Source organism: Nelumbo lutea, chromosome 7, assembly GCF_056320005.1.
Source record: "Nelumbo lutea isolate HS-2025 chromosome 7, American lotus-T2T, whole genome shotgun sequence".
In the NCBI taxonomy this organism is placed as follows: Eukaryota; Viridiplantae; Streptophyta; class Magnoliopsida; order Proteales; family Nelumbonaceae; genus Nelumbo; species Nelumbo lutea.
In genome coordinates this window covers 11,411,051-11,483,139 of record NC_142690.1, presented here as the reverse complement: position 1 = coordinate 11,483,139, position 72,089 = coordinate 11,411,051, and the positions used below count along the sequence as shown (strand labels likewise).

Sequence of the window (72,089 nt, the reverse complement as noted above, 5' to 3'; positions counted from 1 at the left end):
TTCATAGAGATATTAAGTCTACTAATATTCTCTTGGATGATAATTACGAGGCAAAAGTTTCAGATTTTGGAGCTTCACGGTTGGTTCCATTAAACCAAACTCAATTTACAACATTAGTACAAGGGACTATGGGATACTTAGATCCAGAATATTTTCATACAAGCCAATTGACAGAGAAGAGTGATGTTTATAGCTTTGGTGTGGTTCTTGTAGAGCTATTGACCGGAATGCAGGCACTCTCCTTTGATAGATCCGAACAAGAGAGAAATCTGGCTATGCACTTTGTTACTCTAATGAAGGAGGACAAGGTTAATGAGATTTTAGAGGATCAAGTGATGAATGAATGTAGTAGAGATCAGCTTAAGGAAGTAACCATGCTTGCCAAAAGATGTTTAAAACTGAATGGGAAGGAAAGGCCTACAATGAAGGAAGTGGCGATAGAGTTAGAGGGTTTGAGGAGGTCTGATAAGCATCCATGGGTAGAACATAATTCTGAAGAGGTAGAGAATTTGCTTGGTGGAACTTCAGATTTTCATAGCTCTAACACCATTGGGTTTGACAGTTTAAAGAATAATGTGGTATTACCACTGGATGGTGGGCGATGATATTTCAACTTCAAAGCCCATCTTACTAGTTCAATTCCTCTAAAGAATTATTTCTCTCCATTATGTGTGTTTTCTTATGTAATAAAAGGTATGTTTCTACATACCAGTTGTCATTGAGGATGCACATTTACTCGTTTTGGCTTGCATTTTAGTTTCTTGTTCATTCATAGTTCTCATAACACTATTGCTTTGATTAATAAATTATGTTATGAAACGGAAAAAAGAAAAATGATAAAAACTTGAAAAAAGGATAGGGGTTGAATCACCCATTGGTTAAATGGGTAGAGTTGGTCGGGTCAAGTTATGAATATCCATTGGATTAGGGGTGTAATCGAGCCGAATTGAATTGACTTTTGGGGGGCTCAAGCTCATTCTCAAAACTCGACTCAAGCTAGACTGAGTTTTGTGTTTTACACTTGAACTTGAACTGAGTCGATACTCGCTAGGCTTGAGCCAGTTATAAATAAGTTGTTATTAAAAATTATAAATAAATTAATATTTAAAATGTTATAAATAAAAACATATTATGAAACTTGATTATTGATATGAAAATTTAATATGTATTTATAATATAAATAAAAATATTGAAAACTAATATTTTATTAGAAGCTTGATTAAGCTTACAAACTACTCGAACAGAGTATTATGAAGTTCGCACTTGGCTCAATTAACTACTCAACTTGAGTCAAGCTCAAGTCAACTTGATAATCTTTTAGTTATTTAACGAGATGAGCCCAAGTAACTTGCAAGTTGGCACGACTCCTTGCACCTGTAGCTGCATGGATGACTTAAGTCTAAGGGGGTGTTCCATAATTTTTGTTGAACAACCCCTACCTTGTCTTGCCATTATGCCATTAGTTTGAATTATCCATAATTTTTATAATCATATTTTTTAATATGATTATATCTTAGGTAGTTCGCTATAGAGGTTTCATAATCATATTTTTTAATAATTATTCATAATTTTTATAAAAATTTATATAAATTTTATATTAAAATATAAAAAATCAATATATTCACAATTAAATAAACAAAAACAAATAACCTCTCTTATGAGAATAATATATAAAGTAGTGCCCCAAAAGTCGCCCAGGTGTATTTAATTTGTGTATTCTGGGTGAAGCAATAACCTCTCTTATGAGAATAATACCAATTTATTAATTAATATGAACCGACTGCTCGATCCTTTTCTAACTACTCGTACTATTATTGCGTTTCAAATCGGTGGTTGATTCTGTGGTTTTTAAAATCGGATCGGATTGGACGGTCGGATTGGAAAAACCGAGAACCATTTATCTGACCGGTTTTGTTTTCTGCCAAACCTGCTTTTTTCCCCAAAATTGTTGATTTTGGTTAATAAACCGTCGAACCAACCGGTTAACTATTTAAACGATTTTGACCATTTTTAAAATTTTTTAAATTGTTTTATTTTTTGTCAGAACGGACCAACCGTTCGGGTCAAATAATTGGACCGTTCAAACCGATAACAAACCCCTGACCAGTTCGTTCACCGGTTCATTTTTAAAAACCATGGTTGATTCAATTGGTCGTTAGACTTTTCATTGAAAAACATGAAATGCAATTTATAATTATCAACATCTGCTATGCCCGAGAGTGAGAAGTTTCACAATAAATAAATAAAAAAAGATAGCTAGAGAGCGGATACATTGCAGTTGTTACATCTAAGGATGAAACAAACTTGAGCTGGGTTAGGACAGAAGTAGCGATGGCAATTTTTCCTATCCAGGCTCCTTGACCCGGTAGAGTCGGGTATGGAGAGTGCTTTGATGGGTTAGGGTCGGGTATGGGGTTAAAACTGAATCCCTGATTGAGTTCAGGGACGGGGATGGGCAGTGCAATTCCTGTCCCGCCTCAGCCCCAATTTTATATATATATATATATAATATTATATTATTTATGTAATACTTTTATTATAATATTATTATGTTATATATTATTTGATTAACAATTAACTAAATATAAAACTCTCTTGAGAGTCTCTTAACTCTCTTCTACTGATTGACCTAAACTAATTAACTCGACAATAAGGATGGATTCGAATAGAATACTTGGCTATTCAAGCTCGATTCAACTTAGAGATTTAAGTTTGAATTTAGCTCGATTCAAAGTTTGCAAATCCGAATTCGGCTCGTTGAAACTATATTAGATTCATCCCACAGCACATTCTCGCCATATATTGAAATCATCTCCCTATGATGACATCATCATTTCCGATATATCATCGCGAGATGTTCCCAAGTATATGGCGAGGATGTACTGTCAGACATTGTGGAGTGTAGATGTAAATTCGGGTCACTTTGCATGAAAGCCAAAATGATTTAATACGTATATATGTTAGAGTCCGGTTGACGTCCAACAGGGGTCACTTTGCATGAGGCCAAAAAGATTCAATCGGACTTTCACTGATTAAATCATTTTAGCTTCAAGCAAAGTGACGCTATTGGTATGCTCGCCTATCAATTTTCTTTCTTGATTTCTTTTTTGTATTTTTGGATCATGGAAAAGACGGGTTCAACTTTGTAGAATACTTGGTGCAAAAGGAGTGGTTTGTGCTAAATGGCGGATCTACATTGTCTTGATTATTACCCTTATATATAACGACACCCCTCTGATCAATAATCTACATCCGGGTCCCAACTTTAGGCCGTAGCCCCAAGGTTACGTTCCTTTGAAAACTGAATGAAAACAAAGGTGTAACATCAATAGTTAGTTAAATTGTCGGATTTTTCAAATTTGAACAATTAAGCACTACCGACCAGCTTTCCCTAGTCTATACTTTCTCTACTTTGTAAAATTTCATTCCAGCCCCTGCGAAACAGGGCCCCTTCGCTAGTAAAATATTAAAAATAAATTGCGTCCTTTCATCCATTAATTAGCAGAGAGAAGAGAATCGTTGTAAATAAAGAGTCATTCATTATATGATGAATTGACGTATGAGATCACATCTGCGCCTTACAGGTGTTTTACATGTACATGTCAGCGTGCATGGAAAGATATTATCATTGGGAATTGGGATGTGCTGTGGGGGCGCGAATATGAACTCCCGACGTGCGTGTTACTCAAGAGGGTGTTAATTTACTTGTAGGACCGATGGTATTCAGTATTTATGTGGGCCTACGATTTCAACACTCGACTTTTATTGCTCAATCTAACATGGGTCACTGAGTTCAGATCTGCGCCCCACAACGTCCCACGTCACATTTTTGTCTTGTATTGAAAATATTTCTCGATGATAATATGATTACTTATGATACATTATTGGAAAATATTCTCAATATATAGCGGAGATGTACTATTAGACGTGAGGTGCCCATTATGGGGCGCAGATGTGAACTCGAGTCACTTTAAATCAAAGGCGAAATGATTTAATAGGTATATATGATAGACTCCAATTGACGTCCAACAGGGGTCACATTGAATGAGGCCAAAAAGATTCAATCGGACTTTCACTGATTAAATCATTTTAGCTTCATGCAAAGTGACTCTTGATATGCTCGGCTATCAATTTTCTTTCTTGATTATTTTTTAATTCTTTGATCACGGAAAAGACTGGTTCAACTTTGTACAATACTATCTACTACGCAGCTGGTGCAAAAGGAGTGGTTTGTGCTCAACGGCGGATCTATCTTCTCTTGATTATTACCCTTACCCTCTCAATAATCTATATCTGGGTCCCAACTTGCCCACCTCTATGTAGGCCGTAGTCCGAAGGTTACGTTCCTTTGAAAAATGTTAGGGGCAGGGAATAAGGAGGTCGAGGCAGGGTCTTCAGTTTTCACTCGGCTCTGTCCATGTCTTGTGGCCTGGTGGGTTTTCTTTTTAATTTGTGCTTGTGGGTTCAGGTGTTGGGCTTTTCTCGGTCCTGAGGAGTGGTCTGAGTCGTTGAGGTCGGTTTTTGTTTGTTTCTGTTGGGTTGTCCTTTTTTATTTTTGTGTGGGTTAGGTCCGGTTGCTCGTTGTTGTTTTGAGCTGGACTGCTTTGTATATTCCTTTCTTTTCTTCTTTTAATAAATTCTTTTTTGTTTTGTGCAATAAATTGTGTTTGATGTGGAAAAAAGAAGTTATAAAACAAAAAGTAAACGGATATTAATTAGGTCTAGAGGAGGTGATTTCAGACCCAACTCTCGTGACCCACTCAATCCATCCATTTAGGGGTTGTTTGGCAACATGATTGACTTTGTTGATGTATCGGTTATTTTAATTTATAAAAACAAAATCAACCATGTCCTCGAACAACCTCTTAGTAGGTTGGAAATGGATTAATTCACCAATTGGTTAAATATCCAATCAAGAATTATTATTTTTTTTCAATTTGCATGTTTCTTTAAATCCCACATTACTTTTATAAATACCCAATCAAGATATATAAGAGAGAGAATTTTGTTTAGCTAGAGACTTCCTTTTTCCAATGACTCTCTTTAACGTCCACGGTCCATACTGCCACCCTCTAAGACTCTATGACTAAGACTACCAATCACTCTCGATCGATGAATGTAGGTTTTTTTTCTCTGAAAATGAAATTGATGCGACCACATTCAATGTCGTTTAATCCAATCTCAACTCTCAAAGCTAATTGTATTTCCGATCACTTTCATGCTTAGGCTGTGTTTGGTTGCAATGCAAAAAAAAAATTCACTGATGCGAATTTATGGCAGTGCAAACATTGAAGAAACTATGTTTTTAGTTTCAGTTTTTAAAATAGAAAATAGTAACATTAACAATTAACAATTAGAAAGGTACCAACTAGCCATCTAATAAAATCTCTATCTGGTTGTAGAGTGGCTTATTTCCGTTGCAAAAAGAAGCAATAAACACTTTATTTAGTTCTAAAAACATATTTGAATGACACATTTTTATATACGTATCCTTTTCTCTAGAAAGTAGAAAAATGAACTTTCAAAAGCGAAGCCATGACCCATGATTTTATCTATCATGATGCCGATGTAGTAAATTTAGATGCACAAGATTGGAAAAGCTAACCTTTTAGATTTTCTCTTGAGAAAAAAAGAATACAGTTTTTTAAAAAAGAAATATGTAAACCAGTTTTCTCAAAACTAAGAAACTATCCTGCACAAACCACTCCCTCCTCCTTACCAGTTACAGGTAAATTTGAAAGGAAAGGGTGATGCTGCAGAAATGGTCAAGGACAGAATCAATAATTAATTACAAATGAAATGTTATTTTCATTGAAAGAATCAAATGATACAAAAGTCAAGACGAAGAATAAACTAAAAATACAAGTCTATCGAGCCTGCTCTATTAATGAGATACCCATATCGACCAGACGTTCTAACACACCAGACCAACGCTATCATCACTCATCAGGAACGACGATGGCTTTGGTTATGCTGATGATTCAACTCATTTTGTTGCGGCCAGCAATGGCGTCAGTGGCAAAGCCTGGATGCCAAGAGAAATGCGGAAACATCACCGTTCCCTACCCCTTCGGCTTGGACTACCCAGACTGTTACAGAGAAGGATACGACCTAACCTGCAATCATACTTTCGACCCTCCCAAGCTATTCATATCAACTGGTAACCTGGAAATTTTAGAAATCTCGCCATCACTTACCCAATTGCGAATCTATGGCTTCATGGGACACGATTGCTACAATCGTTCAGGAAGTAAAACTGAGTCGTGGTATTACTGGGTAAATATTGATAATTTGCCCTATACGTTCTCTGACACTCACAATAGATTCACTACAATTGGGTGCGACACTATGTCACAAATAACAGGCTCTGAAGGCCGGAATTTCACGAGCGGGTGTTCCATGGCTTGCAGCGACAAAGAAAGTGTGATCAATGGGTCTTGCACAGGTATCGGTTGTTGTCAGACCTCCATACCAAAGGGGTTCAAGAAATTCAATGTGAATGTTGGGAGCTATGAGAACCACACCAGTGTCTGGAATTTCAATCCCTGCAGCTATGCTTTCTTGGTGGACTATGACTGGTACAGATTCTCAGTAGATGATCTCTCGCATTTCTACGAAAGATATGGAGATAGACTCCCACTCGTCCTGGACTGGGCAATAGAGAACGAGACCTGCGAAACTGTTTCAAGAATATACCCTTCTTATGCTTGCGGCAAGAACAGCGATTGCTATAATTCTCCCAACGGTCTCGGATATCTTTGCAACTGCTCTCAAGGTTACCTGGGCAACCCTTATCTCGAGGATGGATGCCAAGGTAATCTACTAGATCTGTCTTCTACGTACATGAATGCTTTACAAAAATTTGATTATATATATATATACTGTGGTCGTCTAATCTAGTGACCGATCGGAGTTGTCATAAATGAATTGTAGACATAAACGAATGCGAAGATGAAAATAAAAATGACTGCCAGGGGATTTGCCATAACACGCCTGGGGGTTACTATTGTTCCTGCCCTCCTGGTACCAAAGGCAATGGAACAAAGAACGGATCTCCTTGCATTGCTCCACCAACAAAATTTCCGGTGATACAAACCGCCGTAGGTAACAAGTTCTACGCTAGCTAGCTAAAGTATTCTTTTATATATTACTTCCGAATAAAGTGATCAGACTCCAAAATCGCCCAACATAACCTCTGCATGGGCTGGTGAGATGAAATGGAGTTACCAACATAACCCCAAAAAAGACATAAGTAAATTACACTCTGTTTGGATAAGCTCTTGTTTCTAACTCTGAGCTGTGAAAAAACAAATGGTTTGGTAATAATTACTTTTTTCAAAGTCTTATAATTTAAAGCAAAAAAAAAAAAAACTCTTTTTTTCTCCAAAGCACAAAGCCTAAAACCAGGACTTTGTGCATAAAATACAAATCCCTAAAGCTTATCCAAATGGCGGATCTGGATCTCCTGAAAACAAAAGCTGTGAGAACATTCTTAGAGAATGGTATCCAGCCGCACGTCTGTTTAATAAATTCATGGGGAGAGATATTTTGCATGTGTAATTAGATGTCAAGAGTTTTGCGCAGTTTTTGCTTTCAGGAGTCCAGTCTCATTTAACTGCAACCTAGATTAATTACATGAACAACGATATGGGTTAACGATCTCTGTTAATTATTGCACCCATATGACTGTGAGCCCGTGCGTATGCATGGATTTCGCCAAATCCGCAACAGGGTGGGTGGAAGCGAGCCCAATTGGAGCCACATATCTCTTATTTAATAATAGAGTGTGTGGTTCCAATTCAAGGCCGGTCGAGAATAAGTAGAAAAAGTGAGTAGGAAATCCCGAGTGGGTGGGAGCATCCAAATAATTATATGACTGATAATTTAAATAGGGATAGTAAAATTATGTAGGATTAGGCATAAGTTTTAGTTTTGACCTTAGCACACCTGATACTCAAATCTGACGTGTATCTATTATGTGGAGGATTAGAATTTAATAAGGGTTATTGTAATAATAATTGTCTTATGTCACTCCAAATTAATTTTATTTATTTTTCAACGTTTTATTTTGTACACTGGATGTTGAACAGTGGTTTTTTTTTTCTTTTTAATTTTTTAATATATGGTACTGTCCCAACTTGATTCATTAATTTAAACCCACCTAAGCAAATTTTTTTTTTTCGGTAAAGACCTGAGCAAATGATAATCAGATGAAATGGATCATGATGGATTTAATAGGTTTGAGACGGAATGAATTTGGGAAATTCAAATGAAAGTTAAACCAATTTGGGATGGTTTGAGATTAAGAATGCTTAATCAGGTTTAACGTTTAAGAATGAAAAGGGCATTTTTCATGGATACCCTGTGTTGCCATCTCTAGATTTAAACCGGAAAAATAATCTGAAGGGCATTTTTCATGGATACTCTGGGCAGGTCATGTGTTAACTTCCCAGGATAGATTGGCTCTATGCTAGCTTGATCATGTCTACGACCTATAATTTCTTCTCGATTCATTGGTGCTGGCCAATAGAAGAACTCCTTTTTATATTAGATTTCTCCGACAGGTATTTTTCTTAGCTATAAAGCATTTTTCTTTTTCCTCCGAAGCTTGATAAGGCACCATGCATGAAGCATGGGTTAATTATTCTAAAAACTTGCTCCATGAATAATAACAAAGAAAGCATGGGAGGAGGAGGTTGTTTCGGCTGGGTTTCACAGAGGTTACAAACGATGTGTTGAGGGGCTTTGTGGTTGTTGATGAGGACTGTCTGAGTTGGAAGAAGTAATTGGATGCAGTGAGATTGTTAGTCCAAAGTTTAGCAGTAGAAAGAGAAGATAACTCTTTGGGGAGGAGGACCTCAACACGGCAAGGTAGGGCAGCAATGTTGCAGCCTATGCTGATGAAGAGAGCTGATTTTCAAGCAAATGCTAGGGGAAATTAAACTAGGGACAAAGTTAGCAAGGGAAATCATTGTGTTTCAGGTTTCCAACGGAGGGGACGTTCTCTGAGGTGGTGTGGTTGACCGACCCTCAGATTCAGATGCTTGCAGTCGCCCCATGATCCACCGTTCTTGTTACAGGTGACAGGTGAGAGTGCTTAATTTATTTGCTCCTTCAAGTTTAATTTCTTTTGGTCTTGGAGAGGGGACTACGGGGAGTTTGGGAGCAGCAGTTAGGAACTTCAGCGGTGGTTCAGCTCCATTGATCTGCTGGGCCTGGGCCCTTGTCTTGCTCTTCTTTTGTGTTCCAGGAAAAAGGCTGATGGGCCTGCTTCCTAGATACATTCTCCGATTGCTTCCTCCATGATCTGGGAAAGATTAGAGGCGATCTAGCCTAGGAGAGTTAGTTCCCAAAGAACTCTCTCTTACAAAAACCTTCGGGAGGGCAAATCGAATAATGCCTATTAGTACTCTTAACTTTGGATAGAGGGTGGTGGCAGTTGATGTTGAGGTGAGCAAACGGTTGGGCATTTTAGTTTTGGGAAGGAAAGAGGAATCTCTCTGGCTTTCTGAGATGGAAAAGTAGTATCCCAAGCCAGGAGCAACCTTAAGACTCTTAATATGGTCTCTTAGTCTGTGTTTGGTTTGAAGGGAAAGGCAGGGAAAGGAAAGAAAAGGTAGGGAAACTTTTACATTCCTTGTATGAGGTTTTTTCCTTTCCTTTACCTACCTTTTCCTTCAAACCAAACACAGAATTAAAGGAAATGAAGAAGTGGCAGAGGAGAGAGCTCTAAATGTACTACTGGTGATACTCTTGTTGTTCTTTCACACTCCTTGTTTTCCTTGGTCGTAAATCCATTTCATAATGCAATGGCTAACCAGTGCAACTGTCTTATGCAAAAGTACTAGATATGGCATTCGTTTCTTATTTCTTTATATTCTCAAAATTGTTAATTAACAATTAGAAGAGTTAGAAAATTATGGGTATATATCCAATTGAAAAAAGATAATTGTTTCTTTCTTATCTACTATAATGTGTATGTCAAATGGATGTAGGTATTGGCTTGGGCATCCTGTTTCTACTTATTGGTGTCTCTTGGATATATTGGGGATTCCAAAAAAGAAGGCTTCTTAAACTTCGAGAAAAATTTTTTCGACAGAATGGAGGTCTTTTATTAAAGCAACAACTCTCTTCGCGTGATGCTTCAATGGAAACTGCTAATGTCTTTACTGCAGAAGAACTTGAAAAGGCAACTAACAACTATGATACAATCCGTATTCTCGGTCGTGGAGGATATGGTACAGTATATAAAGGAATTCTACCAGATAATAGATTAGTTGCCATTAAGAAATCTAAAATTGTGGATGAAACTCAAATCGAGCAGTTTATCAATGAGGTCATTATACTCTCCCAAATTAACCATAGAAATGTGGTAAAGCTCTTGGGTTGTTGCCTAGAGACTGAAGTTCCATTGTTGGTGTACGAGTTTGTTACAAATGGAACTCTGTTCCATCACATCCATGAGGAGGGGAATAAATCATCACTTTCATGGGAAAAGCGTTTAACTATAGCTGCACAAACTGCATCAGCGCTTGCCTACTTGCACTCTGCTGCCTCTCCACCAATTATTCATAGAGATATTAAATCTACTAATATACTCTTGGATGATAATTACATGGCGAAAGTTTCAGACTTTGGAGCTTCAAGGTTGGTTCCTTTAAACCAAACTCAATTTACAACATTAGTACAAGGGACTATGGGATACTTAGACCCAGAATATTTTCATACAAGCCAATTGACAGAGAAGAGTGATATTTATAGCTTTGGTGTAGTTCTTGTGGAGCTATTAACTGGAAGGCAGGCACTATCCTTTGATAGACCTGAACAAGAGAGAAATTTGGCTATCCATTTTGTTACTCTAATGAAAGAGGACAAAGTTGATGAGATTTTGGAGGATAGAGTGGTGAATGAATGCAGTAGAGATCAACTTAGGGAAGTAACCATGCTTGCCAAAAGATGTTTAAAACTGAACGGGGAGGAAAGACCTACAATGAAGGAAGTGGCGATAGAGTTAGAGGGTTTGAGGAGGTCTGATAAGCATCCATGGGTAGAACATTATTCTGAAGAGGTAGAGAATTTGCTTGGTGGAACTTCAGATTTTCATAGCTCTAACGCCATTGGGTTTGACAGTTTAAAGGATAATGTCGTAATACCACTGGATGGTGGGCGTTGATTGTTTGGTATTTCTACAAGGCCCATCTTCCTTCTTCAATTTCTCTAAAAAATTCATGCTCTTGTTTACGTGTGATTTTTATGTAGTTAAAGTATGTTTCTACTTCCAATAAAATGAAGAATAGTAAAACCTAATGTCATATAGCACTAGATATTATGGTAATGCTCATTCCTTAACCATATTTTCTCATCTTGCTTCTCCACATGTTACATTTAGGCGTCGTTCGTTTTTCGGTAAATTACTTACTCAAGTAAATGCAATTATCTGGGTAAGTTTTTTCTAGGAAACACTTACTCGAGTAAGTGCATTTATCCATGTTCTTTTATTTCTCGTATAAATAAGGTAATGACCATTTTATCCATAAAAATCCATTATTAAAAGGGGCATTTTTGTCTCATTCAAGTGTTGGCAACTTCCCCCTAGGTGGAAAAGTTCTTTAGCCACCTAGGAGATGGGCATCACTTACTCGGGTAAGTGATACCCAGGAAAACAAGCATTCCCTGGTCCCCACATAAATCTGAAAAAAAAAAAAAAAAAAACACAGGATTCTTGGTAACCAACTTTCCCCCCTCTCAAAATCCAAATAAAGAATGTCTCCTTAGGTCCCGTTTGCTTTTTGGTAAATTACTTACCTAGGTAAATTTTTTCCTATGAAACATTTACCTGGATAAGTGCATTTACCCATGTTCTTTTATTTCTCAAGTAAATAAGACAATGACCATTTTACCCATATAAATCCATATTAAGAGGGGCATTTTTGTCCCATTCAAGTGTTGCCAACTTTCCCCCTATGTGGGAAAGGTAAGTGATACCCAGGAAAATAAACCTTCCATGGTCCCCACATAAAGCTGAAAACAGATCATAGGATTCTTGGTCAATGAGAACCAAAATCCCATTGACCAACTTCCCCCTCTCAAAATCCCAAAAAAGAATGCCCCCTTAATGTTGTTCTAAATTATATAAATTAATATGTATATTATTATAAAGAAGATAATAGTCATAACTCATAAAAGTTAAATTGGAATTTATAATGTCAATTTATGCATTTACTCTTGCACTTCTGCATAACACATGCCCTTTACACAAATGAGCTAAAATGTAACATTTTTAACTGTAACAACTTGCGAATAACACCTCGGCTTTGAATTGATGAGTTGTCTAGTTGGAATGCAACACATTTCACAGTCTATCATACAAATATCTAATTGTTTATATAAATTTTCTGTATTCAATATAGGGGGGTGATTAGGGCACATTCCCAGTGGATAGGCCAAAATGGTTCTTTAATATATCATTTTCTTACTATATAATTTGTAAGATTGGCAAGACTGCAAGAGATCCCATCATGTAAAATGAAGTACATTCCTTAGTAACATTGTTTTATTATCTTATTGATTATGACTCTAGAAACATGAATAGTAATTTGCCTCCTGTTTCATTTCCAGAGAATATAAAGATCACAGAATGTGAAACTTAAGCAAGTTAAAGGCATGCATACAACTTTTAAAGTTAACAAAACATTCGATCCGTGTCTTGCTTTATGAAGCGTGAAAATTATCGACAAATGGATGCTTTTTGCAGCATCCTAGCCAAAATAGGGTATCTCAAGTGTTTGTTAAATACGTATTTGAGCATTGTACGTATAATTTATACTTCAAAAATATAAACAGAAAACAAGCCAAACAACTCAAAAAGCACACAAAGATTATCATGGTCCGACCTTTATTGCCTACGTCCGAAGCAGAAATCAAGTATAATCAACATTGGTTTTGATTTTAAAGATGGGTAAGTTGTTCAAGAGTGCTGGGGTTGTTTTGCTTTGAGGCTAGGTCAGGTGGTGTTCTCTTTTGTTCTTGGGCTTGTTGGGGTGGGTCCCTGGTTTTTGCTAGTAGGGTTTCTTATATTATTCTTCTCTCTTTGCTTCTTTTTCTTTTTTAATAAAATTTTTGTTAATTTTCAATAAATAAAATAGGTAGGTTCGTGTTATTGTATGTTCACTTGGATAATATTCTCTTTTTATGGCATATAAAGATTAGGAACGTGCCCTCTTCATAAAATAATGGGTGTTCTCAAATCACTTTCCAAATTAAACTTCCTTTGTAATGTCCATGAAACCTTGTGGCCCAGAATCATTATTAAGAGTGCAACTTGAGTGGGCTTGGATGTGGCTTTTGGGCTTAAGTGGGGTGAATTTAGATTTATTCCTCATAGAGTGTAGTTCACACCAACCTCACAGCGCTTTGATCCGTGCATTGAGAACATAGAACATCTTCTCTATTTAAATATTGTGATTCATAGGAAAATGTTCTCAACTTGGAAACGCCGAATAGTCTCCTTTGAATGACATGGTGATCAATAGCTGGAGACCATGTGATCCCCAAAGCTCCAGCTATTCACCATGTGATCCCATTCAACCATTTAAAAATCATTTCTTTGTGAAGAGTACAATTTATCCAAACAATAAATCACCTTCGTGGGTGCCACTAGCTTCATTAATTATAAAATTGAAACCAGTGGGCTTTTTATATATGGTCCAATAATACACATTGGATTGGCTTTTACTAACACAACTTGACCCACATCCATCGGTTTAATTAGAATTGTGCATTGAATGGTCTAATTAGAAGCAAATGAATTCTTTCTAATTGTACGAGCTTTATGCTTCAATTCTTCTGCACTTAGAACAACTAACGAGTAAACGAAACAAATACATCAGTTCAGATAACGTAAGCGAAATGAGTAGTTAACCCTCCAAATCCAAATCCTCAAAGACACCATAATAGAAGCCTTTGACCAATCAATTTCTCTTTGAGTTTTGATAAATATATACCTTATAACTTAAATGACGAGTTGGCATGATATCATTGGCCCATTAGAGGATCCTCTCCTCTCCCGGCTGGCCGGCAGAGAGAATTGAATGCCAAATATATATAGACAGTGGTTGGGAGCATAGAAATCAACATGAAGATGACTAATATGTGAAAAGTTGAAATCTAGCACGCAGTAGGAAACAACGGGTCAAGGTATGATATATACAAGATGAAGTAGGTCTGGAAATTCTGCATACAATACCGCAGGTGTTGAAAAAGATGCTCATATTAGGTTGAGTTTCTTATCTGAATCGTTGTGGGTGAGTTTAAAGCTTTAAATAGTCCCAGACATATATATATATATATTTTAAATGGATTGAAAAGAAAACTGATGAATCTGATGCGGATAGTTGCATTTTAAAATATAGTTTAGTTTTATGAACACTCTTATCAACCAATAATCCCATATTTAACTTTTTATTTAAAACTTATAAAAAACAAAATTTTAAGGGATTAAAGATTAATATGATGAACCTGACGCGGACAACCGCACTTTATAATAAAATATAGATATTTTAATCATATGCCACAGGCAGCAAGAATCCACACTAAATACCAAAAGAAATTAAAATACAAGAAAAAAAAAGTCAGGAACGACTCTTTTAGAGCCTTAGCTCTAGTCTGCTAGCTATAAGCGGGAGAAGCAAAAGAACATGGTTGGGGACAAAACTGAGTTCAGCAATAGCTATTAGTTAATGGCTTTAGTTGTGCTGCTTCTGCTTCAGCTCCTTTTGTGGTTGCCAACGACGACGACGGCTGTATCATCAATGGTGAAGCCCGGTTGTCAAGACAAATGTGGGAATGTCACCGTTCCCTACCCCTTCGGCTTGGACGACAACCCAAGCTGTTTCAGACAAGGGTATGGCCTACACTGCAATAGAAGTTTCAACCCTCCCATACTGCTCACCGGCGACGCAAAAGTTCTAGAGATATCTTTATTACCAGGCCAACTTCGCGTCCTAAACTTCATAGCCTATGATTGCTACAATAGCTCTGGTAACGACCATATGTTCCCTACTTTCGATCTGGATTCTATACCTGCAACTTTTTCGGACACCGGCAATAGACTCACACTCCTTGGTTGCGACACTTACGGTGATATTACCGGCCACAATGGCCGGAATTTTACAAGCGGATGTTCCATGGTTTGCGAGGACCAACAAAACTTTATCAACGGGTCTTGTTCAGGTATTGGCTGTTGCCAGACTTCCATCCCGAAGGGTTTCAAAAGCTTTGAGCTGTATATGGATAGCACCGATAACCACACCAACGTCATGGATTTCAACCCATGCAACTATGCTTTCCTGGTTGACTATGAGTGGTACAACTTCTCAATGTCTGATTTAATAGGTTTTAAGGATTTCTATATTAGAAACGGGAAAACGGTTCCAATGGTGCTTGACTGGGCAATAGAGAAACATACATGTGAAGATGTTTCAAGAAATGACCCCTCTTATGCTTGCCGGAATAACAGCGAATGCTTCAACTCCCCCAACGGTCTTGGATATCTCTGTAAATGTTCTCCTGGTTATCAAGGCAATCCTTATCTCGATGACGGATGCCAAGGTATGTAATAGAATCCATCGATCCATTCTGATCGTGATCGATATCCTAAGCAAGTATATATTTAGATCTTTCTGATCTTCTTCTTAATTATAATCTAAATCGATTGAGTGTATCATATATGTAATTAACTGGTCTCTGCAGATGTAGATGAATGCGCTGATCCAGCTAAAAATGAATGCAACGCTCATTCAGCGGTTTGCACTAATACGCCTGGGAGTTATACCTGCTCCTGCCCACCTGGTATGGAGGGAGACGGAAGAAAAAGTGGAAGTGGTTGCACCGCCCGTCCAAAAAAGCAATCCGCGGTGAAGCAAGTTGCCATTGATAATAATTAATTAACTCCAACTGTAATATTGTATTATTAATATTTAGAGATTTAACTAACTACAGAATCATCACCCTGCCTAGCCGTGAACGGTTTGAGTCTTGGTGGGGTCGTTGTTCAACTCACAAGATTGCTCACAAACTAGTCCATGTAAAAGGGGTGGAAAACATGGCTTTGTCTATTTTAGAATAAGAAACTAAATTTTAGATATTTCTCCATCTGCTTAATAATTGGTGTCTAATCAGTGTCGTAACCAAGAATATTTTCTTGCTGGTGGGGTCATTCAACATTGTAACAAAAATATTTTGACTAAAAGTAACAAAAGTAATTTAAAATCTTCAAAATACAAATAGAAGGAAAAAAGTTTAATACATTACTCTCACTATCTCAACAAAAAATAATAAATGTCATTTCAAAAGAAACTTATAAAAATATAATTTCAAAAGGTAAAAATTGAAAGCACGTAGAATTATTAAGTGAGCTATTATGAGTAATAAATAAGAAAGTTAGAGAATTTTACTTTAACATCATGACGTGTTTTGCATGAGAAAAATAAGAAAGTTACATTAAAAATTCATATCCATAAGATATATGAGAGGGCTATTCAACAGTTAAAAGCTCATGTTGCTTGTCTCGACTAACCCAATCTTTAATATTTAAGTTACTAAACTGATCCTCTACCCTTTTAAGTTTTCACTTAATTTCATTAAAATTTGTGGGGTAAATATGTAAAAGTAATACCTATATAGCTGTACTAGGCATTTTTTTTTTCAACTTCAGTGATGGATATATGTTGCTTCCCCTGCGTCTAATACTCAATATATAGTACAACCTTGATTCCATCAACTTAGACGAGACATTATATACTGCTGCCACTCTGAATTTTAGGGGTAATGACAATTAGCCTCATCTGCAACAAAGACCCACCCTCAATTTTCAGATAAATCACTTTGCCCTTACCCGGTTAATGGGCTTGACCGTAAATATTAAATTATGAAAATGCCCATTTGAAGTTCTTTATTCTTTTTTAGGTGTACTCTCCCCTTTTATTTCTACATTTTTTTTTTGTATTTCTGTTGCTTTTTTTTGTATATTTTGCAAATTGTATTTTCCTGTTAATTTTTGTACTTTCCCTTTTTAGCATCTTTGTTATTCTTTTTTTCTCTGTTAATTTTCTACAATTAGGGGGCGTTTTTGTTTGGATTTCAAGGGCCGGGGGAGAAGTTGGCCAATGGGATTTTGGTTTCAATTTACCAAGAAACCTATGTTCATTTTTCAGATGTATGTGTGGACTAGGGAAAGTTTATTTTTCTAGGTACCATACCTTTCTCCTAGGTGGTTAAATGACTTTCCCACCCAGGGGAAAGTTGCCAACACTTAAATGTAACAAAAATGCCCTTTCTAATAATGAATTTTTAGGGGTAAAATGGTCATTGCTTTATTTACATAGGATATAAAAGAATATGGGTAAATGTACTTTCCTGGGTAAGTCTTTCCTAGGAATTAAACAGAAACACTTACCCGGATAAATGCATTTACCGGGGTAAATAATTTATCGAAAAGTGAATGGAGTCTCTTTTTTTTTTTTGTATTTTGTTTTATTTTTCTCCTTTCTTCCTTTTTGTTGTATTTCCGTTTTTCTTTTTCTTTTTTTTTTTGCAATTTCCTTCTTTCCCTTCTTTTCTGTTTTCTTTTTTTGCAAATTCCTTTGTTTAATACTTTTATTTTATTTTAGATTCACTACTCATTTGGTAATTATATTTAACTTGAATTTTTTATTTTTTAAATAATTAAACTTGGTTTAATTTATAACTTAAAAGTCTTAATAGTGTCTCATGTATTTGATTTAAGAAGTTGAATTACACACATTAATATGGACCCTAAATCCTTTGAACTGAATACATTTTTTATAGGTGGCCATGTATCCAAAGTTAACATTATTTCTGAGAGTATATTTGATAGTGGAAAGCCCCTCCACCTTTTATACATTATTTTTTGAATAGAACGCCATGTGTTTGAGGGGAAGATTTTTTTTTTTTTTGAAAGAAAGACTTTGGTTAGAGTTTTATATGTAAAAAAATATATATTAAAAACAAAAGGAGTAGAGAAGTTAAAAGATGGCCCAAGGAGGATGGGACCCAGATCAGGAAAGTCAAAACGCTAAGGGTATATATCAGACGTCCAAAAGAGTTCAGATCTATGCCCTATAACGTCCCACAGCACATTTTCACCATGTTTTGGGAACATCTCCCGATAATGATATCATCATTTTTTATACATCACCGGAATGTACTGTGGGACATTGTAAGGCGCAGATGTAAAATGTAACCAGTTGCCTGAATGGTTTCTAGGTCTAATGATTTAAGTTGTTCGACCATCCAGGTCAATGACAGTTAAAAAACTAGGATGTTGATAACTTAGGGACTGGTCTATTAAGCTTCCTTGAGGACAATCTTGTGTAACTTAGCTTTCTTTTCTAGGCAATATGGTAAATTAAGCTGTCCAATTATATGTTTTGGTGATGGAAAATCTTTCAAATTCATGAGATATAAGTTTGTCATATTAACCACTGCAAATTTTTCAGTAATTCTTGACTCCTTAATTTTAATGTTTTATGTAGGTGTGGGTTTGGGTATAGTAATGCTCCTTGCTATTTAGTGGTTATATGGTGTTTTGAAGAAAAGGCATGTGAGAAGACGCAAAGAAATTTTCTTCAAAAGAAATGGTGGTTTATTATTACAAGAGAAAATCTTGTCAAATGAAACCAGTTGTGAGAAATTAAAAGTTTTTACAGCAGAGGAGCTAGAGAATGCAACTGACTACTACAATGAGGATCGAATTCTTGGTAGGGGAGGCCAAGGTACAGTATACAAAGCCATGTTAGCAGATGGAAGAATTGTGGCCGTCAAGAAGGTAAAAATAGTGGATTAAAACCGGCTCAAGCAGTTCATTAATGAAATTGTCATACTTTCACAGATCAATCATAGGAATGTGGTTAAACTGTTTGGTTGTTGCTTAGATGCAGAATTTCCTCTACTAATTTATGAGTTCACCTCTGGTGGAAACCTTGCTAAAAAGATCCATGAGTAAAAACAAAGACTTGCTATTTTCATGGAACATTCGTTTAAAAATCGCCACAGAAATTGCAAGTGCAGTTGCCTACTTACATTCAGCAGCCTCCATACCAATTTACCAAAGGGACATAAAATCTTCAAACATACTCTTGGATGAAAAATATACAGCTAAGGTTTCAGACTTTGGGATTTCAAGATTGGTTGAAAATGATAAAACTCACTTAACTACATCGGTACAAGGGACCTTTGGATACTTTGACCCAGAGTACTTTCAGTCACACCAATTTACTGAGAAGAGTGATGTCTTCAGTTTTGGGGTAGTTCTTCTAGAGCTCTTAACAGGAGAAAAACCAATTTCTTCCAGTAGATCATCAGAAGATAGATATTTAGTCACATATTTTGCTTCATCAGTGAGGGAAGACCGCTTCTTTGAGATTCTTGATCCCCAAATTATGCAAGAGGGTAAAACAGAGGAGCTCCAGGCAGTTGCTAACCCTGCAATGAGATGCTTGAATACGAGTGGAAGGGAAAGGCCAACAATGATGGAAGTTGCATCAGAACTCGAAAGATTAAGAAGGTTGGATGAGCCTTCGGTAGTCCCCGATAATGGCCAAGAGGTGGAGATCTTCATCAATGAAACTTTGGGCTTATGGCCCACAAGTTCAACCACTTCAACTTCAACCAGCAAGTTTACAAATTTGGAGAATAGCATCATTTCGCAACAACAGGAACATCCACTAATGTTACCGTCTCACACATTTTAACAAAGATGAATGTATTGCAGAGTGGTGTCTTCTCAGTAGTAAAATAATGTTATCTGTACACAAGACGAGTAATTTTTCCACAAAATAAATTATTAAATTTATGGATCTCTCAGGCGGCATGGAGTGAAGTTCAAGACTCTAATTAATACTGGTGTTTAATATATATATATATATATATATATATATATATATATATATATATATATATATATATATATATATATATATATATAATATAATTTTAAAAAACATGAATGGCCTCAATAATATTTTTAGAATTTTTTGAGGACAAAATTTATCCCTCTATATTAAAATTTATTGATAGAAAATAAGGGCAAACAGTAATCACTTATTGATATTAAGTGAGTTAAAAAGTGGTAATTTTAAGATATTAAAGCATTCAATTCCCTCTCATTAAATTCAACATTTAAGTTATTAACTTGCATCCATGTTCATTGAATCATATATTTAAGTCATTTTTGTTTCTTCTCATCATTAAGTTCAATTCATTAAATCCATAGTTAATAAATTAATAATTCCAATAACATAAAAGCTTATACTTTTAAAATCTACCAAAAAAAATAGTGTTTTCATTTTGGTGGTGATAAGAAATTAAACCATTTTGGGTCAAATGGGTCAATCCATGTTTAAAACCAATTAGAAATGTTTAACATACATATTAAACATTTTGTGTCAAATGGGCCAATCCATGTTTAAACAATAACAAGTATGATAAATAAGAAATGTTTTTATTAATGATGGAAGTGGAATGTAAAATTTAAAACCAATTAGAAATAAAAATATTTTCCTATTCTCTCTCATTAAATCCTATATTTAATATATATTTCTCTCATCATTAAATTGTTGTAATTAAATCCACAATATTAATTTTAATAGTAAAAAAAAAATATTTTGAAAAGTAATTTGAAAACAAAAACATTTTCTTCCCTTCCGGTGATGGGCAAGCAATTTTATAATAAATAAGTATGACGTGTAACAAGTATTTTTATTAATGATGAAAATGGAATGTCAAATTTAAAATCTACCTAGAAATGAAATAATGTCATAGTCAAATAATAAAATTTTTAAAAATAGAAAATGCAAAGATTCAAAAAAAAACAAGGAAAAATCTGGGTGCATATCTAATGTTATATATTTATAAAAAATAAAATGTTAGTTACATCTCTAATATTATGCATTCTTTATATTGAACAAAAATAAGTATTATACATAAGAAATAATTTTATCAATGATGAAAATGTAATACAAAATTTAATGTCTACCTAGAAATCAAATTAATTTTCTTTTTAGGTGGTGGTTAGTGGTTTGGGTCAAATGATATCATAGACAAACAAAAATTAAGTGTAATCAAGGATTAAAGTATCGGTATCGGGTATCGTATCGGACCACTCAGATATGGATACGAATATGGATACACTTTGGAGACGCATGGATATGGACGAAAAAATATGGATACGCCAAAAAATGCATATAAATTCTATAAACATATTAATAACAATATTTTTAAGATAAAAATAACCATAATTAATGTATAGATATATAGAAAATGCATATTCTAAAGGTCTATGTGAAGAAATGATGCATAGAAATCAAAAAATTTTATTGATATTGTATCAAACAACAATATATATATATATATATATATATATATTCAAGGCACAAAGCATATGCAACTATTATATGTGAATTATTATGTTGATTATTTTCTATTTTACTATTTTTAATTTTTAATTTTTAATATTAACTAAAAAATAATCCTCAAATGTTTAGTTTACAATATTTTTATCTTTGTCAACAATAAAAATGTTACTATAAAATGTAAGATATTAATTAATAATTTATAAAATTTTAAGATACATGTCATGTTAAAATTTATAAATGTTAAGTACCAAAATAATTATTCTATTATTAATATCATTTTTTGTATATACTTCTCGAGATTAAACAATTTTTTTATATAAATGTGGATTTAAGAAATTATTTATTCTATTAGTTTTGAATATTATTTTTTTATTTTTCTGGAATTGTTAAACATAAATGTAATTTTTTTGTATTACATTTGGACACTAGAATATAGAGAAGTTATTTTATTTTTATTGGATTACACAAGATTTAAAGTGGCTTAATTGTTTATGTGTGCATTTAAGGTTTGGCGTTGGGTGGTTTGTGTTCGAATCATGCTAGGCGGACCTTTTTTATAATAAACGCGCGCGTAGAAAACGCCAATCCGTATCGATTGTATTGCTGCGTATCGCTTCGATACATTATGATACGGGTCGATATGAAATTGTATCGTTACGATACTCGCGACTCAGAAGATACAAGTTTTCGTAGGATAACCCAAAAACCAACAAAATTCTGACAACCGACTCTACGTTTCAAATTATAAAAACCCCCACCATGTCATTAAAGGCTTATGTGACAAGTTTTCTCCTACTCTCTCTGTCTCTCGATCTCCCTCCCTTCTCTCTCAACTTTGGTTGTAGCCAAATCAAAACCTTTATTTCTTCCCTTCTCTCTCTCTCTCTCTCTCTCTCTCTCTCTCTCTCTCTCTCTCTCTCTCTCTCTCTCTCTTTTCCCTCACTCTTTTTCTCTCTATCAATATCTCCTTCTCCCTCAACCTCTATCGTTCTCCCTTAGTCATTCTCCCGCTCCCTCTCTCGTCCTTTTCTTTTTATTTTTCTTACAAATTTATATAATATTAATCAAACAATATAAAAGAACTAAAGGGACCAACCACTTGTACAATCAAATTACAAATTTCTATCAAGTTGGTGTAAATTTTATAGCAAAGAGTTTCTTGTGAATTTTTATCAAATTGGTATCCAATTTGATAAAAATTGAAATTAATCGTATTTTTTTTTATTTTTCTTGCACACTTATACCACTTGTAAAATCAAACTATTTTCTTATCTAAATGGTGGGTCAACGACCCAACTTTTCAAAGAAACCCATGATGTCATAATTGAATAATAAATATTTGAAAAAGATAAAGCACCAAAAATGAAAATGTACATAATTTTTTTGAAAACAATTGAGAGCATTTCTAATGTTATTTATTCATCATATTAAATAAAAATAATTGTTAAAATAAAAGATCTTTTTATCTATGATAGAAATGGAATACAAAATTTAATAATAATAATAATAATAATAATAATAGTTGGTATTTTCTATAAGTATTTAAGTTTATTTTTTATCAAATTGTTACTTTTGTTAATTTTCATTTTTTATCTTATCTATTATATATCTAAAATTCAATTAATTAATATGAAGAAAAAAATTTCATATGCAACGCATGTGCTTAATTACTATTATGCATGTGTGTGTGTGTGTGTATATATATATATTAATAGCAGCTAGTTATTTATACCATGGTTTTCAAACCATTGTTGACCAGATGGTCGAATTGTCTGGCCGAAAAACTGTCTAAACAACTGGTTCTATTTCACCCTTAACCTATTCCTTGCAAAAAATCTGTTGATTTGTTCAGCAATTCGCTGATCTAAGCAGTTGAACTGTCCACCCATCTGACTCGAATAACAGTTTTGACTGTTTTTTATCTTAAATATTTGTTTAATTTTTAAATTAGAATAGACCATTCATTTGACTGGATGGTTGAACCACTGATCCAGAAATCGATGGCCAAAATGATTCCAGTTCTGAATTGGTTTCTAAAACATTGATTTATACTCCCATAGTGGTATAGGCACGTCTGTGGCTACCATGTGTTTGAATATTTTTATCTTTTGTTATCATCATATGTTTGTCATTATTCAGCACCATGAATCAGATTCTATGTTATTTTGCGCAAATCTTGAGGTGTATAAACCATTTCAAGAAAAAATAATGAAGAGCAACAATGTTGAACTAAGGATTGACGTACACAAGACTCTAAAATTGTGGTCTTAATATGAAGGTTTTGATAGAGATCGATTAAATTCACACTCTATTTCATAGATTTTTCCTTTTTCAACAATCTACAACCGGGTCCTGACTAACTGATCCATACGTAACGTAGGCCATAGCCCAGATCTATGTTAATATGAAGGTTTTTTTTTTTTCGTTTCAATGAAACACTTCTTATTTTTGAAAATCATTAAAACTTTGCTTGTTTTCAATGTTTAATTACTTTGAAAATAAATTCATCATTTTTAAATCAGATGATTTTGATTTATTTTTCGAATTCACGATAAGAAAAACAATTCACACCTTCTTAGTATTCCATATTCACAATAGGGCCCGTTGGTAATTGATTTGCAGTATAATTGATATGAAAAAATATACACCTTGAATAAATTGGATTAGGTCCGATTTAAATACGAAAATCGAATTTAAATATATACCGATCTGATCCGCTATAACCTGATCCATTATTAGTTATGAAATATTATATATTATATATTATATATTATTTAAATAATACAGTAGATTATGTATATTATATCATCAAAATTTTCTATTATAATTCAAATATTCGATAAGAATAATCGTGAAAATCCAAATTCTTATAAGATTGGATATACCTTTATTGAATTCGATCCAATCCATTTGTAGCCCTCATAGAGATGGCTACTTTTGGGTAAATTATGATAGTGACTAAAACAAGGGCAACCACTGACCCAAAGCAAGGCCTGAAGAGAAACATATGTACCGAGTCTTATTTACTTTGGTATACACACAAAAAAGGCTACTTCCAAGATTTGAACCCTAATACATCAGGTATTAATAGAACAACCTGACCATTGCATTGCATTGAGGACCAATCTCATATTATGGTAATAACTATTACTCTATGAAATATTCTTTTGAAGTCTTTTTGTGGGCTATAGTATAGCCTTGTAATGCCTACATACTACATCAACAACCTAGAGATTGAGAATCTGGATTTCCTCATCACATAATTGGTTCTCACACTCACCTCAAGCCTTAGTAGATAAAATTATTTTTGCTCCTCATAGAGTGCGTCTCACACCAACATCATAGCCAATGAGGATATCTTCCCATGAATGACAAAATCAAGAATGAGAGATGTTCCAATGCATGGCCAAAAAAGATATGAGGAGTGCTTTAAAAGGAGCTAATCCAAATTCCTTGCAGCCACATGAGGTAGGTGAGAGGACCAATTCTGTGAAGAGGAAATCAATCTCAGAAATTGATTTTCAAAATGCAGAGATCATCACAAAATTGGTCCTCACACCATACTCACAACACTTGCAGCGATGCATTGGGAACATCTTCATACTTGTAGGTTTTCATTCATGGATGTTCTCCATGCACGGCTTAAGTGTTGAGGTCGATGTGAGGACCAATTTTATTAGGATGCATCCAAATTCTGAAATGCAATGGTAGCTTTTTGGATCTTTGAAAGCTTTATTTAGTTGGTATGACTTCATATCAAGTGGTGGGGCTAGTCTCACTTTAGTACCTGAACTTTAAAACATGCCATTATAGTACTTGAACTCAAGAAAACTACCAATTTAGTACATGTTAGCAGTCCTTCAGTTATTTGTATCATGTGATGATATGTGCAACTTAAATTTTTAAAAAATTCCAAAACTACCATTTTTAATAGTTTTGGAACCATTTTGCCTTGATTGTCTTTCCTGGCGGTGACAAGAATTACTCATCTTCTCCTACAACAACAACAATCTAAACCCTCATTTGTTATTGATTGAATAACTGAAAATGGATTGCTGTGATGATGGTTTAAATCCCTCTTCTCTAGCAGTGATGTCATCTTCTCCAACAACACTTTTCTATGTAGCTTGCTCAATAGGACGCACTGGTTCTTTGACAAAAAGTTTAGGGCATAAAGTGAATAGTGGTGCCCAATTGCAAGGAAAAGGAATTTAAACATGATTATTTTGACCATTCAAAAACTATGCTTCTCTTGCCTATACAAAACTCGAAAGGTATTTGTGTCCTTTCACCATCTAATGCTAACTAATGATTTTGGACTAAATTGGCAATTTTTTAGAGTTTAGGTACTATAGTGGCACGTTTTGAAGTTTGGGTGCTAAAGTGAGACTCAAGAAACATGCCGTCTGTGTTTCAATTTTGGGTGCTAAAGCATATTCTTTAAACAAGAAATTAAAGAAAATATTTGTGTTTCAATTTTGGAAATAGAAAGCACCTATAACCAAGAAACATGCTGTCTGTGTTTTTGTTTCAAAGAATTGGCTTGTTTTCTGATCAGCTGATTTCGTTTTGTTTTTGACTTTTTGGAACTGACAAGAAGAAAAGTAATTCATGTTGGAGAACAATCCCCTAAACTATTAATAAAGAATTAGAAGAGTTAAGGAATCATTGTTGCACAACAATGGCATTTACAAACAGAAGTTTTTCTCTCCTGTATTCTATTATTCTCTTTCTTGGAGGAAATATAAAGGTGTAATTACATCTTACATATGAAATAATCTTATTCTAAGGCAACTATACAAATATTAATATACAAGATTTGGTCAATTAATCAGATTCCTATAATCACGAAACTAACTACCATATTTACAAAGGACAGCTCATTCTAACACTCCCCCTCAAGTTGGAGCATATATGTCTATCATGCCCAACTTGTTAACTATCTCATGGAACACCTTTCCTGATACAGCTTTTGTAAGTATATCAACTAGCTGATTTTTTGACTTGACAAACGGAAACCGTATGAGCTTTTGGTCTAACTTCTCTTTGATAAAATGACGATCAACCTCAACATGTTTGGTGCAATCATGTTGTGCAGGATTCTGTGCAATTTCAATGGCTGCCTTATTATCACAGTGAAGATTCATCGGTTTTGCATATTCAATCCCTAAATCTTTGAGAACACCCTTAATCCATTATAACTCGCAAACACCATGAGCCATACCTCGGAATTCAGCTTCTGCACTCGACCTTGCAACTACCTTTTGCTTTTTGCTTCTCCAAGTAACAAGATTACATTCAACGAAAGTGAAGTAACCAGATGTAGATTTTCTAGTTGTTTGATCTTCTGCCCAATCGGCATCCGTGTATCCCTCAACGCTTGAGACATCATTTTTTGAGAATAATAGACCCTTTCCTGGAGCACCCTTCAAGTACCTTAGAATTCGGTTCACTGCATTCATATGTTCTTCACTCGGCGCATGCATAAACTGGCTTACAACACTGACAGCATAGGCTATGTCTGGTCTTGTATGAGATAGATAAATTAATCCACCTACTAACCGTTGATAACGGCCCACGTCTGTTGGGACTTGATCTGGAAAAATTTCGAGCATGTGATTCACTTATATAGGTGTTGTTGTTGGTTTGCAAGCAGGCATTCCGGTTTCAGTCAAAAGATCTAGCACATATTTTCGTTGTGAGAGGAAAATCCCTCGTTCTGATCTTGCTATTTCAATTCCTAAGAAATATTTAAGTTGCCCAAGGCTCTTCATTTCGAACTCAGTAGCCAAATATTCTTGTAATAACTTCATCTCTTCTGGATCATCTCCTGTCAAGACCATATCGTCAACATACACGATTAAAGCTGTTACCTTCCCTTCCTTGTACTTTATAAACAAAGTATGGTCTGAACTACTTTGTTTATAACCGAATGCCTTCATTACAGAGGTGAACCTTCCAAACCAGGCTCTTGGAGATTGTTTGAGCCCATATAACGATTTTTTCAATTTGCAAACTTTGTTTCTACATTGGGAACTACATTTCACACCCAGTAGCAGCTCCATGTACACTTTTTCTAAATCCCCATTGAGAAACGTGTTCTTAACATCAAATTGTTGCAAAGGCCACTCCCGATTTGCTGCTATGGATATAAGAATGCGAATTGTATCCAGTTTGGCTACTGGTGCAAATGTCTCTTGGTAATCCACCCCGTATCTTTGTGTATACCCCTTTGCGACCAACCTCGCTTTATATCTATCAATGCTTCCATCTGCATTAAGTTTCACAGTGAACACCCATCTACATCTGATTGTTTTCTTTCCTTCGGGTAGTGACACAAGTTCCCACGTAGAGTTCTTCTACAAAGCTTCCATCTCTTCGTTGATTGCCTTGGCCCAATTTGGGTTTGTCAAAGCTTCCTGCACACTACTAGGAATAGATACATTGGATAATTGGTTAATAGTAAGTGCATAAGATTCAGACAGCCTATGATTAGAGACATAATTACTAATTGGATATTTCACAATGGCTTTGGGATCAGGTTCATATTGTTTCTTTGGAATGCCCTTGTTTGATCTTTGAGAATATCTTGGAACTAAGTTTTCATGAGGAGCAAGAGATTCGTTAGATATGACAGGTGTCTCACAAGAATCATGTGTTTCACAGGAATCATTAGATATGGGATTCGAATCATGTGTTTCATAGGAATCATTAGATATGGGATTCGAATCATGTGTTTCACAGGAATCATTAGATATGGGATTCGAGATTACCTGAGGTTCAACATTCTGAGTTGATTCTTCAGCTAATGGTGTTAACATAGGCAACTCTATACTCTCTGGTAACTCCTCATGAGTGACACTTCTCTCAAGCCTTTCATGTATTGATTCTAGTTCTGAGAACTCATCTCTGCTACCTTCTTGTGACATTTTTCCTTCACTGGAACTCTCCCCCTAAAGGGAAAATGTTGAAACTTTGTCTGAATAATATGGTTCAGATTCCCGAAAAGATGCATCCAAAGTCGTATGTAGTTTATTGGTTTAAGGATCATAGCACCGATATCCTTTCTGAAAATCTGAATAACCAACAAAAACACAACGTTTTGCACATGGATCAAGTTTAGTTCGCAAAACTTTTGGAATGTGAACATAGACAGTACAACCAAAAACTCTAGGTTCAAGATTCGGAAGATGTGGAATAGAAAGTAAAGACTGCATTTTTTGTTGAGGTGTATGAAATTCCAACACTCTAGAGGGTGACCGATTAATTAAGTATATAGCAGATTTGACCGCCTCTCCCCAATAGAACCTAGGCATGTTCATTCCAAATAGTGAGGCACGAACCACTTCTAGTATTTGTGTATTCCTTCTCTCCGCTAACCCATTCTGCTACGGAGTATAGGTACAAGAAGTCTGATGTCGAATCCCATATTGAGTTAGATACGTTTGAACAGATGTATATATAAACTCCATGGCATTATCGGTTTGCCAAGTACGAATTTGTTTCTGATACTGAGTACCCACCATACGATGAAATCCCTGAAATGCTGTAAAAACATCACTTTTTCTATGAAGTAAAGACACCCAAGTCATTCTCGTACATTCATCTATAAACGTGACAAAATAACAAGCTTTAGAGAGAGGGAATTTTAGTAGGTCCCCATACATCAGAGTGTATAACTGAAGAAGGTTCTAAACTTTTATTTGAACTTGGTAAATAAGAAATACGATGGCTTTTGGCCAGTTCACAAACATTGCAATGAAAATCTGAATCATTTAAAACTGAAAAAAGATGCAGTTGTAATTTCTTAAGATATCCAAAAGAAAGATGTCCCAATCGCCGGTGCCATAACCATATGATTGTTTGATCTTTATCTTCACTTCTAGTCTGATATACATGGCTGAATTTCTGTCCTTCATTTTGTGAATTCCAGGTAATAGAGTTTGTTGCGTTTAACACCATAACCAAGAATCTTCTAGGTCAGAATATCCTGGAAAACACAGAATGAAGGCCAAAAGGTTATAATACAATTAAGAGTAGAGGTAAATTGGCCGACCGACAAGAGATTACATTCAAGACTTTGTACAATCAGAACTGAATTCAATGTGAGAGTGTTAGGCCAGACGACAGATCCGATTCCAGTAATAGGAGAGGTACTACCATTAGCTGTAGACATAAAGGATTGGGAAGGTGAACTAATGGATTGTAGCTGGAGTCTCTAATCATATGATTGGATGCACCTGTATTAATAATCCAAGTACCATTCATAGAAGTTGCAGAGAATACATTTGCCTTACCAACAATACCTGGGTGAGCAACATTAGCTGTAGTGGCATTAGCTGTGGGCTGCGATTTGTCCTCAATGGTATACTGAACTTCATTCATAGCTGTCACCATAGCTTTTCCTGCAATCTTCTTGGATTTTTTGAAAAATCCCACCACTAAGGATAGCCAATAATTTCATAACACCTCTGTTTTGAGTGACCTGATTCACCACAATGATCACAAACAAAATTGTTAGATTTTCCAGCTGATTTATTATTACGATTCTTCGTTGATCCAGATGACCCTTGTTGGGTTTGACGAGCCAGCATGGCAGAATGTTCAGAAATTGAGTGAGAGCCCCCCATTGTCCCATTGTTTGTTTTTGTTGATGCTCCCACCTCACATATGCATACGCACTCTCCAAGTCAAGTTTTGGATCTTTTCGTAAGATTTCTCCTTGAACTTGATCAAATTTAGAATCAAGTCCACTTAGAAAAATATGAACTCGAAGCCTAGTCATGGCTGAATGTAATTGTACTACCCCTTCAACTGTTTCTTCTTGAGAGGCAGTTCTATGATCAATCTCCTGAAAGATAGCAACAAGTTCATTGTAATACGTTGACAAGAGTTTACCATCTTGTTTGGTAGAGAACGATTTTTGATTTAACTCAAAAAGGCGAGTTTTGTCTAATTCATCATAGAAGGTTTTTGATAGAGCCTCCCAAAATTCCTTGGCCATGGAAATTCGAATGAATCGCTGCATCAGCAAGGGACTCATGGAGTCAATAAGCCAACTTTTTACTGTTTGATTTTCAGTAATCCAGGTTGCGAAGGTAGGATCTTCAGGCTTGGGTTTTTTCGCTTCTCCGGTAAGATATCCAGATTTGTTGCGAGCTCCATAAAGATTCTAAACTACTACTACTACTATATTAATTATTATTATTATTATTATTATTATTATTATTATTATTATTATTATTATTATTGTGAAATCTGACATATTTCATTTGTCAATCGTTATTAATTGTAAAAATTTGCGTTGTTTTTTTATATTATTGATAAATAATTTTTTAAAGATAGTTTTTTTTTATTTAAGAGATTAAATAATGGCTTAGTTGTAATTAATATGACATACCATTAAAGGCCTTCATAATAAGTCTTTTTATTTAAATTAGGAAATTCAATTAGAAAGATTAATCTATCTCACATATCTTTGACATGAGTTTTTGTTGTTTTTTTTTTTTTTTTGTAAGCAGTCATATGTCTAAAAATTGGCACTTCTTCTAAGAATGAAGTTAATTATGTCTTAAAATGAAGGCTTCTATCTAAAAAATGAAAGAATCTCTCTCTCTCTCTCTCTCTCTCTCTCTCTCTCTATCTATCTATCTATCTATCTATGTGCCCTGTGGATAATCCTATTTTTTCACATAGGCTCAGTTTGGAAGGAGTACAAATACAAATATGTTGATTGTAAAACCCTGTATTTTGTATTATTTTTTATGTATTTGCACTGTACATAATTGTATTTTTTGCTTCAAAAACTATAAATACTTATATTTGTACTCTTCCCCAAACCCAAGGCTCAATTTTGGATGAAGTACAATACAAATATATACAGTACAAAACCTTTACTACAAGCAAGTGTTTTTTCCTAAAAAAATAAAAGTATACATATAAAAATATTTTTTAATTTTACATACAAAAAATTAAGAATTATAAAAATCATTTATTATTATAAATATAAATAATAAAATATATATAAATAATGTTTTTATTTTACATACAAAAAAATAAGAATTATAAAAATTATTTACCAATATACTTAAAAAATAAAAATATGATATATAAAATATTATTATATAATAAAAATTATTTATTATATATATTTATATGTATTTGTATATGTACATGTATATGTACATGTATGTATGTATATAATAAAAAATTATTTATTTATTATACTAGTCTTGCGAGCCTTATGAGTTGAGCTTCACTTGGCTCTAGCTCAGTTCAATTAGCAAATGAGCCCATATATCAGGCTCAAGCTCATCTCAAAGCTCAGTTTAAACCAAGCCAAGCTGAGCTCGAATATCTTGTGAAAAGCTCAGCTCGTGGCCACCCCTACTCGATAGACACAAAATAGAGAAAAGAACATGCAGTGGTGGCTGAAACTCAAAACCCTACTCTTCTTCTTCCATTCTTCATCTTCAATAATCGGTACTCTCTCTCTCTCTCTCTCTCTCTCAACTCAGTGCTCTATGCTCACAAGTCTGATTTCTGATTTTTGAAATCTCAAACTGATGTTACAGATTTGAAACTTTACACGTTGCAAGTGTCTCTCTCAAACAGATCTGAATATACTTCCAAAGAGCAACTTTGCAAGTTCCTGTAAAACTTGCAATCGGGGATTCGGGTCTCCGATGGGGAATTCATCCCCATCGGAGTCATGGATGGAGGAACAATTCTTTCTCCAATGGGGATCAAGGACGGGGATGGGGGATGATCTAGAAATTAGGGTCACAGATAGGGAATGCAACCCCCACCCCAAACCCACCCTGTTGCCATTCTTAGGCAGAAGCCCAACCTAAAATGGTTGGGTTAGGTTGTGATTGAAGGTTGGATTAGGATTATGATTGTAAAGCATATATGTGAGATGAGGTCCGGTTGCCGGTTGGGTCGGGGTTTACTTAGGGAACTACAAGAAAAACGGTAAAAGGCGATAGTTGTAGGACCGCCGACTTAGTCCTTTAGACTATTGGCGTAGACAGAAAAGACCGCTGCCTTTGAGGACCGGTCTGGTGTGGTTCAATCATCCCTAAAGAGGCGGTATATCAGAACCGCTGGCTTAATAAAGGTGGCGGTCTGGACCGCTAGCTTAGATCTCTTTAGAGCGCCGCCTTAGATCGGTTTCCATTTTTAGGTGGCAGCCTGGACTGCCGGCTTGGATCTCTTTAAACTGCCGCCTTAATTTGATTAAAATGTTTCTTCCATTTTTAGGTGGTGGTTTGGACCGCCGGCTTAGATCTCTTTAGACCGCCTCCTTAGGTTGGTTAAAATATTTCCTCCATTTTTAGGTGGTGGTCTGGACCGCCAGTTTAGATCTCTTTTATGTCTAAGGCGGTAGTTGTATGACCGCTACCTTTGTTTTTTTATTTTTAATTATTTATATGAATTTGATTTCAACATTTTTTTGGTACATGTTTAATACAAATATCATGGCAGAAAATACATAAATAAAATTAAAAACTTTTAATTAAATATTAATTATTATAATATCCAAAACAAATTGCTTAAATACAATATCCAATTGATATATACAAAAGTAAAAGGCATTTAAAAAAGTCTTCTTGAATAATGTAACACTTCTTCCAATGCAAATGCACTTGACATAATGGCTTAACCTGCAAATCATAACATAACTTGTTAGATAATGTAAAGTAAATGACATATCAAATATAACTCTTAATCAAATCACTACAGGAATGAATTAATCATTTATAGCAGCTTAAACATTTCACTACATGCTTTTAGAACGAATTAATCATCATAAAGGGTAAATCTAAAAGACATCATGAACACTTCCTACAATTTTATAAAAAAGGACTAGGCCTTATTTAGGAACACTCACCCCAATGATTTAGCCCTCCTATGACCATCCATATTTATTCTCCCCTCTTCCCCCCAATCCACCTAGGTTTTGACCCCTCATGAAAATTTTCTAACTCTGCCCGGAGTTGATGTTCAGCTGAGTTTGACTGTCTCGTACGATTGTTCAATCAATTTTTTTGCTCGTGGGATCAACAGTTTCAATTTTCTACATGAGTGACTGCTCAATGGCGGATCAATCCATGGGCTGTAGCCCTGATGTTATGTCCCTTTGAATAATAATAATAACGGATTAGTGCGGATTTGTCCAATGCAGATTTTTGATTCACACTGCAGAGTTATAAATATTCAAAAGAACCACAATCCACACTTTATGCACCAATGCCCACCTGTGAATAGGCATCAATTTCGATCTGGCACCTACCCGACAGTACTTTAAGCCTTCAAATTCTGACTCTGGGCTAATCGGTCATTTTCCCTAATAATAATGAGTAAAAACAAGTATGTAAAATAAAACATAGATAGGAATAAACTTGAAATATTAGTTAAAGTTAAATAGTAAAATACATTGAAGTTTATACTAAGACAATATTTGTCTTTACATGTAATGCATAAAATACTAAAAATAAATTGCGTCCATTCATGGATTAATTAGTAGAGGGAAGAGAAAGTGAGAAACGTTGTAAATGAAGAGTCTTTCACTATTTGATGGATTGGCGTGTGAGATCACATCTGCGCCTCACAGGTGTCCTACATGTACACCTCAGCGTGCATAAAAAGATATTACCAATGCATGATTGAGATGTGGTGTGGGGCGCAAATGTGAAGTCCCGACGTGCATGTTACTCAAGAGTAGACCTATTCATGGGCCGGCCTGGCCCTCAGACGGGCTTGAACAGGCTTTTTGGCTCGCGGGCTTAACCTCGGGTCAAAAAGCCCGGCCCGCATAAAATTTGAGCAGGGCTCGAGCTTTGCCAACATAGCCCGGCCCGAGCCCGACCCGGCCCGACCTATAGTTAAACCTAAGTAAAAATCCTATGTGATGTCCATTTGAATAAATTTTTTGATTTAAGAAGGTTGTTGATTCACTTGTAGGCCCATTGTTCATTTAAATAAGGGAAAAAAACATCTGAATTAAAATAGATAATGTTCATTTGAATAGGGAAAAATTCGAATTTCTTTTATTAGGTAGGGCTTCGGGCTCGGGCTCGGGCTTCGGGCTTTTTATTAGGTCCGAGCTCGGGCCCATGTTGTAGGCCCGTTGGTCGGGCCAGGCTCGGGCTCGGGCCTAACATTTTTCTGTTAATAAAGAGTAAAAGCCCGGCTCGGCGCATGAACAGGTCTACTCAAGAGGGTGTTAATTTCCTTGTAAGATTGGTATTTTACATTCACATTTGTGGGCCTACGATTCCAACAATAGACTTTTGGTGGCGAGATCTGTTCTTCACAAATGGGTGCCTTATAGGCACATTCACCGTGCATTGGGAGCATCTCCCATGAATAATAACAAATAAGTATGGAAAATGTTCCCAATGCATGATAGAATGTGCATGTGAGACGCCTGTGAGGTGCCAAGTGTGAGAAATAGATCCGGTCTCTGATTTTTTTTGCTAAATCTATCTAACAAGGGTCACTTGAATTTAGATGTACACCCATAAAGGGGCACCCCACAATATTCCACAGCACATTCTCGCCATATATTGAAAACATCTCCCTATGATAACATCATGATTTCTGAGATATCATGGGGAGATGTTCCCTATTATATGGCGAGGATATGCTGTCAGACATTGTGGGGTGCAGATGTAAATTTGGTTCACTTTGCATGAAAGCCAAAATGATTTAATACGTATATATGTTAGAGTCCAGTTGACGTCCAACAGGGGTCACTTTGCATGAGGCCTAAAAGATTCAATCGGACTTTCACTGATTAAATCATTTTAGCTTCATTTAAAGTGACGCTATTGGTATGCTCGGCTATCAATTTTCTTTCTTGATTATTTTTTTATTCTTGGATCATGGAAAAGACGGGTTCACCTTTGTACAATACTTGTTGCAAAAGGGGTGGTTTGTGCTCAATGGCGGATCTACCTTCTCTTGATTATTACCCTTATAGATAACGGCACCCCTCTGATGAATAACTACATCCGGGTCCCAACTTGCCGACCTCTATATAGGCCGTAGCCCCGAGGTTACGTTCCTTTGAAAAATGAATGGAAACAAAGGTGTAACATCAATAGTTAAATTGTCTGAGTTTTCAAATTTGAACAATTAAGCACTGCTTTGCAAAGCCATCTTCTCCACTTTGTGAAATTCGCTTTGCTTATAATTTTACTCAAAAATAGTCTCTGTGTTCTTCTTCGCACTTTTTTAGTCATGTGAAAAAGCTCTCTTACAAGAAATTATATCTTCGGCAAATACTGAAGGAGCAACGCCCTTTATCGTAGGGCTCCTACTAAGTGTATCTGAATGGCCGATTTCGAATTCAGTCCTGTAAGGGTGATTTGAAATCTATCCGTTGATAATTGGGTCGAAAATGAATCCATTTCTACTTGATCCAATATAATTTGGTTCAATTGGACTTGAAAACATTTGCCAATATATCGTACCTAGCTGTTGAGTTTGACTATGATGCATGCTTAAAAAAAATAATGTATTGGGGATTTTCTAGAAAATTTTCTAGAAAATTACTAAATATGACATTCATTTCTTAATTTTTTTTATATATTCTAAAATTATAAATATAGAAAAAGAAGGGTAAGGAAATTATCGACATCCAACTGAAAAAAAAAAATCTATCCAACTGAAGTTGTTTGTTTGGCTACTATAACGTTTGATCAATTATATGCATATTTTCAAATGTATGAACATTTGCTTGTAGTAATTCAAATGTATACACAAAGCATCTTGTTTCTACTTATTGGTGCTTCTTTGGATGTATTGAGGATTCCAAAAGAGACGGCTTCATAAACTGCGAGAACATTTTTTTCAACAGAATGGAGGTTTGTTATTAAAGCAACAACTGTCTTCACGCAATGCTTCTATGGAAACAGCTAGAATCTTTACTGCAGAAGAGCTTGAGAAGGCAACTAATAACTATGACATCAGCCGTATCCTTGGCCGGGGAGGGCAAGGTACAGTAGTATATCAAGGAATTTTACCAGATAATACATTGGTTGCCATTAAGAAATCGAAAATTATTGATGAAAGTCAAATTGAGTAGTTCATCAGTGAGGTGATTATTCTCTCCCAAATTAATCATAAAAATGCGGTGAAGCTCTTGGGTTGTTGCCTGGAGAATGAAGTTCCATTGCTGGTGTATGAATTTGTTACAAATAGAACTTTGTCACATCACATCCACGATGAGGAGAATAAATCATCACTTCCATGGAAAAACCGTTTAACTATAGCTGCAGAAACTGCATCAGCACTTGCTTACTTACACTCTTCTGCTTCTCCACCAGTTATTCATAGAGATATCAAGTCTACTAATATTCTCTTGGATGATAATTACATGGCAAAAGTTTCAGATTTTGGAGCTTCAAGGTTGGTTCCACTAAACCAAACTCAACTTACAACATTAGTACGAGGGACCATGGGATATTTAGACCCAGAATATCTTCATACAAGCCAATTGACAGTGAAGAGTGATGTTTATAGCTTTGGAGAAGTTCTTGTGGAGCTATTAACAGGAAGGCAGGCACTCTCCTTTGATAGACCGGAACAAGAGAGAAATCTGGCTATGCATTTTATGGCTCTAATGAAAGAAGACAAAGTTAATGAGATTTTGGAGGATCGAGTGACAAACGAATGCAATAGTGATCAGCTAAGGGAGGTGACCATGATTGCCAAAAGATGTTTAAAACTGAATGGGGAGGAAAGACCTACAATGAAGGAAGTGGCAGTAGAGTAAGAGGGTTTGAGAGTGTCTGATAGTCATCCATGGGTAGAACATAATTCTGAAGAGGCAGAGTATTTGCTTAGTGAAACTTCAGATTTTCATAGCTGCTGTAACACCATTGGGTTTGACAGTTTAAGGGATCATGTGGTAATACCACTGGATGGTGGGCGATGATTATTTGATATTTCAACTTCAAAGCCCATTTTGCTTGTTCAGTTTGTCTAATGTCCTTTCTTTGTAGTGAATTTAAAGCTATGTTTGAAGGTGAGTACTACTGAGTGCTACAAAAATGGGGTCTTCCTGGGTGTAGGAACTTAAGAAAATTGGTAAAAATTTTATTCAGCTAAACAATCCAATCCAGACAGCTCTTGTTTCAATCCGGGTAGAAAGGGCTCCAATAGTGTTAGGGGCAGGGAATAAGGAGGTCGAGGCAGGGTCTTCAGTTTTCACTCGGCTCTGTCCATGTCTTGTGGCCTAGTGGGTCTTCTTTTTAATTTGTGCTTGTGGGTTCAGGTGTTGGGCTTTTCTCGGTCCTGAGGAGTGCTCTGAGTCGTTGAGGTCGGTTTTTGTTTGTTTCTGTTGGGTTGTCCTTTTTGATTTTTGTGTGGGTTAGGTCCGGTTGCTCGTTGTTGTTTTGAGCTGGACTGCTCTGTATATTTCTTTCTTTTCTTCTTTTAATAAATTCTTTTTTGTTTTGTGCAATAAATTGTGTTTGATGTGGAAAAAAAGAAGTTATAAAACAAAAAGTAAACGGATATTAATTTGGTCTAGAGGAGGCGATTTCAGACCCAACTCTTGTGACCCACTCAATCCACCCATTTAGGGTTGTTTGGCAACATGATTGACTTTGTTGACATATCGGTTATTTTAATTTATAAAAACAAAATCAATCATGTCGTCGAACAACCTCTTAGTAGGTTGGAAATGGATTAATTCACCAATTGGTTAAATAGGTTAGGTTGGGTCCGATATTATGTACAACCACTGGATCGGCTTCCAGTTATCTTGCCATTATCTCATTAATTTCCATTGTTTTTCATGTAAACTCAAATAATGCATTAACTTAATTTGTAATTAGTTGATATGACTAATTCTCAACCAAAAAGCAATACCCAATCAAGAATTATATTTTTACAATTTGCATGTTTCTTTAAATCCCACATTACTTTTATAAATACCCAATCAACATACATAAGAGAGAGAATTTTGTTTAGCTAGAGACTTCCTTTTTCCAATGATTCTCTTTAACGTCCACGGTCCATACTGCCACCTCTAAGACTCTATGACTAAGACTACCAATCAGTCTCGATCGATGAATGTAGGTTTTTATTCTCTAAAAATGAAATTGATGCGACCACATTCAATGTCGTTTAATCCAATCTCAACTCTCAAAGCTAATTGTATTTCGGATCACTTTGATGCTTAGGCTGTGTTTGGTTGCAATGCAAAAAAAATAAAAAAATCACTGATACGAATTTATGGCAGTGTAAATGATTTGAGTGTAAATTCTGGCCTATTTTTGTCTGAAATTTTAGTGTATATTGTTTGATTGCATTACAAATGATATAAATTAAGATATGAAGTAGAATAAAGTGAAACCAAGGTTTTTAAAACTGATGTGGAGAACGAACCAGTTAGGGGTCTAGTTTTCGAGTCAAACGGTCAGCCCGTTCTGATAAAAAATAAAAATACGGTCAAAACCATTGAACGATTCAAACGGTAACTGTCTGGGTCAGTGGTTTGTTGAACAAATCAATATTTTTTGGCAAAAATCCAGTTTTGGAGAAAATCGACCGGTTCCCGATTTTTCCGACCTGACTGTCCGGTCCGATCCAGTTTTGAAAACAATAAGTGAAACCCAAAACAAAATTAAATAAGAATTTATATTTTTTTTCATTTGCACTCCTATGCATTTATACTAGTAAAAATAAAATTGCACTGCAGCAAAAAAAATATTGTCATTTAATACTTTGTCTGAATTTATATCTTTCTTGTTGATCATAATTTAGAATGCAGCACAAGACTACTTGAAAAAATCTCCATGATGCAACAAGTACAAAAGCTTTAACAATCAGAACCATTCATAAATGTTTCATTAGCATCTGTTTGTTTGGTTACCACTTTTAGGGAAGGATGTATCATATCATATCATATTACATTAAATATTAAATACATATTTGATGTCAAGAGGCTGGCCTTTCAAAGTCTGATCCCGTGTAAAATTTTGGAAAAAAGAAAATAAAATAAATATAAAGCGTGTTGGACAAAACCCAATATACACATTCCAGTGTATTAGGATGTACCGAAATTTTGAACCCTAGATACCAGTTGAATAGTGATCTTACGGTTTGTTTAAAAATTGGATGAAAGACCTAAAAAAAACAATAGATATTCAATACATACAGTTCATGTCATTCTATTTATCTATCTATATATATGTATATAAGATGGTCAACATCAGCATGCTTCTCCTTGGCTCTCTCCTATCCCTTATCCACTACTCCCATTAAGCCATTTTACTATTCCCAACTCAACTTCCTAAAAATATTCCTAAAATCTCTCCTAAGGTATCTGTTCTAAGCCATTAGGAATGTGTATCAATTTACCTCACTCTCCAATCAATTCCTAAAATCTATCCCCCCCCCTATCTATATTCACTCTATCTCATTTAAGATGTTAATATTAATTAATAGATAGTTAAATATCGTTAATATTTAATCCAAACTATATTTAATGAGTATTAAATATTGTTATTACCAAAAGTTAATACATACAGTTAATAAATTACCAAAAATTAGTAGGTATTGATATTAATTAACTCATCATGACTTTTTAAAGTATTTTAGGTAAATACTGTTACATTCATGTTGATTAATAACATTTTATAGAAATTAGAAACTCTTTAACTAATTTCTATAAAATTGAGAATTATATTTAACAATTATCAAAAAGTATAAAATTTTAGTTATTGCTATTATTATGTTTAATTACCAAATGCAAATTGGCGAATAAAATATTATAATGTTGGAAGATGAAATTATTAATTAATTTATATTGAAAAATAAAAGATAAATTAGTGAAATTTTGTTAGTAAACTACCTAATATAAATAAATATTTAATAACAATTTAGAATAACTTTCAATAAATCTCCATAATTACACAAATGTAATAATTATTTCACAAAATTTCATAAAACTACATTTTTGTAAAATAACATTTTGGAAATTAAAAGATATAAAATTTTTGAAAGTTTATTTAAAATGTATTAAATAATTATTTAAAATTATTGAAATATTTCGGAAACTTTAGAAAAACTTATTACATTTGATAGATTTCAAAAACCTATTGAAAAATTATGTAGTTTTCATTGTAAATTATTGAAAATTATTGAAGATAAATGAATATGTGAAAGGGAAAACTATAATTTGAACCAATAATTAGACAAATTATTAAGATAGATTAGTATAGTAAAAGAAAAAGGAATGTATTGATTAATTTATATTAGAAAATATAAGACATGTTCGTGTAATTCTTTAAATAAACCATGTAAAAAGAAAATAAATTATTTAATAATAATTTAAAAATAAATTTGAAAAAAAAAATCAAAATTATACAAATGTAAAAAAAATTGCAAAATTTTCATAAAGTTACATTTTTGAAAATTAAAGATACTTTTAGAAATTTACCATGTGGCTAATACTTAATATATCTTTTTGATCATTTTTGTCATCAAATTGAATATTGAGTTGATAGGGATTGAGTGTCTTGCCTTGAACCCACCTTACACTAGGGACAGGGCAATGAAAATTGTAGGATTCTCCATAAGGACGAGGTGGGGAATATTCAACGATTCCCTGTTCCTAATGGGGAGTGGGTGTTTGCCCTGAACCTGCCTAACACTGGGGACGAGGTAGTGAAAATGCGATGATTCTCTATCCTTGATGAAGAGTGGGTGCCTTACCCTAAACTTGCCCAACACTAAGGATGATGTGTGGAAATTCGAAAATTCCCCGTTCCTAATGGGAAAGTGGGTGCCTTGCCCTAAACCTGACTAACACTAGGGACGGAGTGGGGATGGTATAGAGTGTCTTAACTACAGGGTGAACCTACCCCATTTCCATTCCTATATAATTTACATTAAAAGAAAAATTATATTATTATAGTAATTGTTTCTTGCATCAATGGCCGATTCAAACCTTATCTTGATAATGACCGTTACAAAGACATATTCTCAATAATTTACATCTGGTCCCATCTTACTGATGATCCGTAGACTGTAACCCTAATGCTACTTTCCTTTTGAGTAAGGATGGGAAGAATAAGGACCAATGGCAAGGATTCAGATTCATCACATTTATCAATGTTAAGGGGCCCTACGATTTGATCAAACGACTTTTCTTGCTTGACATCCAACCGAAATCACTTTGCGTGAAGATTTACAGTCCAATTAACCGCGCGTCCCCTACGCTGGAAGGGAAGACTGGTTCACCGTTAAAAACGACATATTTTGATCATTCATCAAACAACTTGGTCCTGAATTGCCGAGTCCTAACCTTACGTTCCTTCGATTAATAAGCAGAGAAAACAAAGGTCTGACCTCTGACGTCAAAGTTATTTATTTATTTTAAAATATAAAATATTAATTAAACAATCGTTTCCAATGCCATTTGACCAGCTTTCCCAAGTCCAGATAAGCAATATCATTCAAAAGTAAATAATTCATGCCCGGTTAGTAATTGTTTTTTTTTTTCGTTTCAAAAAAAACACAACGCTTATTTTTTGAATAATCATATCAATAGCTTCTAAAATAAAAACAAGTCTTGGAAACTTAAAAATCGATCGATCACCGGATTTAAACCAGAAATTCAGGAATGCATTTTTGTTTCATTTTCAAGGAGATGAATTTGATTTGTTTTTTAGAACTCACAACAATAAAATTAGTTCAAATTAAAGAACATAACATGCATCCCCTTTGCAATAATTGATTTTCTACTTTTCAAAAAGCCCCTGTATTCTTCTATCACCATTTTTTTACATAATGCTGGTGTCGGTTGGTAGTTTCTTAGTGATTTTGTTCGATCTGATGTGTCTCAAACTGGGGTTACAGTCAGATAGTCCTATCAACTACTGGTGAGGTTGAGGTGGAAGAATGAAGTCGTACAACAAGATCTGAAACCAAGAAAGAGATTAGAGGCACGAGGAGTTATTCCCCAAGTAGATACTCCGATGCTCAAGTCAATAAGGAAAGATGGGTGGTCAGGCCGAGCAGTTGAGAGCAATGCCGTTCCAAGCAGAAGCAAAATAACAGTATGGAAGTTGAAGAGTTCAAAAGTCTCTTACCTTGAGAAGAGGTTACCTATTTATAGCCAAAGATCTGTGTCCGATTCAAATGGGGCTTCTGGGGTTATCGAAATGAGGTTGTCCGCCAAGGTTTTCGAGATGAATCATAATCCCCAATGGATCTGTCATTCTTATCCATATGGGGCTCCTCTTCTTGATTTTGCTTATCCATCCTATGTGGTACTAATGTAGTCGAAGAGATAGGGTGGTCGTAGGGGTGTCACATGGCATCCCAGGCCAGCTCAACCATAACCCATACAATTAGGATTTCTATTTTAGATTGAGCTATAAGTTGTATCAGATTTATTTATAAATTAAATATTGGCTTTAGGTAGAAGAATACTGGTTCTTCTTCATCTGACCATTTCATAAAAGGACTCTAAAGTAGACCTGGCAATCAGGTTGGGTGGGGTGGGTTCGTGTTGGATTGAATTTAGGTTGGGTTATCAAATGCTAGACCCTAACCCTAAATGTTTGGTTTAGGGTTGACCCATGGGTCAATTTGGGTCATCCCAAAAAGTAACTGAAATTTAAAAAAATAAAAAAATAAAAACTACATGAAAAATGTGAAAAGTAAAGGGATTAACCTTAAAGTATGAGACCTTAACCCTATTTTTTCCGAGTTGGGTCGGGTCGAGTCATTCTCACATTCAGGTAGCTAAATATGACACCTTAACCCTGTTTTTTCAGGTTGGGTTGGGTCGGGTTTGCAAGTTGGATCAAATTTTTGCCAGGTCTACTCTAAAGACTCCCTTTGGGTCTGATGTTTCCATATTGTTTTTTTTTATGCTGTTTCATAATACTTTGCTAGGTATTTTGTAGAGATATTTCATTTTCAGATTTTACAATTTAGCAATCAATTACATTAATTGCTTACGAAGAACCATTTAGATATTAGCGACTAAATCAAGAGTTGAAAATGAACAGAATATGATACCGAAAAGCATGGTACTGGAAGAGTTTTTACCAATCAAAGCACTCTTTAAACTTTGGTGAATACCACTTCATTCACCGATGTCTATTATGATATCGTTTAATTGGATGTAAGTTTTTCTAGTACGATGTCTTTCTGGTATCATAGTTGAATTTGAAAGAAAAGGAAAAATCAATGATACCTGAAATATGTACCTAAAAATGAATGAAACATAGGAGGGATAAAAAATGATAATTGAAAAATAAAATATAAAATAAATTATAAATTTTCAATACAAACAAGCTTTTAAAAGATTTGGAAAAACACAACAGAAAGATGGAATCAATTAGCCTGTCTTCCAAACCGATAGCCCCCTCCCCCTGCCCAACTGGTTGGCACTTTGCAACATGAAATCAATTTTTGGTCTTTTTTTTTTTTTATTAATTCTTATCTCTCAAGAAGAATCTTATTTTAAGAGCTAAATAAGTATTCATTTTTTATCTTTTAAAGAGAAATCTTACAATTTATTAGTAGTAAATTTTATTTTATTTTCAAATAATACCCCCAAAACAAAACACAAAACATTTCCTTAAATCTTCAAGCAAAAAAGGGTTATAATAAGCAGATCTGATCAGGGGGTGATCCAAATTCGACTAAATAAGTAGATCCGACCAGGGGGTGATCCAAATTCGACCAAATAGGACTGAATCTCGAATCTAATAGGATGTGATCCGTTCCATTTGCGTCCCTACTCATTTTTGTATACTTCTTATATACTTTCTTACTTTTTAATTTAATTTACTTTACCAATTCAAAAAAAAAGAAATTTTATTTTATTTTATTGAGGTGGCTGCCGATATAATTTTTTATTGAGGTTAGTTCTTTCAAATATATATATGTAGTTGGTAAGACTTCGTATCAAGAGGTGGTTGCTGATATAATTTTTTCTTGAGGTTAGTTCTTGGAAATATATATTTGTAAATAATAGTAAGGTGTTGACATTACTGGCCTGTGGTTCTGAATTTCTCATTCATTTTTCTTCCGCCACCTTTTTAATATGAATACAACGTATATAATTAAATATGGCATACAAACTTTTGCACTATGGAGTTTTGACCAATCAAAATCCACTCCTGATTATTTTCCCCTTATCATATCTTTTTGATATCATAGTCCCACCCGTGAACTCTGGAATTGGCGTGCATTGCCATTACAATAAAACATTGGGTATGGGTTGATTATCTAATATATAAAGAAAACAGTTAGGAAAAATTTATGTCGCCCGAAAGACTTGGACAAATCAAAATCCCCCCTTGAATATTCGATGAAAATCCACCTTATTAGTTCTATCACTTTTACGAGGCCGGGTGATTTGTTCTATATTTTTCTGGTATCATGTTGTTCTGGCATCATAAATTGAATCCACAGTAGGGAAAATCTATGAATCTTTTACATTTGTGACATAGAAATAGGAAATTCTAACAAGGGAGATATTCCAAATTAATGAATGGGTGGGTATGAATGTGGGGACGATCTAGACTCATATTTTTACCCCTAATTCCAAATGCATGGCTATGAATTTTTGGACTTCTCACGACATAATTGGGAGAAGAGAAATGAACACAAATGTTATAATTTTTCAAACGCGGGTTGCAAAGAACCACGCAGCAACTAGCAAGACAAAGATTCCGGGCAAGTGGATGACGGGCGGGTCAACAATCGATATTCAAATGACACTTCGTGTCCAACACGCTCAAAGATATGAATACATATGACAATTGTGTGATTCGCATGGGTAGAAACTCACAAAACCAAAGCTTTGATTTTCTCGCTCGTTTACCAAATATTTGCCTTGCCTCGAGTCTATAAATGGTTGAAAACCAAACTGAGAGGCTCCAGTAACAATTAATTAATGGCTGCTTTCGTGGTGCTGGTCCTGGTCCTGCTATGGCTTCAGCTCCTTTTGTGGTGGCCACCGTCGACGACGGCCGTATCATCAACCGTGTCAACAGCAAAAACCGGTTGTCAAGAAAATTGTGGGAGTGTCACAGTTCCCTACCCGTTCGGCTTGGACGACAACCCAAGCTGTTTCAGAGAAGGGTTCGACCTGCACTGCAACAGAAGTTCCAACCCTCCCCAGTTGCTTTATAGTAACGTCGAAGTAATAGAAATATCATTAGAAGGCCAACTGCACATCCTGAACTATATAGGCTATGACTGCTACAATACTTCGGGGAATTTTTGGTCCTTTCCCTGGCTCAATCTGAGTGCTAGACCATATACTTTCTCCGAGACCCACAATAGATTCACAGTCATTGGTTGCGACTCTGATGCTCGTATAACTGGCTACAACGGCCGCAACTTTACAAGTGGATGTTCCATGATTTGCGACGACCAACAAAGCCCTATCAACAACTCTTGTTCAGGCATCGGCTGCTGCCAGACTTCCATTCCAAAGGGTTTCAAAAGCTTTGAGTTGTATCTCAACAGCTTCAATAACCACACCAACGTCTTGGATTTCAACCCATGCGCCTATGCTTTCCTGGTTAACTATGAGTGGTACAACTTCTCAGTTTCTGATCTAGGGGGTTATATGGATTTCTATAATCGAAACAGAGAAAACGTTCCGTTGGTTCTTGACTGGGCAATAGAGGAGTATTCGTGTGAAAATGTTTCAAGAAGCGACCCCTCTTATGCTTGCCGGAATAACAGCGAGTGCTTCAACTCCCCCAACGGTCTTGGATATCTCTGCAAATGTTCTCCTGGTTATCAAGGCAATCCTTACCTCGATGACGGATGCCAAGGTATATGTATATACAATCCTTTTCTGAATCTCATCCTAAGTATATGTATGTAGATATCTCATCTTCATCGTATGATCTAAATTGCATATCATATGGGTTATTGCAGATGTAAATGAATGCGCTGATCCAGCTACAAATGACTGCGATGCTCCTTCAGCTATTTGCACTAATACGCCTGGCAATTACACCTGCTCCTGCCCACCTGGTATGGAGGGAGACGGAAGAAAAACTGCAACTGGTTGTACCGCTCTTCAAAAGAAGAAATTCCCGGTGATGCAAGTCGCCTTAGGTATTCATCATGAACTCCACACTCAAATTAATATTGCATTAATGAGATCGGTTCCTCTCTAACATTAACCAGATGTAACTTTCTCAACTTACAATTAATTAGGATTTTAGCTCTGTGTTATAAATATTCCAAGATCTAACTAGTTAAAGACCACACCTACCCGTGAACAGTTTGAATCCTGGTGGGGTCGCTTCTGCTCACACACTAGTCCTTGTAAAAGAGGTGGAAAACAAGGCTTTGGCTGTGCTAGAATCATATACGTTCTAAGAGTCCGTTTGGTTCTCAGCCCGAATCAGAGTCAGAATCATAATGATCTATTTTCACAATTTGTTTGGTTCAGACAGGAATGAGAATGGGATTTCATTCCCAAGGGAGGGCAAGGTATGAATCGTATGATCATTCCCTCAAATGGGAATGGGAATTCAGATTCCAGACTCCTATTCCCGCCAATCAAACAGTGCTTAAAATTTTATCAAGAGAAAAATGGTGTCCTATAGTCCAACCGTATTCCCTAAACACTCATTCTTATCACCAGAAAAAAATTACTACAGTGAATTACGGTACTGCCACCCTGAACTTTGCAGGTGGTGTTGCTTAGCTCTTACTTAGCTCTCCGAGCAACTTTCATTTGTAACCATGGTTTTTAAAAACGAAACTGGGCAACGAACTGGTTAGGGTCCGGTTCCCGGGTCAAACAGTCTGACCGTTTAAACCGAATAGATTGTCCATTCTGATAAAAAAATAAAAACCAGCCAAACCGTTGAACAGTTTGACCACCTGGTTCAGTGGTTTATTGACCAGATCAACGGTTTTTGAGAAAATAACGATTCTAAGGTAAAACCGAATCAGTCACCTCACCTGATCGGTTCACAGTTTTTCTGGTCCAACCATCAGGTCTGGTCTAGTTTTGAAGACCATGTTTGTAACAAATATCCACCGAAAGGCTGTATTTGGCTTGGAGGAACAGGTAGAGAAGCCTATACAAATTTTATACATATTTCCTTTCGTTTTCCTACCTTCTCTTTAAAACCAAACACAACCTAAATAATCAGATTCCAGCATTTTGTCTCCACCCTGTTAATGGGATTCTCAGTAAAAAAAAGAAAAATACGATAATACCCATTCAACGCTTCTTTTTCTTTGTTCGCAATTGTCTTTAATTTTTGTATCTAAATCTATGCTGGCAGAGAGACAACATTTGTTTCATTTTCCTCATGTACAAATATAAATATGTACAGCATAAATATATACAAAATAATATAAATTGGAAGGTTTTGTATTCTAAAATTTGTATTTCTAGTCCTTACAAACTTAGTCTATATTTGGTGAGATCGGTTTCCCTCAGGGCAAACCCATGTCGAGACTGTTCCAAGTGCCATTTACAACCTTGCATTTGGAGATATTCTCAATACATGGCTGTAAAAGTTGCTCTAATGGGCTTTGCCCTGACGGAAGCTGAACTTATATTAGATTGTCCATAAGTCTAGGTGTCTTTGTCATGAATAAAAGTTTGGAAGTTAAGTGTAATTACTCGGAAAATACATGGTGGCAATCCAAATCTAGTCTATAATTTTGAACCAGAAAGTCATGTAGGATACCGGTTGGTTCACTGGTTTAACGACCCAAATCAAGGTTGACAACATTGGTCCTGGTCGACGGCACACAGGCTTCTTCTAAGAGCTTGTTTGGGTAAGTTTTTATTGAGCTATGTGGACTGAACCAAATTGAAGAAGTTACTAAAACTAGCTTTACCAGAAATTGATTGATTTCTTAGCTCAAGAAATCGTATTTCTGGGCTTTTCACCAAACATTGATTTCTATGTGGGGCCCACTTTTCAATGCCAGAATCCAGAAACCGCTGTATGAATGCCTCCCAAATGGGTCCAAAATCCTAATAGGCAATGTGGGTAATCATATTTTCCAGGTACGTCCCAAGGTACAGCTTGGGTAGGCTGGGCTTGGTTTGAGGGATTATCCAAACCCAACCCAAGACTTAGGCCTAGGCCCAACCCATACTAAGGTTCACGTTAATCCCAATTCTGCCCAACCAAGGCCCGACCTAAACTGAAAATTGACATATTCGGATTGGACTCAGGTCTGGGCTGGTCTCATATTGGTCAGTTGGGTTAAGGAATCTGTTCTTACTAGTCTCAATGCTTTAAGAAAAATCGCCATGACTTTCTGGGGCCAGCTTGAAGCCCAATAAGGCCGAGCTCAACTGAAGCAGTGCCCAACCATGTCGAACACCTTGAGGATTAATGAGATGTTATGCCGTAATTAATGGCATGTGCCCCTTTCTAGGACAAATTATTTGAAAACAGAAAACATGAAGACCAGAGAAGTGCTACATTCCCTCTTGATCATATTCTCTTTTCTCTTTCATCCATCCATCTTCCCCTAGTAATTGCCTAACCGGTCCAATTTGTTTATTAAAAAAATACTAAATATGACATTCGTTTCTTAAGTTTTCATATATTCTATGAGGTGATCTACAACATGACATTTTTTTTTTATTTATTCTTAAAATCACCACATCAATGGGAAAAACACGATCTTTTAAAAAACCAAGAACAAATTCTCCATGTTTTTGTTTCAAAAAGAACCAATCTGATTTCAAACCAACTGATTTTGTTCTGTTTTCGGGACTGAGAACAAAGAAAAGTAAAGGAAACTGTCCAACTGAAGTTCTTTCTTTGGCAATAATAATAATAATTTCTCAAATATATGTAGGTATTAGCTTGGGCATCTTATTTCTACTTTTTGGTGCCTCTTGGATATATTGGGGATTCCAAAAAAGACGGCTTTATAAACTTCGAGAAAAATTTTTTCGACAGAATGGAGGTCTTTTATTAAAGCAACAACTCTCTTCATGTGATGCTTCTATGGAATCTACTAAAATCTTTACTGCAGAGGAGCTTGAAAAGGCAACTGATAACTATGATGTGAGCCGTGTTCTTGGTCGTGGAGGATATGGTACAGTATATAAAGGAATTCTACCAGATAATAGATCAGTTGCCATTAAGAAGTCCAAAATTGTTGATGAAAGTCAAATTGAGCAGTTTGTTAATGAGGTGATTATTCTCTCCCAAATTAACCATAGAAATGTGGTTAAGCTCTTGGGTTGCTGCTTGGAGACTGAAGTTCCATTGTTAGTGTATGAGTTTGTTACAAATGGAACTTTGTTTCATCACATCCATGATGAGGAGAATAAATCATCACTTCCATGGGAAAACCGTTTAAGTGTAGCTGCACAAGTTGCATCAGCACTTGCCTACTTGCACTCTGCTGCCTCTCCACCAATTATTCATAGAGATATTAAGTCTACTAATATACTCTTGGATGATAATTACATGGCAAAAGTTTCAGATTTTGGGGCTTCAAGGTTAGTTCCTTTGGACCAAACTCAATTTACAACATTAGTACAAGGGACTATGGGCTATTTAGACCCAGAATACTTACATACAAGCCAATTGACAGAGAAGAGCGATATTTATAGCTTTGGTGTTGTTCTTGTTGAGCTATTGACGGGAAGGCAAGTACTATCCTTCGACAGACCTGAACAAGAGAGAAATTTGGCTATGCATTTTGTTACTCTAATGAAAGAGGACAAAGTTGATGAGATTTTGGAGGATAGAGTGATGAGTGAATGCGATAGAGATCAACTTAAGGAAGTAACCATACTTGCCAAAAGATGTTTAAAGCTGAATGGGGAAGAAAGACCTTCAATGATGGAGGTAGCGATGGAGTTAGAGGGTTTGAGGAAGATTGATAAACATCCATGGGTGGGACAAAATTCTGAAGAGGTAGAGCATTTGCTTGGTGAGACTTCAGATTTTCATAGCCGTAACACCAATGGGTTTGATAGTTTAAGGGATCATCATGTGGTAAAACCACTGGATACTGGACGATGATTGTTTGATATTTGGACTTCAAGCCCCATCTTCCTTTCTTTAATTTCTGTAAAGAATTCATTCTCTCGATTATGTGTAATTTCTATGTAGTAAAGGTATGCTTCTTACTTCCAATAAATTTAAAGTTGTTTGTCAAATGTAATATTTTTAACTGTAATAAGAGGAACCATGCACAATAATAGTTTCAGATTGATGGCTTATTCGGTTGGAATACAACACACTTCATATTCTATCATGTAGAAAATATTTATTTAGTAATATAAATTTTCTGTAAATATAGGGTGCAGGGTGATTAGGGCATATTCCTAGTGAATAGGCTTCTTCGAAAAGACAAAACCTCCTAATTTATAACAAAAAAAAAAAAAATTAAAAGGAGTTGATTTAGTCTTTTCACAAGGGATATATGCTCCAATCACCTTTTCTTTAATATATCATTTTCGTAAGTATTTAAATAGTAAGATTGACAAGAAATCCTTGGTTATCTTCTACTTTGCACCTCAAACCGAAGAGCAAATGAATCTAAAGGTATCCAATTTAATCGACTTTAAACAAGCTGTGCTTGAAATACAGATATTGTTAGAAATCTTTTCAACCACTCTAGGACCAACCAAATTCACCAAATTGAACTCCCATCCAGCCCTTATATGGAGAGAAATTGACTAGTTTGTTCACTCGCTCCTCATGGCCGATTTACTTGCAGCATTGTTTTCAAACTCCTCCAATTTGAAATAGCAGGCCAATTGGTTTCCTCTGGATTCTCTTGGAAGAATTTCTAGAGGGGATTAAGGATATCCCCCCAGAATCTACAATTTTGTTTGTCAAGGGAAACTAGAGAAAATATCATGAAAGTTGACTGCACTAGCCCGCTTTGCCTGGAATTTGAAGAAACCATTGATCATTTCTTCACTGCTTGCCAATGAAAGCAGTTTCTATTTGCCTCTTATCTCTCATTAAGAATGAAGGACAACCCGTCCTGGTCTCTTATGCAGTTGAGCTTTTAATTGCTTTCAAAAAAAATCAACCCCTAAAAGTAGGGGTGCAAGTCGGGCGGGTTGGGTTGGGTTTATGGTAAACCCAGGCCGTTCCCTAAAATTTTGGCTTAAGGCCCAAGCCCAGTTTGAGCCCAAGGTCAAGCTCAACCGACCTTGTAATTTGATGAATTCGGGTTGGGCTTGGGCCCGGATTGGGTCCGGATTGGGTTCGGGTTGATCAATGAATCCACTCTAAAATTATACATATATAAATATATTTATGCAAATATACATACATATATATGTATGTAAATATGTATGTAAAATATCTATACAAATATTATACATAAAAATATGTATATATATATATATATATATATATATATATGTAATTGCAACATTTACATATATACACATATATGTGAAATGTATATAATTGAATCGGATTTGAACTACCTAAGAGCTAGGCTCGAACCTGGCTCAAAAAATAAAAAACCCAAACCCATCCCAATAACTCTAAGCCCAACCCATGTGAAATTCTGAATTTGACTAGTTCAGGCTCGGGCTGGGTCCGCCCAAATTGCACCCCCACCTAAAAGTACAGGTGCGAGAGTCATTATTAAAACTCAAAAATTCTCATTATCTAGTATTTTTTATTTCCATCGCTATCTGTAACGAGGGATTGAGGGATTGGAATATGAGATTGATAGCGAATATTTCTTGCATTTGCCAAAGCCCATTAGATTGGACCTTTTGATGGTTACCAGATATAGATCAAAGAAGGTTTATTGATGTTTTAGAAACCTTTTACCCTTAAAAGAAATGTTCTAAAAAGCCAACCATCCAAATAAAATAAGGTGTGCTATTTTCTTGTTCGTAAAAACAAAGTTTTTTACTATTAAAAGGGAAAGGAAAATTACAAACATACGGTATGAGAAAAATAAGGCCCACCTAGAAATGTCAGAGCTATATACAAGATATACAAAATTGCCAAAGCCACCCGAAGCCCAACAAAAAGGAATTCAAGAGCACACCACCCCATAACCCACCAATGATAGACCCCACCGAAAGAAATAAAAGCCACCAAAAAGAGAAACACATAATCCATTGACCGAAAAATCTCGAAGTTTTGAAGCTCTGCACCAACTCAAAACCCAATTTAAGGATCGGTTTGGAAGAAATAAGAGTGTAAAACTTTATATTTTATATTTTTTTTTATGTATTTGCACAGTATATATTTGCTTTCAAAAAAAAAAATCAACCCCTAAAAGTAGGGGAGCAAGTCGGGTGGGTTGGGCCGGGTTTATAGTCAACTCAACCCCATCCTTAAAATTTCGACTTAAGGCCCGAGCCCAGTTTGAGCCCAAGGTCAAGCTCAGCCCACCTTATAATTTGATGTATTCGGGTTGGACTTAGGTCCAAGCTGGGTTTAGATTGATCAATGAACCCATTCTAAAATTATACATATATAAATGTATTTATGCAAATATACATACATATGTATGTAAATATGTATGCAAAATATCTATACAAATGTTATACATAAATATATATATATATATATATATATATATATATATATATATATATATAATTGCAACATTTATATATATACACATATGTGTATAAATATATATAATTGGACCGAGTTTGGACTACCTAAGGGCTAGGCCCGCACCTGGCCCGAAAATTAAAAAAACCCAAACCTTGCACCTTCTTAGTTCTTAACATCATTGAAAGTTGAAAGATCAACTTGCTTTAAAATGGATGGCATAAATTTATTTTAAAACATCAATGACCAATTCTTTTATGACTTTCTTCCCAAATACGTTCTGAAGTAGAATTATTCAAAATCTAGTGGAGAATTCTTTAAACGAAAAGTTGTACTTCATAATTCCGAGCTCAACGCTGTGCATATGCTATTTCTATGCATGATTTGCAGGAAGATTCCAAGTTGCATAAAGTTTTAAAGGTAAAGGTACATATGTCTCATAGGTCAATCAATCGTAGCAATTGACTCAGGCCAACTTGGGAACCCGTCAATGGGGATTCCTTTCAGAATCTGGATCACATGGTGGATAGCTGGGGACCATAATAAGGCCTAGCTATTCACCATATGATCCCATCCAACTATTTTAAAAATCTCTTCTTGCGAGGAGTACAGTTCATATGCACCCTCATTATTATTATTGACTATATTATAAAGCTAAATAGAGCTGACCAAAACCAGTTTAGATGCACAAGATTGGAAAAGCTAACCTTTTAGATTTTCTCTTGAGAAAAAAAAATACAGTTTTTTAAAAAAGAATTATGTAAACCAGTTTTCTCAAAACTAAGAAACTATCCTGCACAAACCACTCCCTCCCCCTTACCAGTTACAGGTAAATTTGAAAGGAAAGGGTGATGCTGCAGGAATGGTCAAGGTCGGAATCAAGAATTAATTACAAATGAAATGTTATTTTCTTTGAAAGAATCAAATGATACAAAAGTCAAGACGAAGAATAAACTAATCATACAGGTCTATCAAGCCTGCTCTATTAATGAGATACCCATATCGACCAGACGTTCTAAGACGCCAAACCAACGCTATCATCACTCATCAGGAACGACGATGGCTTTGGTTATGCTGATGATTCAACTCATTTTGTTGCGGCCAGCGATCGCGTCAGTGGCAAAGCCTGGATGCCAAGAGAAATGCGGAAACATCACCGCTCCCTACCCCTTCGGCTTGGACTACCCAGACTGTTACAGAGAAGGATACGACCTAACCTGCAATCATACTTTCGACCCTCCCAAGCTATTCATATCAACTAGTAAGCTGGAAATTTTAGATATCTCGCCATCACTTACCCAATTGCGAATCTATGGCTCCATGGGAAACAATTGCTACGATCGTTCAGGAAGTGAAACTGAGTCATGGTATTCCTTGGTAGATCTTGATGATTCTCCCTTTACGTTCTCCGACACTCACAATAGATTCACTACAATTGGGTGCGACACTTTGTCCCAAATAATAGGCTCTGAAGGCCGGAATTTCAGGAGCGGGTGTTCCATGGCTTGCAGCGACAAAGAAAGTGTGATCAATGGGTCTTGCACAGGTATCGGTTGTTGTCAGACCTCCATACCAAAGGGGTTCAAGAAATTCAATGTGCATGTTTCGAGCTATGAGAACCACACCCGTGTCTGGAATTTCAATCCCTGCAGCTATGCTTTCTTGGTGGACTATGACTGGTACAGATTCTCAGTAGATGATCTCTCGCATTTCTACGAAAGATATGGACATAATCTCCCACTCGTCCTGGACTGGGCAATAGAGAACGAGACCTGCGAAACTGTTTCAAGGATATACCCTTCTTATGCTTGCGGCAAGAACAGCGATTGCTATAATTCTCCCAACGGTCTCGGATATCTTTGCAACTGCTCTCAAGGTTACCAGGGCAACCCTTATCTCGAGGATGGATGCCAAGGTAATCTACTAGATCTGTCTTCTACGTACATGAATGCTTTACAAAAATTTGATTATATATATATATACTGTGGTCGTCTAATCTAGTGACCGATCGGAGTTGTCATAAATGAATTGTAGACATAAACGAATGCGAAGATGAAAATAAAAATGACTGCCAGAGGATTTGCCATAACACGCCTGGGGGTTACTATTGCTCCTGCCCTCCTGGTACCATAGGCGATGGAACAAAGAACGGATCTCCTTGCATTGCTCCAACAAAATTTCCGGTGATACAAACCACCGTAGGTAACAAGTTCTACGCTAGCTAGCTAAAGTATTCCTTTATATATTACATCCGAATAAAGTGATCTGACTCCAAAATCGCCCAACATAACCTCTGCATGGGCTTGATAGCTGGTGAGATGAAATGGAGTTACCAACATAACCCCAAAAAAGATATAAGTAAATTACACTCTGTTTGGATAAGCTCTTGTTTCTAACTTCGAGCTGTGAAAAAACAAAAGGTTTGGTAATAATTACTTTTCAAAGTCTTATAATTTAAAGCAAAAAAAAACTCTTTTTTTCTCCAAAGCACAAAGCCTAAAACCAGGACTTTGTGCATAAAATACAAATCCCTAAAGCTTATCCAAATGGCGGATCTGGATCTCCTGAAAGCAAAAGCTGTGAGGACATTCTAAGAGAATGGCATCCAGCCGCACGTCTGTTTAATAAATTCATGGGGAGATATTTTGCATGTGTAATTAGATGTCAAGAGTTTTGCACAGTTTTTGCTTTCAGGAGTCCCGTCTCATTTAACTGCAACCTAGATTAATTACATGAACAACGATATGGGGTAACGATCTCTGTTAATTATTCACCGGCACCCATATGACTGTGAGCCAGCGCGTATGCATGGATTTCGCCAAATCCGCAACGGGGTGGGTGGAAGCGAGCCCAAATTTACTACAAACTTCTCCTATCCACTTTCTACCCGCGGTGAATTGAAGCCACATATCTCTTAATTTATAATAGAGTGTGTGGCTCCAATTCAAGGCGGGTAGAGAATAGGTTGAAAAAGTGAGTAGGAAATCCCGAGTGGGTGGGAGCATCCAAATAATTATATGACTGATAATTTAAATAGGGATAGTAAAATTACGTAGGATTAGGCATAAGTTTGAGTTTTGACCTTAGAAGACCTGATACTCAAATCTGACGTATATCTATTATGTGGACGATTAGAGTTTAATAAGGGTTATTGTAATGATAATTGTCTTATGTCACTCAAAATTAATTTTATTTATTTTTCAACGTTTTATTTTGTACACTGGATGTTGAACAATGGTTTCTTTTTTCTTTTTAATTTTTAATATATGGTACTGCCCCAACTTGATTCATTAATTTAAACCCACCTGAGCAATTTTTTTTTTGGTAAAGACCTGAGCAAATGATAATCAGATGAAATGGATCATGATGGATTTAATAGGTTTGAGACGGGATGAATTTGGGAAATTGAAATGAAAGTTAAACCAATTTGGGATGGTTTGAGATTAAGAATGCTTAATCAGGTTTAACGTTTAAGAATGAAAAGGGCAGTTTTCATGGATATCCTGTGTTGCCATCTCTAGATTTAAACCGGAAAAATAATCTGAAGGGTTATCCTATACGATCTGTGCCTCTGTGGTATATGTTTCTACATTCTGTCTTTTTTGATTTAGAGAGGTGATCGATATGCTCAATCTGTATATCAAACAAGGGGACTCAGACAGGCCATGTGTTAACTTCCCAGGATAGATTGGATTTTTGCTAGCTTGATCATGTCTACGACCTATAATTTCTTCTCGATTCATTGATGCTGGCTAATAAAAGAACTCTTTTTTATATTAGATTTCTCAGAAAAGTATTTTTCTTAGCTATAAAGCATTTTTCTTTTTCTTCAGAAACTTGATAAGGCACCATGCATGAAGCATGGGTTAATTATTCTAAAAACTTGCTCCATGAATAATAACAAAGAAAGCATGGGAGGAGGAGGTTGTTTCGGCTGGGTTTCACAGAGGTTACAAACGATGTGTTGAGGGGCTTTGTGGTTGTTGATGAGAACTGTCTGAGTTGGAAGAAGTAATTGGGTGCAGTGAGATTGTTAGTCCAAAGTTTAGCAGTAGAAAGAGAAGATAACTCTTTGGGGAGGAGGACTTCAACACGGCAAGGTAGGGCAGCAATGTTGCAGCCTACGCTGATGAAGAGAGCTGATTTTCAAGCAAATGCTAGGGGAAATTAAACTAGGGAAAAAGTTAGCAAGGGAAATTGATGGAGGCACATCCCAAGGCCCATCTCACCCCTAGGGGCGGCAGCTCCTAGGATAAGGTCAAGAGTACAAGATAAGTCAAGAAAGGATAATAGGATAATTCAAGGTCTATTAAGACTCTTCCAAGACTCCAAGACTTATCAAGAATCCAAGATTAGCAAGAATTCAAGACTCCAATCAAGATCCAACAAAGACTCTAAGAAGCATCAAGAAATCCAAGACTTCCAGATTCATGCATAAGGAGAGCCAGGGAGATCAAACGGTGGAAGATCAAGCCCAAGAATTCCAAGAGGGTTCGACCTTATCAAGACAGCCCAAGAGGATCAAGATCAAGATCAAGACTCATGTTCTTTCCTGGTCCTTTTACAATTCCCAAATGTATTATAAATACTGTTATTTCTTCAAGTTCTCTTCTTCCTATTTTCGCCACCTTTTCTCTCTCCTAGAGAAATCGGTGTTATTCGCTAGGTGCTAGCAAACACCCGGTGCTTGCATAGCCAGCTCCGGTTCCCATCGCGTCCACGCTGCGTCAGGTGGTATCAGAGTAGGGAATTCGCCCAGTCATGTCCAACCCAGACGATAGCAGTCGCAACCCACCCCGTGACGGAGATCAGGGGTTCCCAGCTGTTTGGAGAGCAATCGAAGAGCAGCGTACAGCCATACATAACATCGAACGGCAGTTGGCAGAGGTGACTGAACAACTGCAAATCTTGTTACGGGAGGTTGTCCCATGAATCCGGGAAAATCCACAGCAGATCGTAGGAGACGACCACGACAGACCACCCGTCGCTACTGCGTCCCGACGTCCAGTTCTTGACGACGACAGTGATGATGATTTCGAATTTGGTGGTGCTCCAGTTCTGCCCAGCAACGACAGAAACGGTAGAAATTGGCACAATCAAGGTAATTTCAACCCCCGTAGGAATAATGATGAATTTAAACTCAAGGTAGATATTCCTACTTTTAGTGGAGATCTTTATATAGAGGGACTTCTGGATTGGATCACAGAAGTTGATAGGTTCTTTGATTACATGAAAATACCAAAGGAACGAAGGGTAAAATTAGTAGCTTTCCGATTAAAGGGAGGCGCATCTGTTTGGTGGGAACGGATGAGAGAGACTCGGATGAGAGAAGGAAGGGGTCCTGTTCGAACCTAGAGGCACATGAAACAATTAATCAGAGGTAGATTTTTACCTCCTGACTATGAACATTATATGTTTGAATCTTATCAAAGGTGTGCGCAGGGTTCTCGTAGTGTTAATGAATATACATCTGAATTTTTGAGATTAGCTGAAAGAAATCAATTATCTGAAAGTGATAACTAGCAGGCGGCCCGTTATCTAAGCGGTTTAAGACCGTCTATCAGAGATAAAATTGGGGTACAGATGGTTCTTAGTGTGCAGGAAGCAAGGAACCTAGCCTTGAAAGCAGAATTAATGTTCCAGGACAAGGCACGCAGTGATAATTATCGCCGGTACAGCGGGAGCGACAACAGACCGGCAACTGTCGACAGGAACAAATCAGTTCCGGCAGTACAACCTTCTCACCCGGCAAGTACAAGTAACGCCGGTAAGGCTACTACAGGAGGACATACCCGAGGTAATCCTTCTAACCCTCCTAAACCCAGTAACCCTTATGCAAGGCCTGCTCCTATTAAATGTTTTAAATGTAATGAGGTTGGACATAGATCCAGTGACTGTCCCAGAAGGAAGGCAGTTAATATGGTAGAAAGGGAGGAGGAAGAAGATATTGAGGAGGAAGTATATTGTGGACCTGATGGGGAGGATGAAGAGGGTCCATATGAACATGAGGAGTATACTTGTGTGGTAAGAAAATTAATATTGTCCCAGAAAAATAAGGATACTTCTCAAAGGCACAGATTATTTCGTACCAAATGTACTGTCAAGGAAAAATTATTTAATTTAATTATTGACAGTGGTAGTCAGGAAAATATTATTTGCAGGGATGTCATCCAACAATTACAGTTGATTCCTGAAAAACATCCCAACCCATACACAATTGGATGGATCAAGGAAGGAGGCGACGTACGAGTGGAAGAACGCTGCAAGGTACCTTTTTCAATTGGTAAGTACCATGATGAAGCATATTGTGATATTGTAGATATGGATGCTTGCCATATTTTGTTAGGGAGGCCTTGGCAATTTGATACAAATGCAAGGCACATGGGTAGGAAGAATACCTACCAACTTGAAAAAGAAGGTACACGTTATACTTTGTTACCCATAGCAGAAAAAAATATTGCAAATACTCCAAAGGCACATGAGAAAAATTTTCTTACCATCACCCATCATCATGCTGAATTTGTTAAAGAATGTAAGGATACTCATGAGATACATTTGTTAGTAGTAAAAGGAGAAGATGTTAATGGAGAAAATACAATTCCAGCTGAAATACAGGGACTACTGGATGAATTTAATGATGTAGTTCCAGAGGAGTTACCAAATGAACTCCCTCCCATGAGAGATATACAGCACTATATTGATTTTGTTCCAAGCGCTAGTCTACCTAACCTCCCACATTACAGGATGAGTCCCAAGGAGAATGAAATTTTACGAGAAAAGGTAGAAGAATTATTGAAAAAGGGACACATTCAAATCAACATGAGTCCTTGTGCAGTACTTGCCTTATTAACACCTAAGAAGGATGGCAGTTGGAGAATGTGTGTCGACAGCAGGGCCATTAACAAGATCACCATTGGGTATAATTTTCCCATTCCTAGGCTGGACGACATGCTGGATCAACTAATCGGAGTTGTAGTTTTCTCAAAAATAAATCTCAGGAGTGGATATCATCAAATCAGAATCCGTCCCGGAGATGAATGGAAGACAGCCTTCAAGACTAGAGATGGCTTGTTCGAGTGGTTGGTCATGCCCTTTGGACTAACCAACGCACCCAGCACTTTCATGAGGCTGATGAACCAGGTATTGCGTCCCTTCATTGGTAAATTTGTGGTAGTCTATTTTGATGATATTTTGATATGCAGCAAGTCTATCACTGAGCATGTGGGACATATTAGGGAGGTCCTGAAAACATTGAGGGAAAATAAATTATATGCTAATTTGAAGAAATGCATCTTTATGAATGATAATTTATTATTCCTGAGATTTATTATAAGCAAGGATGGTGTGAAAGTAGATGAGGAAAAGGTGAAAGCCATTAGGGAGTGGCCGACCCCATCCACTGTCACAGATGTCAGGCGATTTCATGGGTTGGCAACCTTCTATAGGCGTTTTATTAAGAATTTTAGTAGTATCATGGCTCCCATTACTGAATGCTTGAAAAATGGGAAATTTCAATGGGGGGAAGAACAAGAGCAAAGTTTTGCTCTCATAAAAGAAAAGTTATGTACTGCTCCTGTTCTTGCCTTACCAGATTTCAATAAATTATTTGAAGTTGAATGTGACGCCAGTGGAGTTGGCATAGGGGCTGTATTGTCCCAAGAGAAAAGACCCATTGCTTTCTTTAGTGAAAAATTATGTGAAGCCAGGAGAAAGTGGTATACCTATGACAAGGAATTTTATGCTGTGATAAGAGCCTTGAAAACATGGGAACACTATTTAATTGCAAAAGAATTTGTTCTCTTTACTGACCACCAGGCCCTAAAATATCTTAGTGGCAAAGGTAATTAAGGAGTGATTTACATGCCAGATGGTCTGCTTTCCTAGACAAGTTCCCATATAAAATTGTGTATAAGACAGGACAGCAAAATAAAGTGGCTGATGCACTTAGTAGGCGTGTAGCTCTCATCAAGACCCTCAACGTTGAGATTGTGGGTTTTGAGTGCAAAAAAGACTTATATGCCCAAGATGAAGACTTCCAACAGGTATGGGAGAAATGTGTGAATAAGCAGTCAGCAAAAGACTTCTTTATTTATGACGGGTTCCTTATGAAAGGGAAACAACTGTGTATCCCTTGCACCTCCCTCCGCGAAAAGATCATCAGGGATTTGCATGGGGGTGGACTAACAGGACACTTGGGAAGGGACAAAACAATAGAAGCTGTTAAGGGGCGATATTACTGGCCGAAATTGAGAAGGGACGTGTCTACCATCGTAAGAAGGTGCTATGTTTGTCAGACAACTAAGGGACAAACCCAGAACACAGGTCTTTACATGCCCCTACCCGTTCCTACTGCCATATGAGAAGACTTGTCCATGGATTTTGTGCTAGGCTTGCCAAAGACCCAGAGGAACATGGATTCCGTCTTCGTGGTGGTTGATAGGTTCTCAAAAATGGCTCACTTCCTCCCATGCAAGAAAACAGCAAATGCATCCGCAACAGCCAAATTATTTTTCAGGGAGATTGTTTGCTTACATGGGGTACCCAAGACCATCACTTCAGATCGTGACACATGGTTCCTCAGTCACTTTTGGATGACCCTGTGGAGGATGTTTGATTCATCACTTAATTTCAGCAGTACAGCCCATCCGTAGACAAATGGACAAACAGAAGTGGTAAATCGAACCTTAGGGAATTTAATTCGCAGCATATGCCGGGAACGGCCGAAACAGTGGGACTTCGCCATAGCCCAGGCTGAGTTCGCCTATAACAATGCAGTGCATAGTTCTACAGGCAGATCCCCATTCTCCATCGTGTACATGAAGGTCCCTAACCATGCACTGGATTTAGTAAAACTACCCAAGGTACCCAGCGCCAGTATCTCAGCAGAACAGATGGCAAAACAAATCCGGTCCGTCCAAGACGCCGTGAAGCAGAAACTAGAGCAATCCAACGCCAAGTACAAGATGGCCGCAGACAAACACCGCCGACCTCAAGTGTTTGATATAGGTGATGAGGTTATGGTCTTCTTAAGGAAGGAAAGAATTCCCGTAGGTACCTACAACAAGTTGAAGCCTCGGAAGTATGGTCCATACAAGATCGTGAAGAAGATTAATGATAATGCCTATATAGTGGACCTACCAGATCATATGGGTATATCCAAGACCTTCAACATTGCTGACCTTCACCGGTACCTGCCAGAGATAACACTTGCCTATCCTCGTCACGACTCGGGGTCAAGTTCTATCCAAGTGGGGGAAAATGATGGAGGCCCATCCCAAGGCCCATTTCACCCCTAGGGGCGGCAGCTCCTAGGATAAGGTCAAGAGTCCAAGATAAGTCAAGAAAGGATAATAGGATAATTCAAGGTCCATTAAGACTCTTCCAAGACTCCAAGACTTATCAAGAATCCAAGATTATCAAAACTCTTCCAAGATTAGCAAGAATTCAAGACTCCAATCAAGATCCAACAAAGACTCCAAGAAGCATCAAGAAATCCAAAACTCCCAGATTCATGCATAAGGAGAGCCAGGGAGATCGGACGGTGGAAGATCAAGCCCAAGAATTCCAAGAGGGTTCGACCTTATCAAGACAGCCCAAGAGAATCAAGATCAAGATCAAGACTCATGTTCTTTCCTGGTCCTTTTACAATTCCCAAATGTATTATAAATACTGCTATTTTCCCAAAGTTATTCATCAATTCATATTTCAGATTTCAGAATTTCTTCAAGTTCTCTTCTTCCTATTTTCGCCACCTTTTCTCTCTCCTAGAGAAATCGGTGTTATTCGCTAGGTACTAGCGAACGCCCGGTACTTACATAGCCAGATCCGGTTCTCATCGCGTCCACGCTGCGTCAGAAATCATTGTGTTTCAGGTTTCCAATGGAGGGGACGTTCTCTGAGGTGGTGTGTTTGACCGACCCTCAGATTCAGATTCTTGCAGTCGCCTCATGATCAACCGTTCTTGTTACAGGTGACAGGTGAGAGTGCTTAATTTATTTGCTCCTTCAAGTTTAATTTCTTTTGGTCTTGGAGAGGGGACTACGGGGAGTTTGGGAGCAGCAGTTAGGAACTTCAGCGGTGGTTCAGCTCCATTGCTCTGCTGGGCCTGGGCCTTTGTCTTGCTCTTCTTTTGTGTTCCAGGAGAAAGGCTGATGGGCCTGCTTCCTAGATACATTCTCCGGTTGCTTCTTAGTTCCTACATGGTCTGGGAAAGATTAGAGGCGATCTAGCCTAGGAGAGTTAGTTCCCAAAGAACTCTCTCTTACAAAATCCTTCGGGAGGGCAAATCGAGTAATGCCTATTAGTACTCTTAACTTTGGACAGAGGGTGGCGGCAGTTGATGTTGAGGTGAGCAAACGGTTGGGGATTTTAGTTTTGGGAGGGAAAGAGGAATCTCTCTGGCTTTCTGAGATGGAAAAGTAGTATCCCATGCCAGGAGCAGCCTTAACACTCTTAATATGGTCTCTTAGTCTGTGTTTGGTTTGAAGGAAAAAGCAGGGAAAGAAAAGAAAAGGTAAGGAAACTTTTACACTCCTTGTATGAGGTTTTTTCCTTTCCTTTACCTACCTTTTCCTTCAAACCAAACACAAAATTAAAGGAAATGAAGAAGGGGCAGAGGAGAGAGCTCTAAATGTACTACTGGTGATACTCTTGTTGTTCTTTCACACTCCTTGTTTGCTTTTTAGTCTGGGCCCTATCTCTTTTTGATGGCTTGTGGCCTTGAGTTGGGGCTCTTTGGTTTGGTTTATAAAGTTTCTGTTGTGGGGTTCTTTGTTTCCGCTCTAATTTTTGTTGTGGACCCTTTTTTTTTTTTTTTAAAGAAAGACTCTTTGCTTAGAGTTTTATATGTAAATATAAATATATATATATATATATATATATATATATATATTAAAAACAAAAAAAAAGGAGTAGAAAAGTTAAAAGAGGGCCGAAGGAGGATGGGACCCAGATCAGGAAAGTCAAAACACGAAGGGTATATATCAGACGTCCAAAAGAGTTCAGATCTGTGCCCTACAACGTCTCATAGCACATTCTCACCATGTTTTAGGAACATTTCCCAATAATGATATCATCATTTTTGATACATCATCCCGAAAATGTTCCTAATACACAGCAGGAATGTGCTGTGGGACATTGTGAGGCGCCCCCTGGTAGGGTGCAGATGTGAAATCCATCCAAAAACCTAAAAAATAATACGCCTCCAAACAAAAGAAAAACAAACCTTGCCAAACACACAATTGCTCTTGGACCCAATATACCGGCTGACTTTTATTTTTTTTGAAGGCAATATATACCAGCTGACTGTCAAAAATCTATTTCAAACCTCAATACATCAGCTCTCTGAAATTTCTTTCCAAACGAGTTCAATTCAAAAAGAACACCACACCTCGGACCTCCATCCAGAAGAGTTAAGCTATACTTCTGCCTCTTCTTCTAACCGCTTTTCCTCTCTTTTAAGTCTGCCTTTACTGAGGTATCCACGTAAAATTAAAGAATAGAGAAACAAAAAAGATATGCACATATCATTACATAATACAAATTCCCAATCTATAAAGTCAACGCCTATTTATCTCTTTAGACACTAGTAATTGGAAAATTTAAAATTAGGGTTGTTGAATTAGAATCTACCTCATACTAAGACTAAGAGTATGTGGAACAATGTTTTAAAAATTGATCTAGAATTGGAACAGCTTTTTCCAGTGGTTTGTAGGTCAAATCGTCAGGTCCAAATGGATAACCAGATGCAATTTAAAGTAATAAAAAAATAATTAAAGTATAAATGGACAAAAACCATTGCCCAAGTAATAAATGGATTATCCGAATTAATGGATTTTGGCAAAGGAATGGTTTAGGGGTAAAATGGAACCAGTTGCCTGGATGGTTTCTAGACCTAATGGTTTGAGTTGTTCAACCATCCAGGTCAATGACAGTTAAAAAATGGATTTTGGCAAAGGAGTGGTTTAGGGGTAAAATGGAACCAGTTGCCTGGATGGTTTCTAGACCTAATGGTTTGAGTTGTTCAACCATCCAGGTCAATGACAGTTAAAAAACTAGGATGTTGATAACTTAGGGACTGGTCTATTAAGCTTCCTTGAGGACAATCTTGTGTAACTTAGCTTTCTTTTCTAGGCAATATGGTAAATTATGCTGTCCAAATATATGTTTTGGTGATGGAAAATCTTTCAAATTCATGAGATATAAGTTTGTCATATTAACCACTGTCAAATTTTCAGTAATTCTTGACTCCTTAATTTTAATGTTTTATGTAGGTGTGGGTTTGGGTATAGTAATGCTCCTTGCTATTTACTGGTTATATGGTGTTTTGAAGAAAAGGCATGTGAGAAGACGCAAAGAAATTTTCTTCCAAAGAAATGGTGGTTTATTATTACAAGAGAAAATCTTGTCAAATGAAACCAGTTTTGAGAAATTAAAAGTTTTTACAGCAAAGGAGCTAGAGAATGCAACTGACTACTACAATGAGGATCGAATTCTTGGTAGGGGAGGCCAAGGTACAGTATACAAAGGCATGTTAGCAGATGGAAGAATTGTGGCCGTCAAGAAGGTAAAAATAGTGGATGAAAACCGGCTCAAGCAGTTCATTAATGAAATTGTCATACTTTCACAGATCAATCATAGGAATGTGGTTAAACTGTTTGGTTGTTGCTTAGATGCAGAATTTCCTCTACTAATTTATGAGTTCATCTCTGGTGGAAACCTTGCTGAAAGGATCCATGAGAAAAACAAAGACTTGCTCTTTTCATGGAACATTCGTTTAAAAATCGCCACAGAAATTGCAAGTGCAGTTGCCTACTTACATTCAGCAGCCTCCATACCAATTTACCATAGGGACATAAAATCTTCAAACATACTCTTGGATGAAAAATATACAGCTAAGGTTTCAGACTTCGGGATTTCAAGATTGGTTGAAAATGATAAAACTCACTTAACTACATCGGTACAAGGGACCTTTGGATACTTTGACCCAGAGTACTTTCAGTCATACCAATTTAGTGAGAAGAGTGATGTCTTCAGTTTTGGGGTAGTTCTTCTAGAGCTCTTAACAGGAGAAAAACCAATTTCTTCCAGTAGATCATCAGAAGATAGATGTTTAGTCACATATTTTGCTTCGTCAGTGAGGGAAGACCGCTTCTTTGAGATTCTTGATCCCCAAATTAAGCAGGAGGGTAAAACAGAGGAGCTCCGGGCAGTTGCTAACCTTGCAATGAGATGCTTGAATACGAGGGGAAGGGAAAGGCCAACAATGATGGAAGTTGCATCAGAACTCGGAAGATTAAGAAGGTTGGATGAGCCTTCGGTAGTCCCCGATAATGGCCAAGAGGTGGAGATCTTCATCAATGAAACTTGGGGCTTATGGCCCACAAGTTCAACTACTTCAACTTCAACCAGCAAGTTTACAAATTTGGAGAATAGCATCATTTCGCAACAACAGGAACATCCACTAATGTTACCATCTCACACATTTTAACAAAGATGAATGTATTGCAGAGTGGTGTCTTCTTAATAGTAAAATAATGTTATCTGTACACAAGACGAGTAATTTTTCCACAAAATAAATTATTAAATTTATGGATCTCTCACGCGGCATGGAGTGAAGTTCAAGACTCTAATTAATACCGGTGTTTAATATATATATATATATATATATATATATATATATAATTTTAAAAAATATGAATGGCCTCAATAATATTTCTAAAATTTTTTGAGGACAAAATTTATCTCTCTATATTTAAATTTATTGATAGAAAATAAGGGCAAACATGGTAATCAGTTATTGATATTAAATGAGTTAAAAAGTGGTAATTTTAAGATATTAAAGCATTCAATTCCCTCTCATTAAATCCAACACTTAAGTTATTTACTTGCATTCATGTTCATTGAATTATATATTTAAGTCATTTTTGTTTCTTCTCATCATTAAGTTCAATTAATTAAATCCATAGTTAATAAATTAATAATTTCAATAACATAAAAGCTTATATTTTTAAAATCTACCTAAAAAAATAGTGTTTTCATTTAGGTGCTGGTAAGAAATTAAACCATTTTGGGTCAAATGGATCAATCCATGTTTAAAACCAATTAGAAATGTTTAACATACATATTAAACATTTTGTGTCAAATGGGCCAATCCATGTTTAAACAATAATAAGTATGATAAATAAGAAATGTTTTTATTAATGATGGAAATGGAATGTAAAATTTAAAACCAATTAGAAATAAAAATATTTTCCTATTCTCTCTCATTAAATCCTATATTTAAGATATATTTTTCTCATCATTAAATTCTTGTAATTAAATCCACAATATTAATTTTAATAGTATAAAAAATATTTTGAAAAGTAATTTGAAAACAAAACATTTTCTTCCCTTCTGGTAATGGGCAAGCAATTTTATAATAAATAAGTATGAGATGTAAGAAGTATTTTTATTAATGATGAAAATGGAATGCCAAATTTAAAATCTACCTAGAAATGAAATAATGTCATAGTCAAATAATAAAATTTTTAAAAATAGAAAATGCAAAGATCCACAAAAATAAAAAAAAGCAAGGAAAAATCCAGGTGCATATCTAATGTTATATACTTTTAAAAAATTAAATGTTAGGTACATCTCTAATATTATGCATTCATTATATTGAACAAAAATAAATATTATACATAAGAAATAATTTTATCAATGATGGAAATGTAATACAAAATTTAATGTCTACCGAGAAATCAAATTATTTTTCTTTTTAGGTGGTGGTTAGTGGTTTGGGTCAAATGATATCATAGACAAAAAAAAAAAAATTAAGTGTAGTTAAGGATTAAAGTATCGGTATCGGGTATCATATCGGACCACTCAGATATGGATATGGATATGAATACGCTTTTGAAACGCATGGATATGGATGAAAAAATATGGATACGCCAAAAAATGCATATAAATTCCATAAACATATCAATAACAATATTTTTAAGATAAAAATAACCATAATTAGTGTATAGATACAGAGAAAATGTATATTCCAAAGGTATATGTGAAGAAATGATGCATAGAAATCATAAAATTTTATTGATATTGCATCAATATCAAAGTTGAGAGAGAGGGAGAGACAAAGGGCATGGATTGGTGTTTTCTGCGCGCGCGTTTATTATAAAAAAGGTGCACCTGGCATGATTCGAACACAAACCACCCGACGCCAAACCTTAAACGCACGCATAAACAATTAAGCCACTTTTAATCTTGTGTAATCCGATAGAAATAAAATAAATTCTTTATATTCTAGTGTCCAAATGTAATACAAAAAAATTACATTTATGTTTAACAATTCCAGAAAAATAAAAAAATAATATTCAAAATTACATTGATGAATTTAAATTCAATTTATTTTTATTGTAAAATAAAGGTAACATATTTTATAAATTACCCTCGTATTATCAATTATCTATTTATTATTAAATACTAAAAACGTTTAAGGAGATGAAGAGGGATCGAATGAGAAAGGCAGGTTCTCCATGTGCCAATGTTCTCATGCACTTTGTCACTAACTCATTGACTAGTCGACAAGAATAAATAAATAAATCTTTTTCTTCTTAAAGGGCTTCATGTGTTCCCTGGCAAGCAATTCTGGCCCATAGCAAGCTGGCTGAAATGCCATTAGAGCTAGGGGTCTATTTACCGTTTTCTATATATATATTGTCCATGTAGGTGTTGGCTTGGGCATCTTGTTTCTCGTCCACCCATCTGACTCGAATAACAGTTTTGACTGTTTTTTTCTTAAATATTTGTTTAATTTTTAAATTAGAATAGGCCATTCATTTACCATTGCAATAAAAAATAATGAATAGCAACAATGTTGAACTAAGGATTGACGTACACAAGACCCTAAAATTGTGCTATGAAGGTTTTGATAGAGATCGATTAAATTCCCACTCTATTTCATCATCCATGACGATGGCATGAAATTACAAGGTGAGAACGACTCACAAGAATGATCAAAATTCTTCTAATATCATGCCTTTCTCATCATAGATTTTCCCTTTTTCAACAATCTACAACCGGGTCCTGACTAACTGATCCATACAAGGTGAGAACGACTCACAGAAGTTGCATTCATTTCTTCTTATCCCTTATTGACTATTTAATCACTGAAAGGATCAGATTCTAGTGGAGAACAGAGAGGAACAGGAGAAACAGAGATGAATCAAATGGATTCTCGGAGCTTCCCTCAACTCCTCTCGGAGTTACTGGCGTCTGCTGACGAGGTGGCTTCACTTGCCAAAGACTCTGAGACCGAACCGGAGACCTTCAATGAATTCGCCGTCTTCGTCGAGAAATTCTCGCCCATCCTTAATGATTTAAGGATCAACAATAAGGCCATGGACACGTCCCAGATACGAAAGGCGGTTGAGTCACTGGAAACAGAGATTAGGCGTGCCAGAACTCTGATCAGGAACTCCAATTCGAGATCTCCGGTGAAACAGATTGAAGATGTTACCCATGATCTTGGGAGATGTTTGGGCCTGGTGCTGTTGGCGAGTCTCGATGTGTCTGCGGAGATTAAACAGAAGATTGGTGCTTTGCACAAAGAAATGATTAATGCCAAGTTCAACACGAACGTAGTTGTTGATCGTGAATTGGAGTTGGGTGCTGAATTGGAAATTAAGGAGGAAGAGGAGTTTGAATTGGAGGAAGATAGGGTTGTTCTTGATGTCGACGATGTTGCTTTGCAGCTTAAATATGGTAATGACCAAGAATTTAAAGCTGCTCTTTCGGGGTTAAGTGTTCTAATTAGAGACAAACTGGTTAGGAATGAATGGATAAGTGATGAAGGAATCATCCCAATTCTGTTGAATCGATTGGGTTCAAGTAAGCAGTGTAACAGGTTGACTATAATTTTGTTACTGAGAAGACTTGCACATTTGAAAGAAGAGAACAAGGTGATTTGCTTGTTTTTGAGTTTTGGAAATTGATTTGTTTTCTTAATTTTGTAATTGAGACTGCAATTTTGCTATTATATCTTACAGCGTTTAAGTATGGTACAGGAGAAGATGGCAGATCTTGGATCTCTGTCGACATTGGTGCGGTCTTTGTCACGCGATATTGAGGAGAGCAGGGAGGCTGTTGGGCTCCTACTGGAACTGTCGGAGCTCCAGGCGGTTCGCCGAAGAGTTGGCAGAATTCAAGGATGTATTGTTATGTTGGTTGCCCTGCGCAATGGAGAGGAACCCTGTGCTTCACATGATGCTGGGAAGTTGTTGAATTCTTTGTCAAGTAATACTCAAAATGTTCTTCATATGGCAGAAGCTGGTTACTTCAAGCCACTAGTGCAATATCTAAAAGAAGGTAATTGTAAAGTCTTTTAAGCTGAAATTTTCTGTTTTTCTTTTTTTTTCTCTTTCATTCTTTCATTCTCTTGATGCTTCCTTCCATTATTTTTGTTGCATTTGCAAGTTTCTTATTCCAGTGTTACTAGTGTGAACTTTCGGGAAATTGCTTATTCACTACATTATGAACTGCTGGACCTGCATCTATCCAGTTAAATTTGGAGTTACGGCCTTGTTTTGTTTGTTTGCAGTGCAATTTTATTTGCTTTGGTGCAAAAGTATGGGAGTGCAGATGAGTTTGAGTACAATTTTGGTTTAATTATAGGTGTCACTCTACTTTGTTTGTTTGCAGTGCAGACAAAGTAAAATAAAAACTAAAGCTGAATGAAGTAAAACCAGAAGCAAAAATAGCAAATTTTGCAAAATTCTCATTTTCACCCCCATCCATTTGTGCTAGTACATATGAAATTGCATTGCAAATAAACAGAGCCTAGAAATCAATCTTGTTACTGCTATGCTGTCTTCAGCCTGGAACTTCAATTTTGAAGTGGACTTGCATGCCTTCTGTCACATTCTTATGACCACATGGAGCTGAGTTCTCTATAAACCTTTTTGTAGGTTCTGATATGAGTAAGATTCTCATGGCAACAGCACTTTCAAGAATGGAGCTCACAGGCCAGAGCAGAGCTTCCCTTGGAGAAGAAGGAGCAATTGAGCCCCTAGTCAAAATGTTTAGTTCAGGGAAGCTTGAAGCAAAACTATCTGCTTTGGGGGCATTACAGAATCTGTCCAGATTAACTCAAAATGTCAAGCATTTAGTTAGGTCAGGCATTGTAGCTTCTCTGCTCCAGCTCCTTTTCTCAGTCACTTCTGTGCTCATGACTCTACGGGAACCAGCTTCTGCCATTCTTGCTAGCATAGCCCAATCTGATTCTGTTCTTGTGAATCAAGATGTGGCCCAAAAGATGCTATCACTTCTAAGCCTCTCCAGCCCAGTAATTCAGTATCACCTCTTACGAGCACTCAATAGTATTGTCATCCACTCCAGTGCATCCAAGGTTAGATCTAGAATGAAAGAAAATGGTGCAATTCAGCTTCTACTGCCCTTCCTAACTGAAAGAAGGACTGAAATCAGAACAGTTGCCCTGAATGTACTGAATAATCTAACTAAAGATTTGCCAAAAGAGTTGACTGAAGAACTTGGGGAGTTCCATCTCAATATCATTGTGAATATCATCTCCGAGTCAATATCTGAGGATGAAAAAGCTGCTGCTTTGGCCTTACTGAGTAATATTCCAGTTAGTGACAAGAAAGCAACAGATATACTCAAAAAGGCACATTTACTGCCGATTCTCATATCCTTGATGGGTACATGCACCACAACTTCAGCATCCACAAGTAAATGGATGGAAGAGAGCATTGCAGGTATACTGATTCGGTTTACCATCCCTTCAGATAAAAAACTTCAGCTACTATCAGCAGAACAGGGAGTGATTCCTTTACTTGTGAAGTTACTCTCAACTGGGTCACCTGTTGTCAAATGTAGAGCAGCAACTTCACTAGCTCAACTATCACATAATTCATCATCCTTAAGCAAGTCTAGAACATCCAGATGGTTGTGTGTTCCTCCCTCTGTAGAAGCATTCTGTGAAGTTCATGACGGATATTGCTTTGTTAAAAACACATTTTGTCTCATAAAATTTGGTGCTATCCCTTTTCTACTCCAAAGTTTGGAAGGTCAAGACAGAGAAGCAGATGAGGCCATTCTT

The 72,089-nt window shown here is 36.2% G+C and overlaps 4 protein-coding genes and 2 pseudogenes across 5 annotated transcripts in view; all 6 read left to right on the top strand.

Annotated features, from left to right (window-relative positions):
- Positions 1-605, top strand: part of LOC148845099 (wall-associated receptor kinase 3-like) — a 1,188-nt gene extending 583 nt beyond the window's left edge. Inside the window, exon 1 of the mRNA XM_088955844.1 lies at positions 1-605. This exon is cut by the window's left edge and continues 583 nt beyond it. Coding sequence (XP_088811970.1) covers positions 1-605 — 605 coding nt within the window.
- Positions 606-5,955: 5,350 nt separating this feature from the next.
- On the top strand, positions 5,956-11,212 carry LOC148845098 (wall-associated receptor kinase 2-like). Its single transcript, XM_088955730.1, has 3 exons — positions 5,956-6,814; positions 6,934-7,104; positions 9,996-11,212. The coding sequence occupies exons 1-3, from the start codon at positions 5,959-5,961 to the stop codon at positions 11,171-11,173; spliced, it is 2,205 nt and encodes a 734-aa protein (XP_088811856.1). The 5' UTR covers positions 5,956-5,958; the 3' UTR covers positions 11,174-11,212.
- Positions 11,213-14,738: 3,526 nt separating this feature from the next.
- On the top strand, positions 14,739-37,380 carry LOC148845097 (wall-associated receptor kinase 2-like; annotated as a pseudogene).
- A 6,624-nt stretch (positions 37,381-44,004) lies between these two features.
- Positions 44,005-50,674, top strand: LOC148845096 (wall-associated receptor kinase 2-like). The gene is made up of 3 exons (XM_088955311.1): positions 44,005-46,264; positions 46,371-46,553; positions 49,284-50,674. The coding sequence occupies exons 1-3, from the start codon at positions 45,373-45,375 to the stop codon at positions 50,462-50,464; spliced, it is 2,256 nt and encodes a 751-aa protein (XP_088811437.1). The 5' UTR covers positions 44,005-45,372; the 3' UTR covers positions 50,465-50,674.
- A 3,021-nt stretch (positions 50,675-53,695) lies between these two features.
- Positions 53,696-66,476, top strand: LOC148845095 (wall-associated receptor kinase 2 pseudogene; annotated as a pseudogene). Its single transcript, XR_016102516.1, has 3 exons — positions 53,696-54,902; positions 55,022-55,189; positions 65,260-66,476. The product of XR_016102516.1 is annotated as a wall-associated receptor kinase 2 pseudogene (transcript).
- Positions 66,477-68,964: 2,488 nt separating this feature from the next.
- LOC148845094 (U-box domain-containing protein 44-like) overlaps positions 68,965-72,089 on the top strand; it is a 3,553-nt gene continuing 428 nt past the window's right edge. Inside the window, exons 1-3 of the mRNA XM_088953763.1 lie at positions 68,965-69,933; positions 70,039-70,339; positions 70,939-72,089. The exon at positions 70,939-72,089 is cut by the window's right edge and continues 428 nt beyond it. Of these exons, the coding sequence (XP_088809889.1) occupies positions 69,193-69,933; positions 70,039-70,339; positions 70,939-72,089 (2,193 nt within the window). The 5' untranslated portion in view covers positions 68,965-69,192. The remainder of the gene's footprint in view (positions 69,934-70,038; positions 70,340-70,938) is intronic.

Bases quoted from the DNA above. Each gene is read 5' to 3' on its own strand.
- LOC148845098 (XM_088955730.1), top strand. From the start codon at position 5,959: ATGGCTTTGGTTATGCTGATGATTCAACTCATTTTGTTGCGGCCAGCA. The intron at 6,815-6,933 runs GTAATCTACTAG...AATGAATTGTAG, and splicing joins TCTCGAGGATGGATGCCAAG to ACATAAACGAATGCGAAGAT. The intron at 7,105-9,995 runs GTAACAAGTTCT...AAATGGATGTAG, and splicing joins GGTGATACAAACCGCCGTAG to GTATTGGCTTGGGCATCCTG.
- LOC148845096 (XM_088955311.1), top strand. From the start codon at position 45,373: ATGGCTGCTTTCGTGGTGCTGGTCCTGGTCCTGCTATGGCTTCAGCTC. The intron at 46,265-46,370 runs GTATATGTATAT...GGGTTATTGCAG, and splicing joins CCTCGATGACGGATGCCAAG to ATGTAAATGAATGCGCTGAT. The intron at 46,554-49,283 runs GTATTCATCATG...AAATATATGTAG, and splicing joins GGTGATGCAAGTCGCCTTAG to GTATTAGCTTGGGCATCTTA.